This window comes from Lactuca sativa, chromosome 8 (assembly GCF_002870075.4).
Source record: "Lactuca sativa cultivar Salinas chromosome 8, Lsat_Salinas_v11, whole genome shotgun sequence".
In the NCBI taxonomy this organism is placed as follows: Eukaryota; Viridiplantae; Streptophyta; class Magnoliopsida; order Asterales; family Asteraceae; genus Lactuca; species Lactuca sativa.
In genome coordinates this window covers 35,972,777-36,044,865 of record NC_056630.2, presented here as the reverse complement: position 1 = coordinate 36,044,865, position 72,089 = coordinate 35,972,777, and the positions used below count along the sequence as shown (strand labels likewise).

The 72,089-nt window shown below is 38.7% G+C and overlaps 5 protein-coding genes across 9 annotated transcripts; 2 read left to right on the top strand and 3 right to left on the bottom strand.

Annotated features, from left to right (window-relative positions):
* Window positions 1-8,826: 8,826 nt before the first annotated feature.
* Window positions 8,827-11,463, top strand: LOC122195352 (receptor-like protein kinase FERONIA). The gene is made up of 3 exons (XM_042897191.1): window positions 8,827-10,096; window positions 10,207-10,739; window positions 11,350-11,463. The coding sequence occupies exons 1-3, from the start codon at window positions 8,908-8,910 to the stop codon at window positions 11,461-11,463; spliced, it is 1,836 nt and encodes a 611-aa protein (XP_042753125.1). The 5' UTR covers window positions 8,827-8,907.
* Window positions 11,464-14,457: 2,994 nt separating this feature from the next.
* LOC122195560 (probable serine/threonine-protein kinase CST) lies at window positions 14,458-16,379 on the top strand. Its single transcript, XM_042897566.1, has 4 exons — window positions 14,458-14,587; window positions 14,842-14,972; window positions 15,175-15,274; window positions 15,745-16,379. The coding sequence occupies exons 1-4, from the start codon at window positions 14,530-14,532 to the stop codon at window positions 16,059-16,061; spliced, it is 606 nt and encodes a 201-aa protein (XP_042753500.1). The 5' UTR covers window positions 14,458-14,529; the 3' UTR covers window positions 16,062-16,379.
* Window positions 16,380-45,192: 28,813 nt separating this feature from the next.
* On the bottom strand, window positions 45,193-48,709 carry LOC111889364 (receptor like protein kinase S.2). The gene is made up of 6 exons (XM_023885508.3): window positions 47,407-48,709; window positions 46,994-47,316; window positions 46,599-46,734; window positions 46,389-46,525; window positions 46,165-46,288; window positions 45,193-46,078 (listed from the first exon to the last, which is right to left on the bottom strand). Exons 1-6 carry the CDS (start codon window positions 48,626-48,628, stop codon window positions 45,552-45,554), a joined length of 2,469 nt encoding a protein of 822 aa, XP_023741276.1. The 5' UTR covers window positions 48,629-48,709; the 3' UTR covers window positions 45,193-45,551.
* A 1,512-nt stretch (window positions 48,710-50,221) lies between these two features.
* Window positions 50,222-59,788, bottom strand: LOC111889339 (U-box domain-containing protein 43). 4 transcript variants are annotated; one of them, XM_023885477.3, is made up of 5 exons: window positions 59,355-59,788; window positions 59,191-59,281; window positions 58,261-58,818; window positions 57,826-58,135; window positions 50,222-52,307 (listed from the first exon to the last, which is right to left on the bottom strand). In XM_023885477.3, the coding sequence occupies exons 3-5, from the start codon at window positions 58,801-58,803 to the stop codon at window positions 50,428-50,430; spliced, it is 2,733 nt and encodes a 910-aa protein (XP_023741245.1). In that variant the 5' UTR covers window positions 58,804-58,818; window positions 59,191-59,281; window positions 59,355-59,788; the 3' UTR covers window positions 50,222-50,427. The 4 variants fall into 4 exon arrangements, with proteins under 4 accessions (XP_023741245.1, XP_023741244.1, XP_023741242.1 ...); XM_023885476.3 differs by having other exon boundaries at window positions 59,191-59,294; window positions 59,365-59,788; XM_023885474.3 differs by having other exon boundaries at window positions 59,365-59,788.
* A 5,453-nt stretch (window positions 59,789-65,241) lies between these two features.
* Window positions 65,242-66,813, bottom strand: LOC111889358 (high mobility group B protein 3). 2 transcript variants are annotated; one of them, XM_023885501.3, is made up of 8 exons: window positions 66,701-66,813; window positions 66,547-66,602; window positions 66,311-66,400; window positions 66,163-66,220; window positions 65,987-66,031; window positions 65,772-65,852; window positions 65,589-65,678; window positions 65,242-65,493 (listed from the first exon to the last, which is right to left on the bottom strand). In XM_023885501.3, the coding sequence occupies exons 2-8, from the start codon at window positions 66,591-66,593 to the stop codon at window positions 65,476-65,478; spliced, it is 429 nt and encodes a 142-aa protein (XP_023741269.1). In that variant the 5' UTR covers window positions 66,594-66,602; window positions 66,701-66,813; the 3' UTR covers window positions 65,242-65,475. The 2 variants fall into 2 exon arrangements, with proteins under 2 accessions (XP_023741269.1, XP_023741270.1); XM_023885502.3 differs by having other exon boundaries at window positions 66,705-66,794.
* Window positions 66,814-72,089: the final 5,276 nt, after the last annotated feature.

The following is a 72,089-nucleotide window of genomic DNA, read 5'->3' as shown; positions in this document are numbered from 1 at the left end:
CTGTACATCCTCATCTCTAACCCGCATCTGATGATAACCGGAGCGTAGATCGATCTTGGAGAACCAAGACGCTCCCTGAAGCTGATCAAATAAATCATCTATCCTCGGAAGTGGGTAACGGTTCTTCACCGTTACCTTATTCAACTCCCGATAATCTATACACATACGATGCGACCCATCCTTCTTCCTCACAAACAGGATCGGCGCTCCCCAAGGCGAACTGCTCGGCCGAATGAAACCCTCGTCTAACAGCTCCTGCAGCTGTGTAGACAACTCCTGCATCTCAGGGGGGAGCTAGTCGATACGGTGCCTTGGCTATCGGAGCCGCACCAGGAATTAGGTCGATCCTGAACTCAACCTGCCTCTCAGGAGGTATCCCCGGCAAATCCTCGGGAAACACATCCGGGTAGTCTCGCACAATAGGAACATCATCAACTGTCATCTTGCCCTTCTCCCGGGCATCCAAGACGTAAGCTACAAAACCGGTGCAACCCTGCTGAACATAGCGCCTCGCCCTTGCGGCGGAACAAAAGTTCGGTCCACGCTGTGGCCTCTCGCCCTGAATCACTAACTCTCCCCCACTGGGAGTGCGAACCCTCACTAGCTGAAGCTCACAATCAATCACCGCCCCATTGGGGCTTAGCCAATCCATGCCCACAATAACCTTATTCCCTCGCAGGGGAATAGGTACCAGGTCCACTGAAAACTGCTCATCAAACAACTGAAGAGAACACCCTCTATGCACTCTGCCGACCCTCACGGTCCTATCATCTGCTATCTCAACCTCTAATGGACAATCCAGCTCCCCAGGAGCTCTACTAAATCTCTTGCTAAGCGCAAGCGATACGAATGATCGGGTAGCCCCCGAATCGAATAGTACCATAGCATAAATGTCGTTCACAGAGAACGACCCTAAATAAAACATACAATCATAAGCAATATTCAAACGATAACAATAATAAAGAGATTAAGGGAAGATACATACTCGTCACCACATCAGGAGTCGCTCACGCCTCCTCTGCTGTCATCTGAAACGCCCTACTCTTCGCCACTGGCGCATCAGCTCGGCCCTGCCGACCATCTGTAATCCTCAAAGTAGCAGGGGCAGGTGCAGCCACCTTCCCCGCTGCAGCTAAGCTCGGACACTGGGACTTTTTATGTCCCCTCTGATTGCACTGAAAGCAAATCAGATCTGATGCTGCAACGGCAGTAGCAGGGGCCGTACAATCCCTACTCAAATGCCCAATCCGACCGCACTTGTAGCAGCCGGAACTCCCTGCCTTGCACGGTCCATCGTGCATCTTCCCACACCTACCACATCGACCGTGGCTCCGCTGTCCCCTGGACCTGTGATCTGAAACCCTGGGCTTTTTGCCCGAACCGCCTGTACCCAAAACCGTCTCTGGTTTCCTCTTCTTCTCCATCTCGAGATCAATCTCCCTCTCCCGAGCCCTAGCAATCATATCTTCCAGCGTTTTACAGCTGGACCGGCTCACAAACTGGCGGATATCGCTCCGCAACATCTCATGATAACGGGCCTTCTTCATTTCCTCATCAGCCATGTACTGAGGAACGAGAAGAGCCCTCTCCCTGAACTTGGCGGTGATCTCCGCCACTATCTCTGTAGTCTGCGTGAGGTCCTGAAACTCTCTAGCTAGCTGCTGCACCTCAATAACCGGTGCAAACTCCGCCCTGAACCTGGTAGAGAAATCAGCCCAGGTCATGGCGTCCAATGCTGCATCATCCCTAATGGCATGTCCGACCTCCTCCCACCAATCCCGTGCCCTGTCCTTCAGAAGACAGGACGCCAATCTGACCTTGTCCCCCTCGGGACACCTGCTAGTGCAGAAAGCGTTGGCCATATCCGCCAACCATCTAGTACTCGCTATGGGGTCCCGCGCCCCATGATAGTCCGGAGCTCCACATGCCCTGAACTCCCTGAATGTAAGGGTGCGCGACCCCATCATGGCCGCCACCTCGGCACGGAAGGTGCCCAATCTCTCATCCATCAGCTCTAGAATTCCCTCCTTGATCGAACCGAAGATCACAGGAGTCTGCTCTATAATGATGCGCGTAATCTCCGAAGAAAGAAACTCTCGGGTCTGCTCATCCGTGCGCTCATCCCCCGAGCCTGAACCTGATCCCTCCCTGGCACCTCCACTGCCGGCTGCTGGTCTCGAACGTAAAACCACCATTCTGAAACACATCACAACTACATCAGAAAACTGAAATATCTCAAGGAATCATTGATACTACACTAGCTCCCTGGTCTTGTCTCGGCCTTTCTTGATTCGAGTACGAATCCTCTGCTTTCAGTAGTACGGGCCCATACTACCTTCCACATCTATCCGTACTTTCTTCAAGAACTGCCTTGACTCCACCAAGTCACTTCTACTACTACTGATCTCCTCTACTCTCATCCTAGGCTTGCCCTAGGGAAACCTCAGACTCAACTCAACTAGTCCTCAGCTGCTGAAGGTCTCCTTATAATGCTAGTTAGCCACCACCTGAACACCATCACATGTGACGAGGATCAGATAATTCTTCAAGTAAAAGACTCGTCCCTATAACGGTTGGACTCAAACAAGAGCTGCGCAATAGGGCCAATTCTAGCACTCTGGGATTATTCAACCCTGATCACATGTGGTGTGACGTGTTCACCTAATGGCTAACTCCCATCACTCAGAGTCCCACAAAGCACGAAGCAAGCAACATTCGGAATAAGGAAACATACTCAGGCAAAACTACTCTCATAACGAGAAACTGTACTAGCATACAATGCTAAGCTCATACTATCAGGCATAACCTAAACAGGCTATCCTACTGCTGTCTACTCAATACTAGCATGCAATACTCATAAAGCTGTAACACATAAAGCAGGCACATAAGGCATCCTCCTAGATCCTTAGTCCTATACTAGCATGCTGTTCTACTGGAACTGAAACTGAACAAATAACTTGTATGGGTAATTTGGGAGTACTTACTTGAGCTCGGCTGATCGCATGCACCGCACCCTTATCTCGTTTTAAAAATAATTTCTTTCTTTCTAAGTGCTTTCAAAACTCTTTAGAAAACATTTTCCTTTTAAAAAAAAAATCTTTCTATCTTCCCCTTAGTTTGAGTTCAGATACACCCGGAAGTGTATCCGAATCCCTCAAACCAAGGCTCTGATACCAACTTGAAACGACCCAAAAATACGACCCAAAAATTTCATTTTTCAATATAACCAAAAACCATAATCTGAGTATCATATCATAAAACCATACGTGATGCATCCCAAACATAATAAAAACACTGTGCGGAAAACTGTATCATATCCATGTCATATCAAAATCAAAAACTAAATCAACTCCCAGGATAAAAGCTGAAGCTGTGGTGTGTGCGATGCCATCATCCCGAGCTCTTCCCTCTGCTTGCGGAAGTACCTGAAACCAAAACTGAAACTGTAAGCACGAAGCTTAGTGAGCTCCCCCAAACTACCACATACCATACAATAACATATCAAGCACATACTGGGGCCTTGCCCCCTCCATCGGACCGAAGTCCGAAGCTGACTGACTGGGACCTTGTCCCCTACATCGGACCGAAGTCTGAAGCTAACTGACTAGGGCCTTGCCCCCTCCATCGGACCGAAGTCCGAAGCTAACATCGGACCGAAGTCCGAAGCTAACATCGGACCGAAGTCCGAAGCTGACTGGGACCTTGTCCCCTACATCGAACCGAAGTCCGAAGCTGACATCGTACTGAAGTCCGAAGCTGACTGAACATAGCATAAACATATCACTAGCATGAACACACATAAATCCTGTCTGAGCTACGAAGGCATCAAACATACTGACTACTGCATCGGATCAAAATCCGGATACTACTGCTAGCTAAACGGGTCGGCATTGTGGCCTTAGACCCGTTCCTACTGGAAGGAAACTCACCTCGTGAACTGGCTGCTGAGTGAATGGCTCTGAGGGCTAACTGCTGCTGCTCCGGTATCTCCCCAGCTACAAGTCCATAAACACACTCAATCAAATGCTAAACACTGCACTGGGTAAAATGACTCTTTTACCCTTGGTCAAAGTCAACTCTCGGTCAAGGTCAACTCTTGGTCAAAGTCAACTCTCAGTTGACCTGACTCGCCGAGTTGGGCCGCCAACTCGCCGAGTCCCTATTCTCACTCCTCGACCCTACTCGCTGCTACTCGTCGAGTATGGCATCGACTCGACGAGTACCCTCTCGATCCAAGAACTCAGACAATCTTCATCCGACTCGCCGAGTCATATGAACAACTCGACGAGTTGATCTTGAGCTTAAGAAGATTGCCTTGGACTCGCCGAGTTTTATGAACAACTCGCCGAGTCCCTCCATTACTGATTCTACCCTCAAACTCACTGAGTCCACTCCACTACTCACTGGTCCCACTCGACACCGCTCAAAAGGAAGAAATCGGGGACTCGCGACTCGACTCGCCGAGTCGTTCTTCCGACTCGCCGAGTCACAGCCATGCAACTATTCTACACTCGATTCTGCTCGAATCCATTACATACAAATGATAGATCTGAGTCCAATAAGCTGATTTACCACGTAAAGTTTCCAACTTTACGTGTACAAACACATGAAAAAGGGAATAAAGGCTAAAAAGGCACTTAAAAGGGTAGATCTAGGGTTATGATGCAAAATAGCTCCATAAAGGCAATAGATCTGGGCTCTACAACTCCTAAATGAACAAATCTAAGGATATCTCGGCATAATAGGGCTTCCATATCAACATAAGGCTTGAGAAAAGCATCAACTAGATCTAGAGGGGGGTTTTAAAGCATAAAAGGGAAGGAAATCCGAAGAATACCTCAAAGAGCTCTTGTTTTCCCCTTGAATCTCTGCTCTACAATTATTCTCCTTGCTCCTTTCTTCTTCTCCTTCTTCAAGCCTTCACAAATGCACACAAGATCACTTAAAACACTCAAGATCGAATTAGGGTTTTCTCACAGCTTCTGAGGGTGAAGGAGGCGAGATTGGGGGCTATAAGGTGGCTTAAATAGTGGGCAACCCGGGGATTTAGGGTTTCTCCCAGACAGACAGACTCGCCGAGTCCAGAATATGGACTCGCCGAGTCGCCAGCTAACACGTGCTCGAAATCCCGTCCCTACTCGGCGAGTCAGGCTATGAACTCGCCGAGTCCCTCTTGCAAAACTTCAAAATAAATACCAAGGAATCATCATACCGGAGACGGGTCGTTACACGTACTGGTCCGAAAAACGTCACTGCTTACGTATCTGAAGCCACTTGCTGCGATGTCGACACCTTCGGAGTACGCGGGGCGTACCTCGGATCAGACCGGTGACTCCTTCGGATAATGCTTCCGAATTAAAGATTAAAAATAAATACAAATTATTTAATAATCTTCGGAAATTCATATCTTCTTCATACGAACTCCGTTTTCGACGTTCTTTATATCCACGCGTAGGTGAGACTACGATCTACAACTTTCTTTTAGACTCCGTCGGCTAATTTTGACTTTTATTTTTATTATTTATTTTTAATAGGCCGGGACAGAAACTTTCGTTAAAAATTCATAACTTCTTCGTTATAACTCGGATTTTGGCGTTCTTTATATGCACGGAAACCTTGTGACATATACTACAACTTGGTTAAGATTAATCCTTCTAGATAATCTTCCATCAAAAAGTCATTTTTGACGTCTATCGTCTCTAAATTTACTAGCCCGGATCTACGGGCGTTACAGTTTCCCTTTGTGTGAATACGTCTAAGGCCACAATGCCATCCCATGTAGTTATGAGTAGAAGACACGGGGGTTAGCCCTAGGCACAGTATGCTAGTATGATATTCAGGATGAGGTCCAATGATAGCGGGCGGGTGCCCAAGGAATGGTTTATATGATAGTTTATACTTGTTGTCTGTGTGATACTTGTATGTGCCTGGTAGGGAGGTGAGTGTGGGCGAGGTCCCGTATCTCACCAATTGCAGAGTGTGGATGGTGTTCCACATCTCATTAGCAGTAGATCAAGGGCGAGGCCCGAGTTAGGGAAAGAGTGAGTGTGGGTTGGGGCCCATATCTCACTATCAGTAGGAGCATGGACGGGGTTCCATGACTCATCAGTAGCAGGACAAGGGCGAGGCCTTAGGACAGGATCCGTTAGTATATGTTTAGCTTATGTGATGTGATATGTTTATGTGCTATTATATGTTAGCGGGCGAGGCCCAGTGACAGACGAGGCCTAAGTGAAACAGATCTGTATCCGAGCGGGGCTCGAAGCTAGGCGAGGCCTGGAGCGGCGGGGCCGTTGTAGCGGGCGAGGCCCGAGGTAGGGGGCGAGGCCCAGAATAGCGGGCGTGGCCCAGTGTGTGCAGTATGTGGTTATGCATGGTATGTGGTAGGGTGGGGAACTCACTAAGCTTCGTGCTTACGGTTTCAGTTTTGGTTTCAGGTACTTCCGGTAGCGAAGGGAAGAGCTCGGGGTGATCGCATGGCACACACCATAGATTAGACAGCCTGGGAATGTTTTACTCTGATAACGAACATGTGTTTTGGAAATTAATACTCTGATTATGTTTTGGATTGATGATTTTGCTTTAAGTAATGTTTTATTAAAAGAAATTTTTAGTCTTGAATTTTGGGACGTTACATCAACCCTACTCGCCGAGTCTGCCTACTGACTCGCCGAGTTCATATGCTCGAAGTCCTTTCATTCGCGAATCAACTCGCCGAGTCAACCCATGACTTGCCGAGTCCACCGATTTCCGAGTCCTGCCCTGACCAACTCAGTGAGTCTCCACTCGACTCACTGATTCGAGTCTTAACTCGAAGGGTTCGGGGTTTCGCGACCTGACTCGCCGAGTCCAAGAACAGACTCGCCGAGTCCAAGGTAAACATCAACAGACTCACCGAGTTGTTCATCCAACTCATCGAGTTCCTCCTAATCTTCATACTACTCGCCGAGTCCACTCGAAGGACTCGTCGAGTCTATTCAGTCCTTCATGCATTCAGAGGCTTTTTGAGTCATGCAGGGATTCCAAACTGTAGATCCACTCTTCCAAGGCCTATTCCTCACGTAAAGTTGCAAACTTTACGTGTAGCTAAGGAGATCTAGGCCCAAAACACTCCATACTCAGGTTTAAGACAACCATGCTTCACCTACACCCCCAAGACTGATACTTTATGACTCTCTAGGCCAGAATACACTTAGATCTGAAGTAGCAACTTCAGATCAGGACTTCTAACTCCAATTGGCTCTAGGACATGGCATAAAAGCCCCAAATCTTATGACAAAAAGGAAACTATGAGCAAAGGAGTGAAGGTAATGACTTCTTACCTTCAAATGCTCTGAAAAGTCACACCAACTCTGGATCCAAGGCTTCCTCTTGCACTACTATGAACTTCCTTCTCTTCCAAGCTTCAAATCACAACTCCAAGGCTAGTTCTTTGCTCAAAAACGGATATGGCAGCTAGGGTTCGATGTTCTGGATGAGAAGAGGTGTAAAGGAACCCTAAGGAAGAGAATGAGGTGCTTAAATAGTGCACAAAGTCCCGGATTTAGGGTTTCCCTCTTCAAACCGGACTCGCCGAGTCCATTCTCCGACTCGCCGAGTCGGTCACTTACTCCTCGACCCGGATCTCGCTCGGACTCGCCGAGTTCCTCCTTAGACTCGATGAGTTGGCCCTTTAACTTAGTGTTTTCCTTTCCTTTCTTGGTCTTTCTGATTATATATATATATATATATATATATATATATATATATATATATATATAGAGAGAGAGAGAGAGAGAGAGAGAGAAAGAAAGAGAGTTAGGTTCAAATGTTTTCATTATCTATTGTGTGCATGTATGATTGATTCTGGAAAAATCATTTAAGTTATTTTAAGAAAGTAATTAATGCATATTAAATGCTGAAGATGTAATTAATATCTATTATATCTTCAACATGTAATATCCATTAATTACTTTCTTAAAATAATTAAAATGATTGGTCCAGAATCAGTCATACATGCACACAATAGATAGTGAAAACAAAATAACCTAACCCTATATATATATATATATATATATATATATATATATATATATATATATATATATATATATATATATATATATATATATATATATATATATATATATATATATATATATATATATATATATATATATATATGGGGTCAGTTAACATGAGTTATCTCCTAGGGCCAAAACCACAATGAAATCCGCAGAAAATGACCAAATTTGTAATTTTAGGATCATATGGATCAAAACTACGATAAAAAAAAGCTAACGGCAAAGACCAAATTTGCAGTTTTCTCTAAACGAAGTTATGCTGGAGTGTGGAGTCTAATTTTTTACCGAGACTTCCCCCATGGCAGTAGTATAGTAGTATCTGAAGGCCATTATGTTATAGTTCGGGGGTCAAAATGCAAAGTCGGGGTTACCTTTATTAACGATGGAGCTGCTTCAGCGTTTAGGTCAACTCCTGCCAATTCTTGTTGGCAATCCTTGATGACGTTGACTCAGCAAAGAGCTTTGTTAATTTTATTGCTGTGGTCACCATAGGGCGTTGGTTCTGCAATGCTAAACATGACGTCCTAACCAAAGATATTAATTTACTGGCCACTTAATCCTCGTTCTTTCATATTTCCGTTCTTTGACTTGGTATGTTCTTGAAAAGCTTTGTGTTCGTTGAAATTTCAATCTCTTTTTTCTGTGTTGACTTTGTTTGTGTGAGACTCGGTCTCAAATATTTTATGCATAAGATATAAGAATTTAAGGAATCAAATACACAAACAATGTCAATTTATTTGGATTGTCACACTCAACTCCAGCATCAACTACACCCGTCAGCTACCGCTGTAGATTAAAGGAACTTTTCTTGCGTTACAAACTGAAATCCATAACTCCGAGAAGGATGTACTTTTCCACTTATCTTATAATTCTCCTCATTGTATTGGGTATTGTTTTTTATTATTTACGGAAACGACAGGAGGAAAATGATGGAGAGCAGAAGAATTCATTTCTATCATCACCATTGGATCAACAATCTCCACACGAAGAAGAACATGATCAGAGGACCGATTCATCCTCATCATCATCACTGGATAAACCATGTCGACTTTTTTCACTTGCTGAAATCAAATTGGCAACCCATGATTTTGATGATGCATTTGTAATAGGAAAGGGTGGCTTTGGGAAGGTATACAAAGGTAAGATTGAGTTTGGGGAAGAAGGAATTGATGTTGCAATTAAGAGGTTTAATCTTGATTCCAATCAAGGGGCAACTGAGTTCCGGTCAGAGATTGAGATGCTTTCTAAATTTCGCCATGGTCATATTGTGTCTCTTTTAGGATACCATGAAGGATCCGATAAAAGAGAGATGATTCTTGTTTATGAATACATGCCGAAAGGAAGTCTCGAGGATCATTTGCACAAAAGAAGAGCTAATGGAAGTAAATGTTCTCTGCTGACATGGGTCCAGAGGCTCAACATTTGCATAGGTGCTGCTCGTGGTTTGGACTACCTTCATTCAGGTACAGGTGTTGAATCTAGAGTCATACACCGTGACATCAAGAGCTCAAACATCCTGCTGGATGAGAATTTGGCTGCTAAGATTTCCGACTTCGGGTTGTCCACAATTGGTCCAGCAAATCAGGTGGGCACCACTAATGTTTATACCAATCAGATCAGAGGCACATTTGGATACATAGATTCTGAGTATTACACGACTCGCAGACTGACACGAAAGTCTGATGTGTATGCATTTGGTGTGGTGTTATTGGAAGTGTTGTGTGGTAGACCTGCTCTGGATTTTACATTGGGTGAGGAGCAACACAGCCTAGCTGTATGGGCCAAAGACTGCATCAAAGAAGGTAAGATTGATCGAATCATTGATCCATGTTTGAGGGGGAAAACCACAGCTAACTGTCTGAAGGAATTTGGGAGAATTGCATCTGAATGCATCCTTACTCGTTCAAAGGATCGACCCACAATGACTAAGGTAGTGGCTCGGCTTGAATTTGTGTTAACTTTGGCGTCACAAAAACATGGTGGGGCAACAATTGCTGAAAAGGTGTGGTCGTTGTTCCCTCTCAAAATTCCAGGTAAACTTGATTCTTAGAAAATACTATTAATTGTATGTGGAGATATGAATTTCACAAGCATTGTTCATTGTGGGGATTTAATCTTTATTGTCCTTTTTATTTCCTTTCAGCAGTAAATGGTAAAAATTACAGACTTAGAAAAAAGTGGAGCGATTACAACAAAAGTAAACGGATCATACTAGACAAAGAAATGACAGAAGGGAGCAATGAAGGTAAAGATAACAGTGTCATTGTAGTAGACCCCACTAAGCCAGCAGCAGAGGGGAGCAATGCTACTATAAACAAATGTGTCATAACGGAAGAACCCATTATGACTGCAGAAGAAAGAAGCAGCAACTGTATAAAAGAAAGTGCAAATATAAATAAACTCGCTACCACAGCAGTAGAATGTCATGACACTAAGGCTCAGCCATCAAGTAGTCAGATGGGGACACATAGTTTGATGATATTCACATTTGATGAGGTAAAGAGAGCTACCAGGAATTTCCTGCCATCAGAATTACTTGGAGTTTCGGATGGTGCCTCAGTCTATAAAGGGTGGGTGGATAGTGCATCGTATGCACCATCAGTGTTAGGTGTGGGGATAGCTGTCGCTATCAAGATTTCAAATACAGATAGCGCTCGAAGTCGCAAAGAGTGGCAGGTATGTTTGTCTATTATACTTTTGAACCGTAAGATGCTATTCCTTTACTCCACCTCACATGAGATATATACATGGAATGCCTAAGCTTTAAGTTTAGCGAGTAGTTACAGTTTCATGAATAAACAACTTTCATAGAACATGTCAATTTAGCATATGGGTAGCTATTCAATACATTCATACAAAACAACTTTCTTTTATATATATATATATATATATATATATATATATATATATATATATATATATATATATATATATATATATATATATATATATATATATATATATATATATATATATATATATATATATATATATATATATCCCAGTTGAGGATCTAACTACAACATGCAAATATACAATATTGTGTGAGGTTCGGTTCGCTAACTCAGGCAATATTCTCTACCTTCATGTCCATATCCCAATGTCCACATAAGGGTTGTCCCATAAGGTCTGTTTACAATAGTTCCCTTCATGTCCATTGATCCGAACCAAAAAATAAATGCAAGATAACTAAGAACAAATCATGTTATTCGAAAAACAAGGGATCTCCCAAAGGGTTAAAAACTCAAAAATTGTTACTCATCATGGAATTTGTCATACCTATAAGGCTTTATCAGGGGTGGTGGTGGAAATCCAGATTCCAAATGGATCATGTAGGATCGCTTTCCGAACTGATATTTTTACCTTATGCCCGAGTTACAAGAAATCCATTCTAGGATAATCCAAAATGACACATACGAATCGAGACACAGAAACATAAGCCAATTTGCTAGAGAATTTGAGATTATTTAGAAGAGAGAGCTAAGTAGGGTATCCTAACGGCTCAAAGAGAACAGCCGTATTTATACTTGACAATTTGGATTTCTGTCCTCTAAATTAGTTAAGTAAATCATAGAATTAAAAACATAATCAATTGGTTTCCAAAACTGACGAGATATGTCAATTTTACCTTAATTACCCACTAGAATTCGGATTTTCTACTATAATACTAATTTAATGGCCACCGCTAAGGGCTCAGCACACACCGATTATATAATATGAAGTACAAATTACAAGTCCCTTAGCTCACATATTAGTTCCAATTACACAAAATGCATGGTGACACTAAAATCATCAACAAAACTCTATTTACCAAAATTAAAAGATAAAAATATAACTATTAAGGAAATACTAATCTTAATTAAGTACAAAAGAGAACCCTCCTTATTTGCAGTGCTGATAAACACGACCAAAACAGCTTGTTGTATCATTACTCCCCCTCTAATCATGCACCTTGTCCTCACGGTGGAAATATGGGTTCTGCAACTGAATATTGATGAAATTGTTTGACATCTCTTAGCTCTCCATAATTTTTTGTCCCATCATCATCCAACACCAACAAAATTTAGAGCATTCAAAACTGGCACATCGATGCCTAGGCATTAACCTTTCATCATATCAGAAACATATCTCTTTCGCTGTTGTCTTGCAATTCGGTCTCCATCAACCTTCGAACTTGCCCACTAACTTGGCCACCCAAAGTAGTACACCAGCCCCTGTCCCGATTGTGAAAGACCCCGCCTCACCCGTTTTTCCTCTAATATTATTGATATCCTCATAGCGTAAGTCAGGATTTCTGATTTCATGACCCTGACGATTGATCAAAGTTCCGACTTCAACCCATTTGTAAATGTGCCTTCCTTTTTCGACAGCTCCCTCAAATGTCGTAATTTGTTCAAAACTACTGAGGTAATCATGAGCGGTCTCTTCTTGAAAACTCACCGAAAACTGCTCATATACTCTACCCTCATATGAGGACTGAAATCGCTCTAGCAGTCGCCTCTTCGTTCTGACCCGCGTGCAAAATCGAGATCTCTTGTCGCTCCAACGGTACTAAATTTTAGTCGTCTTTCTCGGTTGGTCTCATTCCTCAATGTCATGAATTTTGAAGTATCGTTCAACACGGTATATCCAACTATCTGATTCAGAAAGGTTTTTGGGTTGAACTGTTTAGATGCCTCTTACTGATTTAGAGACTCAAACTTGATGACTCAAACGCTCTTAATGGATGAACCATCTAGAGGCTGCCTCTAAATGTAACCATTAAAAGACTTCCAAACAGTCCTTTAGATTTGGATGAGAATCGAGGACCAATGTAATTTCGTTCAAATTTGCAAGACCTTGGAGGCTATATATATGGAGACGGTTGTTCCATTGAACTTGTCCCACTAAACCCTATCAAAACCACACGGATATTAAAGGACCATGACGAAACTGCAAGGAACGATAAGGAAAGTGTAGAAGAATAAAAGCCACAACGAAGTAGAGGCGGACATTTGGACCGGACCACACTGGACCTTAGACCAGGCTGATTTTTCAGAAATTGGTGGACCTTGGACCAGACCTGTTGAGGCTTATCCGGTCCGGAGGTCCAAATGCTCACCCTTACAACCAAGCTTTAAAAGCTATCATAGAAATTGGAAAAAAACAATTAAATTTTAATTCTAAAATGATAAATTATTTAAAAGATAAAATATAGTTTAAATATAATATTATGATAAATGTAATTATAATCTAAATAGTTAAAATTATGAATTACTTTAGAGAAAACTTCAAATATGGTCCCTATTTTAGCACAATTTTGGAGTTCAAGTCCCTAAACTACAAAATTTGCACATAATGCCCTTATGGACATGTTTCCTTGTGGGTATGATACCATTGGTTGGGGCTCTAATGATGGATCCACGTGATTACCTTAGCAATTCAAACATATCCCAAAGAGATGTAGACACTTGTCCCATAAAAAGTGTAAAACCCAACAACGAAATGGATAACTAAGATGCGGAAACACGTTAAAGATGTATAATTATGAGAGCAACACATACAAAGATATAGAAAATGTAAAATGCAAACAAAATAACATACAAGACACAAGCATTTAACATGGTTACACAATTTGAGTGAGTGATTGTGTATATCCACCGAGAGAAACAGCCGGCTTTTATTATTGATCAACAATGAAACAGGGATCACAAATCACTTACAAGTGATCAAAATGAAGATAAAAAAATACTTAATCTTCAAAGAAATCGCCAACAAGGAAGAAGTCTAAGAACTAGGTCAAAGTGACCTGGAAATGTCTTAAAACGGCCAAACAACATCTCAGTGCTACTTCATTTGCTAGATCAAGTCGCAGAACAAAGTAGCCTCGAAGGGTCAAATTGTTAGATCAAACTAGCAAACTTCTAGCAGATGAAATAGCATAAGTGTTTAGGAAAAAATAGTAGTTGAAGGCTACTTCGGAGATTAGATCATCTAACAGACAAACTAGTAGAAACCTGGAGTTTCTACTTTCTTCCGGTGATGCTCAAAATCTCAAACAGTTGTGAATAGGAAGTATTGTGTATCACCCAAAAAAAAACATACATACTCACCTTGTTTGCTTAGCTTTGAGACTAATATCTCAAAGTTCTTGGATCTTCTTATGTTTATTGAGTGCTTTTGCTAGGTGGAAATGATAGGTTTCAAATTTGCTTTTTATTTATAGCCAATGTGTTTTTCTATGAATATATTTAATTTTTCAGAACGGTTTATCCCTCCCTTTTCTTATAGGAGATACTACTACAAAAGGAATTATAAAAAAAAAATGCTATTTTGCACAAAAGAAGGTACTAATTTGTTTTATAACTTTTTATGATTAATTTATTAAATGATATCGTGTGTTTGCGTGTGACAGGCAGAACTAAAGTGGGGAAGGGTTAGCCATCCCAATCTTGTTAAACTCTTGGGGTATAGTTCAGAAGGCAGAATGCGTGTGCTCATACACGGATACATACCAAACAGAAACTTCCTAGACATTTTTCACCGTAAGTATTCCCTCTGTATATTTTTGTGTATAAAATTCAAAATCATGAATTTTCTAACTCAATCTACAACAAGTCAACAATCCAGAGAATGAAGATCTCCCTCTTATAGTCGAAACCTAATTGGCCCTTAAAATGTTCCAGATTCAATTTCAAGTTGCATCTCTTTTTCCATGTTAATGGGGGGTTTTAACCATATCTTAAATTTCAGTTATGAGGATAATTGTGCTCATTTTACTTTATTTAATAATTTGCAGGCCGTCGAGTTGCATGGGATAAAACAATGAAAATTGCCATTGGAGTAGCCAAAGGCCTTGCTTTCTTGCATACTGACAAGAGGACCCCTCTATATAGGACTTTCAATGCCTCAAATATTTTATTAAATGAGGTATATAAGAACCTGATCATCATTTATCAAGTACATTTTCTTGAAGAAAGAAAGAAAGAAAATTCCATTGAACACATAATCATATATAGTCATAAAAGACATAAAACGTGTCAAACACTATATTCACAGCGATGCAAGATGCTTGCACCTTTTAATCAAATTAGCCTGTTGAATCTTATTGATTTTGTCCTGTTGGTGTTAGGATGATGAAGCACAGCTCTATTTTGGATGGGCATCATTATCCCGGGTTCGTGGATCATTTTCCACCACTCGTTACAACCCTCCTGAGTACATGGCTACAGGTCAGTTACCTTGCATATCCCAGCATAAGCATGTTAATTAGTCTAGTAAAGTAGTACTAACTAGGGTTATATGCTTTTTGAGGTTATACCAAATCACAGGGCAATAATTAACAATCCTTGTTTCTAGACGACTTCTGTTCTAAAAAAAGTTGTCTTGTCTAGACTTTAAATGTCAAACATGTTAGAAGTTGTCTGTGTGTGACTTTAGGTGATGCTATGGTTTTTCCGTGCTTGTTTTTGTTTTTTCGGCAATAGTCATCCGTTCTATATTATGTTTATTAATTAATTTGTGCTTTTCTTTGCACATTAGAACCCTTGAACTAACTTTTTTTTTTTCAAATTTACCATGTTTCAGTTTTAGAGCTGGGTGGGATCCATATGGCATCCACATAAATGTTTTATTTGATTTTATCTTTTATTAAAACATAAAATTAATACTTATATTTTAGTTATTATAACTTCAACTTCAGGTTGTTGGTATGTCAAGAGTGACGTCTATGCCTTTGGAGTGACGATGTTGGATATGATAGCAGGGTTAGGGTTTTTGGATAACAAGCAGTGCTCCTCACCAGAGAGTTTAATGGAGCGCGCTACACCCATTTTATCTGATAATTACATACTGCACGAAATCTTCGAGAAGCGGTTGGGACAAGGTAACACTCCGAAAGGAGCAATCAAAGTAGCTGAGCTCATCCTAAATTGTCTCAAAATCGCCCCAAAAAACCGACCTTCAATGAAAGAAATTGTAGCTACCTTAGAAGGGATTAATGCCATTGAGATAAGATGAAGCGCCCAAATATGCATCGGTCAGTCAAATACTCAAAAGACTAGAGACAGAGAGCAAAAATTGGTGTTAAACATGCAAAAATCCATTAATAGTTGGCAATATTTATAGCGATGGAGAGTACTGCTCGATGATAGTTTTGACAAATGGAGTTAAATGATCGGTTGGTAAATTAGTAGAGTTACCAATGGTGCTGCATCCATTGGTGTTTTTAAGGATTCAACAACTCAATGTAAATATTTTTTGTAGAACCTTTGTAAATATCTTAAAGTTGTCCATTCATTTACTTGACTATTTGTACATTATCACTTTATTTTACACAAACACACACATTTTTATATGTTCCATATATCTTTAATTCGTTTTATATATGGTAAACTCATGATCATATATATACTTGTAACTTTTCTGTAAACTTTTTTGTGTTCCATATATCTTTAATGTGATAATGACTTAAAAGGGTAACAAAGTTAAGATTTTGTACATATTTAGTCGCTCATGTTTACTTTTGTACACATTTAGTCATTTATGTTTTTTTCTACATATTTGGTCATATGTTTACAAAGTAAAAAACATAAGTGACTAAACATGTACAAAAACATAAGTGACTAAAGTGTACAAAACTAAACATAAATGACTAAATATGTAAAAAATCTAAACTATATTACTCTTTTAAAACATTTACCCATCTTTAATTGCCCTAATCACTAATTTTGAGCTACCAAATTTCAAGCATGCCTTGAAAGTCATTCTTTAATAAATTAGAGTAAATAAATTTCAAGCAAAAATATCAAATGTTTTTTTTTAGTATCAAATTGTATTTTTATTTGGCCACACATTAAAAACATTATATAAATATACTTCAATATTTTAATGAAAAAATAACATATTCTTTTATTATTATGTTATTTTACTAAAACTAGAAAAAAAAATCCCAGGTTAGATAGTTTTTTTGTTTTGTTTTGTTTTATGATCATGCTCTTTTTCAGTTCAGTGGATCTTGGATTTCTTTCGTTCTCATTAGGGCAATGTACTTAAAAAAACTTACAATGCTGTAATGAGAAATGAAAGTAGGGTACCATAATAAACAAATAAATTCAAGGTACATTGATATTTAGTGGAATTACGACGTAAATATGGAAAACTACACCAAATAGATCAAAATAAATTGCAAAAACCAAAAACAAAATGTGTAAAGTCAAAGTACATTGATATTTAGTGCATTTACCCCCAATATATATATATATATATATATATATATATATATATGCTACAAATAGCAACTTACTTTGGGTTTTGGTATAAAATTCAAAACAAATTGCAACCTCTTCTTCAGTTTGAAACATCCTCAAAATATCCATGTAAAAACAATGAGTTAATCACATATTTTAATTTCCTTGACAGCTTCATTTGCCTAAAGTTTCAAGAGAAGGTTTGCCTAGCAGGAATTTGGCTTTTTCTCCATAGTAACATTCCATCGAACACCTAGGGTGCGAAATCAAAAACTTTAGACAAACGTTGCCTTCATCTAACCGAAGATTGCTTATTTCCCAGGTGAACATGACGTTTCAGATTTTCAAACAATTATTCTATCCATTTAAGTTCAAACAGAGTGTTGGAGTATGGGTAGAAGAACTTACCTCGATACGTTTTCCTGTGGCTATTTCCATCCATAATGATTTTGAAGTTTCTAGAGTTATAACAATGATGATTAAAGTCAGAATCGGTGAGAAAACAGAAGGTAAAATTCAGGAATGGTTTGCATTGAATAATCCACATGACTAAATTCAAAAACGTAAAGTCAAAATCGGTTAGCATAAAGCTATTCAGAAGAACACAAAAGTAATAGTGAAGTAATTGGTAAATGTAGCGATTGAAATAAGAGATCTTAAAATCCAAAAATGGTTAAACGGTAGTAGATGATAAACTCATAAAAGTCAATTTTATTGAAGAAAAAAAGGAAGAATCAATGGAGAAAAGGGGAGAATATATACCTGAATAGCACGATGATCCTTGTGGTGATTCAGACAGAGAGAACAAAAAGAGGGACATTCATGCAATCCAAGCAATACATATTGCATTCGGACTTGTTTGAATCTGTGTGCAGTTAAAAATAAGTGTAATTAATATGTGCATGATTTAAGTTACTGTTTTTTTGTCCCGAAGAATTTGTGTATTCTGTGTTGAACCAATGTCAAGGGCAGCATTTAAATACCGAAGAATTTCTCTAATTTTGAATGAAACACTCCAAATGTATTTCACTTTGTTAAATACATTTAAATGACATACCAAGCACGGATAATTTTTTTTTTTGAGTTTTAGAGCCTTTATTTTGTTTATTTGCTAATTTTTTATTTTTATTTTTTTTGTAAACAGAACACTCATTAGATATACATAAACAATGTGTACAGTGTAAAAAAAAAGGTTATGAAATCTTACATGTCTCAGTATTTGCCCTAGATCTTCATGGTATTTTGCAAAGAACTTGTCATCATATTACCTCTCTTTTCCATCCATGGACTCCAATTTCTATCTGGAAAGAATGCATCAACGGAATAGTAAACAAACAAATCTTTAAAAAAAAAAAAAAGTTTGCATAATATTTAGTTCATACTACCAACCATGTTTTTTTAGGCAACAATTCTTTAGTTTCAAAAAAACCCCATCCCTGACTCCTGACCTGTGATGAAAATTAAAATTAGAAGTATGATGCTATAATACATAAATAAATAAAAGTGTGCTGCTAGTTCTTGCATTTACCCTTTTATACATAGAAGTCTCATATGAACTGAATCGGTGAAAATAATGAAGGTGTGGTCGGGTAGACTTTGCAATTGTTGGGGGGCTTAGTGTTTTTAATTTTTATTATTAGTTGATTAGTTTCATGTAATTATTATAATTTGTCTTGCATTACTATTAATTAGTTTATTGATAAGGATTACGGTTTAGGGTTAGTTTAGGAAAGATTGGGTAGTTGGGTATAAATAATCCATCAGGATTACTAAAGAGGCAGAAACTGAGTTTAAAACCCTAGGAGAGCACCTATTTCTCACAATTTTCGTTTGTTTAGTGACTTAAATAAGAATGCAGCCCAATATCTTCTGAAATAGAATTTAAGTTTTATGTATAGCTAACTAAATTTTGAAGATAGAGAAGACAGATCAGAACAATTTTAACTGCTACATTGGAACTATGGGATAAATTTTGAAGATACAAACTCATAAGACACAAATGCCATATAACTGCAAATTTAAAGCCTTGTAAATTATTGTTTCAAATTATGTAAATTGATGTGCTAAATATCATACATCTTAAGGAATTGGGATCATATCAGCGAGACAAAAAGAAAATAGATATCATATGACGTAGAATATAAGGCTAACCATATCATCAAGCTGCTCAATTAATCAAAGTGCGAGAAAAATACTCCAGAAAGAATCTCATAATTGTAACAAGTTTCTAGTAAAATTTTGACAAATAACAGGAATACATAGGGATGGTGGTGATAGAAACAGTGAGCGGCGTATGTTTAGGGTTATAAGTGCATGATATAAGCTAAAGCGTTGGGTGGACATCACTTGTTAGTGATAAGTAAGGTGATAAGTTAGATGCCATTTGAAACAACTTTGCTTGGATTATTGTCTACTAACTATGAACAAAGATTACAAGATTGGTAAATAAACAGTTAAGCAGATTATAAGATTAGTTTACAGTAGTTTCACTTGGGCGTTTTATCAAACAGATGGTGATCTTTTAGATTAGAATTTGTTTTTACACACGTTGCAGACTTTTGATCGATGGAACTACCCCAAATGACTTTCTTTAACTTAGCAGAGGGAGTCTTGAAGAGCGGGTGAAGCGAAGAAGTCGATAGAAAAAGGTGACAACTTCTAATCACCGATATTCATCTTCGTCGACGACCTCATGCAAAAAAAAATGAAGATAGAGAATGTTCGACTACTGTATTAGTTAGACGGATGAGTCGGTGAGCATGGTAGCGTAAACTAACCCTTATGAACAGTACCCCGGGTCAGATACTCTTCCTAAGTTTTATATATATATATATATATATATATATATATATATATATATATATATATATATATATATATATATATATATATATATATATATATATATATATATATATATATATACTAGCCGTCTACCCGCACAAAGCGGCGGACGACGAATAATTTGATCTCTTTAGAGTTAAAACCATTTTGCGTTCACTTCGAGAAATGAATATTAAATGACATCTATTTTTCAAGAGCATTACCATACCATACTAAGGGGGTGTTTGACTAAGCTTTTTTAAAACAACTTATTAGGTTCCACATCACTATAAGTTGAAAAAGTGTTTTGATTAAAATAACTTATTCCGGTGGGGAACCTCTAATACGTCATTTTTTTCATAAGTTACCATATACTTACTTATTAACTTATAAGCTAATAAACTAATAAGTAATAAGTTTTTTTGCCAAACACCCCCTAAATGGTTATTACTTTCATTTATACATACCCAAACCACTTGTACTGTTTATCGTCCTCTTTTTTTTTTCGTTTTCCTTAATTCCTTTATTAATTTAATGTCCTACTAAGTAAAATGCTAAAATATATAAATAATAGTTTATAAAAATAAACCTTTATAATATCAGGTGTTGTGATTCAAAAGTCGATAAATAGGCCTTTGAGAAGGCCAAAATACTCAGGTGTCAACTTGTTCATTGTGATTTTAAACCAAGTTTGGTCACAAATTAAAACATTTTCAACGATGGTATGTGATTCAAGGATTCATATTGATTTAGGTTCTCGAAACCTTAAAATATTGAACAAAATCTATATAGAACCTTATAATAAGGACAATAATCACCGTAATCAGGAAGTCCATGTGATGAAACTTGATATTATAAGGACCAATGATGAAAAATGTTTCATTTTTAGACTAAACAAGATGAAAAATATACAAATTACCTTAATCATGTCAAATCTTGTGTTTAACCGTTCTTTATTGCAAAAGTAAGATGCCAAAATATACAAACTAATGATAATACAATGCTCTAACTGGCCCTCTTGGTTGAGTTCTTTCAACCTGCAAAGCTAACACATTAAAGAAACATAGTAAAAACTTTTTTAGAAACAAACCTGATATAATAAAGCCTTCACCCCATATATTTATAAGATTAAAATAAAAGTTAAAAATGATGAAATCAATTACAAGTAAGGATTAAAATAAAAACCTATTAAGAAAGAGCCATCTGCAGAAGAGATATTTGAATCAACATGTATTTTCTGATAGTTTCAAATTTTTGAATTATCCGAAATTCAGGGAAGGAGATAGAATTTGTTGAGAAATATAAGGATTCAAAACACAGGTTAAAATTTAATATTATTTTATTGATGACTACTTGTACTATTAGCTTAATGATTTGAACGTCTTAAAAAAATAATATTATTATATTCAATCTATTTTTAGAAATAGTGAGATTTCTTTTATAAGATAGTAAATATATATATATATATATATATATATATATATATATATATATATATATATATAAACAAAAGATAAATCTAACTATATGTATATTGAAAGTTTAAGTATCATACGATACTATTTGATTTTAAAGCTTTCAATGAGATTTTAGTAATGATATATTTTAGAGAAATTAAGTACTCTAACCATATAATGTGTATTTGAAAAAATAATTAAAAAAAAAAAAGTTTTTAGCAAAAATAATCACTTGGTCCGAAATTTCCGAACAAAAAAAAACACTTTTTCTATATACATCCCAGTTTCCGGATTTAGGAAAAAAAAACTTCAGAATTTCAAAAACAAGTCCAAAATCTATTATAAAGAACTTGGAGAAAATTATGGATCCATGTTTGGGACAAAACTACCCATCAGAAAGGTGCTAGTAAAGCAGTTGAGCTCATATTAAGTTGTCTTGATTCTGGCCCCCCAAAACCGGCCTTCCATGGAGGAAGTTGTGTTTAGTTTGCAAGTTATTGGTGCGGTCACAAGGGAACCGGATTGGCCAATAGGTAGCACCAGGGCTCTGATGAGCCTATATACTAAACAAAGTTGCCCTTGGTCTATCCTTCGTGGAAAGCAAGGGAGGACAGTTTGATCGATGAGCACTCGACTATTAGGTTTAAATGTGTGCCTTGGGATCAGTTCAAAGAAAGACTGAACGTGGACGGAAACAAACTATTCCAAAACCGAAAAATAGGAAATTAAAGAGTTGATTGCATAAGGCTATACGATGAGATACCCCCGAAGGGACTTATGATGAGCTCGGTGCTTGGCGGGAGGGGGGGGGGTCCGGCTACAATGCGCCTGAGATAACTTGGTCATCAAGATTGAAGAGTTCCAGGGGACAACCCCATCCCTTTTCTCTTCATTTTTATCTCTCATGTTCTCTCTATTGGGGGTGCCAGGCACACCATGCACTCCTCAAGTGTATGGATGGTGTGAGGTAGTGAGGTGGAGGTCTAATGGCGTAGGATAGTAAGCTGCATATCCTAATAAAAAAGAACATTTTTTATCCATTCTAAGCTTTTATGTTTACAGTCTATATCATAAGTTTGGTTTTTGTCATATGTAAAAACATGTAAGAAGTCATAGATATAAACAACATCAATAGATCACTTCCGTTAATGAACCAATTGGTTTTAAAGATACTTACAAAGTAAACTTCTCTACATAAAACATATACTACTCTCACTCAATATGAAGGATTATATATGCAAACTATGCACAAATACAAAACATTAATATGCTCTTAAAGAGATAGTGAGAGTTTAAGAGCTATGAGTGAAAACGATCTGAATGACCCTAACTGAGCCGCTCTCCAAATATATATCCTGGTCAAATGGGTTAGCAAGATCTGTGTGTAAACCCGTTATCTTTCATTTAAGTGAGCCATAACCCACCATTTCTTGCATATACACACAATATACCTAATAATCTTAAATGATACAAAACACATGATCTATGTATACTTACCAAGGAATATCCGCTCCTTAGTCCATGACCTGCTAGCCTCGAAATCATATCCAACCTCTAGGTAGACAGAGCCACCCCATGTAACACCCATAAAAATCATGAAAAAATTAAACTTTTCAAACCAATCAACAAATCACCATTGTTTACAATATAGTTTTCAAAACATGTTTAATATCTGAGTTTTCCCAAAATCATAAATCCAAACATGAGGAGGTGTACGATCACGCCTTCTCCTTCCCGCGGTCATATGAGGTACCTGAAACATAACCTAAAACCGTAAGCCCAAAGCTTAGTGAGTTCCCCCAAAGTACCAACACACGAACAAATAACACATATAAAATAACAGCATACTATGGGTCCAATCAACTATCGGGTTGGAATACCCCAAGCCCCTCAACCATCGGGTTGGAATGCCAACATACTATGGGTCTAATCAACAATCGGGTTGGAATACCCTATGCCCTCAACCATCAGGATGGAATGCCAACATACTATGGGTCTAATCATCCTCGGAATGGAATACCATCGTTCCCATTCAACCATTGGGTTGGTATGCCCCGACTTGTTGGCTTACGTACAAAGCAGTGAAGCCTCAGCCACCGACTAAACACGTACACATATAACAACTAATCATATAATAGTTTACAGCCAGTCAACCAGATCTACAGACCACTAAGCATAACATCATTCTGTATACTAGGATACTACGGTACAATAACATGCATAACATGATATCAATCCAATGGGCAGGCATTGGTGCCTTCGACCCGTAAGTACAGTGAGGAAAACTCACCTCGTTAACTGAACAATAACTAATGAGACCCGACTACGAATCTCACCTCTCTAATCGATACCAATTTCCACCATGTAATGTCCCAAAAATAAGGACATAAAGTTTTCGTTTTTAGATTAATAAATCGTTAATACATAACATTTCCATAAAACCAAGGTAATTAGGATTTATCAAAACATCATCAAATCAGAGTAGATCAAAGAATACGGAAACATGTGGTGTGTGCTTTGCAATCATCCAGAGCTCTTCCAATTGAAAACCAAGCACCCGAAATATAAACTGAAACCCGTAAGCACAAAGATTAGTGGGTTCCCCAAGATACCACATACCCTACATATACAAATCACATACTAGGCCCTCTCCCTCCATCGGGCCTCGCCCGGTCTCAAGTCCCACTCGGCCTCGGTCCCTGCCCTCCATCGGGCCTCACCTGGTCTAGAGTCACACTTGGCCTCGTACCCCTCCCGATATCGAGACCCAGTCGGATTATAGATCTGTCAATCACCAGGCCCCGCCTGACATTGGGCCCCGTCGATACACACATAATCATATAACCTTACTAGCTCATGCAATAATCACAAAGACTATAGCATCCCATACAGTCATCAATCCTCGCCCGACATCGGGCCTTGCCCGGTAAGCATAAAACACATACTAAGAACTAGCATACGATATCCTCATTAGGCCCCGCCTGGTAAGCATACCATCATATAACACGTGCAAGAGTCGAACATACATCATGCATCCTAACATATCAACCATGGGCCGGCATCGGTGCCTTCGACCCGCTAAACCCAATGAGGAGACTGTCCTCGCACTGTCGAATGAAACAGATACAATCCATGGCTGTTAGTTCACAGATCCTCGAACTGTCAATATCTAAACAACTCCCAATGAACAATTGGGTTCCAATCCATAACCATAAATCTATATTCAGAGTATAAAAACCATTTTACCCCTAACCTAGCTTGGTCCAAGACGAAGGCCCAAACTCACTACCTGAAAGGCCCAAAACCCAAATAACCAACCAAGGCCCAAATATGGCCTAATTTTCCAAATTGGGCCCAATCCCCTTACATGGGCCTTACCCTAAAGCCCAACCAATTTTCCTAGTCCAAAACACTTGTACTTAGATGGCCCATTAAGAACTCAAACACCCAAGCCTAAAAAGGAAGCCCAACACGAAGCCCAAAAAAACCTTTCCGACTGAGTATGCGGGGCATGCTCAGCTGTGCGCTAAGCGTACATGCAATATGGCTTGTACTCTGCGCGTATAGACTTGTGCGCCCAACGTACTCATCCATTAAGCCAATTTCGACATTAAGCTCTTAATGCTTAAGTCTAGAAGTCCAAACCACGTATCTGAGTCCACACAAGTGTCTGGAACCATAAAGTCACTGACTTGGTGACTTTGCATGCCCCAAAAGAACCCAATCTCGAAATATAACATTCTACTTTCATAAAATGGACTCAAACTCAAGCATGGGGTATTCTAACCCTCAAAGGTGCCAACTTTATGAATATAGGACCATGGAGACACCAAGAGTGGCAACTCTAAGCTCCAGGAGTGTTATCAATCACTAGATCTCAGCTATAGGACCAAAAAGGGTACAAAACTTAAACAAGGAAGATCTAAGCTTCTAAAGAACAAGATCAAAACTTTTTACCTCAAACAAGATGGAAATGAAGCACATAATCGAGATTCACAAGCTCTTCCTTGATCCACATTCTTGCATCAAACATTATTTTCTTGGAAATGACCCAACAACACCAAAATGCACACCATGAGCTCAAAATCACAACCATGGAGACTTAGAGACGATTTCTAGGGTTTTAGGACTTGGAGGCATGTAAAGAGGCCAACCCTAAAGACTTAATGAGTTTATATAGGGTAAAACTTCCAAATTAAGGTTTTTCCTTTAACCCTCGTACACCCCCATGTACTCCTCGTATGCCCAACGTACGAGGTCTCGCATCCCCGTTTCCACCTTCGCAGTACGCTAAGCATACACCACATTACACCCAATGTAATGCCCTTCGCTGTACGCCCCACGTACTCCCTAACTATGCCCCGCGTAATAGGGTTTCCCCTTAATCCCTAACACATTCCGAAGGTCATAACTTCTTCGTTATAAATCCGATTCCGATGATCTATATATCCAAGAAAAGGTAATGAGAAGCTCTACACTTTAATCAACTCATAATTTCCTTAAAATTTCCCAAACAAACCTCCAATTTCCATAAAAGCCTGAGCTGACAAATTACCGAAATACCCTTTGGCTCCAAATCACAAACCGAATAGCCGAATCATCCAAATTACATCATCCACCCCCAAATGAGTCCAAATCTCAATTCTTCAAGGGTCGTAAGCCTGCTAATACCCAATCCCTGATTACCACTCCAAAATGGGAACCGATTCGAAACAGGGCGTTACAACTCTCCCCAACTTGAATTAGATTTTATCCTCGAAATCATTCATTACCATTCCCGACACGCCAAACAACCTAAGAAACATGACCACAACCCCGAGCATACCCACCCTTCCCCAAGGCAACCGAAACCAAACCTCGTAGGGCTCTCCAACCCAAAGATGAATGTGTAACATCCAGATCCCCAGTTATATTATTTTATTCATTTATTTTGGAGTTTGTAGAGGGACTCGGCGAGTTGGTGCTTAGACTCGCCGAGTAGGGTCGCGAATTCTTATCCGGATCAATGACCAGACTCGGCGAGTCCGCGTTGTTTAATGAAACCATAATCTTTCGGGTTTGGGACCTATTTAAAGGCCCTTAGGGTCGTCATTTGCGGCTATCAGTCCCTTGAGATAAACCCTAGAGTGCTTGAGCATGTTGGAGAGAGAAAGGAAGCCATTGTTGACCTTTGAGGTATTGTTTAGCAAGAAGAAGGAGGTTCTAGCCAAGAGGAAGCAAAGGAGGTTGCCATTCTATGGATTTGGAGCTCAGGGCATCACATTTGAGGTAGTAATTCGGCTTCCCTTCTGTTGTTATGATGATCATATGGATTTAGGGTTTCTTGGACCCTTTATTGGTTAGATTTGATGTCCAATTAGTCCCTTATTGTGATGAGGTTTTAGATCTAGATCCATAGAGGTCCAGAGAGCATTACTCATCAAGCCTTATGAAGAACAATGGGGGTTTTGACCTTGGGTTATGATATTTGGGGCTAAAACATCATATAGGATCAAATAGATGTTGCATGTGCATCAAGATATAGACTTTACGTGATTATTATGCTTGGGAAGGTCGGATCTATGGATTAATGGAATAGATCTGACCTCAGGAGGTCATTTGGGATTGTACATCACATGGACTCGCCGAGTCCAAGAACAGACTCGACGAGTAGGGTTAGGATTTCCCTGTAAATCACACAGTTGGTGACTCGCCGGGTAGGGGAACGACTCGGTGAGTCAGAAGGGATCTAGAGGTCATGAGTACGCGATGGAACTCGTCGAGTTCATAATTAGACTCGACGAGTTGAGTCGGGGTGGCCCCGCGATTCAAGTCAGGTGTCACTCGTCGAGCAAGGGAAAGACTCGACGTGTTAAGCGGCACTAGAGGGGTACGGGTGGACACGGGTGAACTCGCCGAGTTGCCCGAGGGCACTCGACGAGTCGGGTCAAAGGTTGACCGTTGACCAGCGTGGACCAGGGTTGACTAGTGTTGACTTGATAGTGTCATTCAAACAAAGTCAGGAAAGTATTAATGAGAGTTGTACTTATGATATAGTAGGACGATAGGTCGAGACATTGGGCACGAGTGATTATCCGACATCAACGAGGTGAGTCTTCTCACTATGCCTTACCCGATGGGGTAATTATGTGTGACCGGAAGGCCTTATGTGTATGATGTATATGTGATGTATGCTATATGTGATATGTTGTGATATGAGTATGATGATGTGAACCGGAAGGTCAAGATGATATGGACCGGAAGGTCAACAGAATCTGGGATGGAAATCCCCTGAGACACTTGGATCGGAAGATCCTATGGCCTGGAAAGGCGTATGTGCGGTATGTGGTATTTTGGGGAACTCACTAAGCATTCATGCTTACAGTGTTATGTGTTTTGTGTTTCAGGTACTAGCGAGGATCGCGGGAAGGCACCGGCTTGATCAGTACACACTTGCAGATGTCATGTTTTTGAGATCTTGGGTTATGGATTATGTTATGTATTTTGTGGAAACAGTGGATACTTGACTTTTGGATGATTTAATAATGAAATGTTTTATTAAAAAATTAAATGAAAAATTGTTTTAAATTTTACGGTGTTACAAATTGGTATCAAAGCCTTGGTTTGAGGGATTCGGATTCACCTTCGGGTGTATTTGAACTCAAACTGAGGATTCGAGAAATTTTTCATAAGATAACCAATTTTTCTGAAAAGTAAAAGAATTGAAAAGATACGCAAGGAAGCAGTGTGAACGATCAGCCAACGCCCGAACGGTGATTTCCAAAAATACCCTTACATTTTGTGTTATGAGATATATTGAAATGTGATATGCATGCTAGAGTAGGCTAGGTATTCATATTAGGACTAGAGTGGCCTAATTTGTGATGCCTTAGCCTAGGAAGATTTCTGTTGCCATGAGATGCTTTAGAGTAAGTAGGTAGCAGTGAGGTGCTATGAGAGTCTACAAAAGGGTAGTTTATGTGTGTAAAGAGATAGAGTACTTGTGACTTGGGATCCGAGGAGGAGGACTTGGGTGGATGCTGATGCGGTGTGGATGGTAGTATTGGGCCCGTACTACTGAAGACACCGGGTCAGTGCACAGTCCAAGTAAGAATCCTTAGGGTACCAAGGAACAAGTAGGGTGGGTTTATCGAGTGTAAGTATACTCGAGCGAGTTCCTGATATTTTTATGTTGTATTACAGAGGTAGATCATGGTTGGGACACGCCACACACCAGAGAGCAGTGGGACGAGTGATGAGGAGATCTGTAGGATCATCCACGAGGAGGTGGCTGCGGCCATCAGGGCTGAGATTCCAGAGATGTTCGGGTCTATTAAGACCACCTTGATTGAGACTTTTGATGAGCGGTATGCTGATCTTTCTATTAAGGTTTAAAGGAACCCAGTTGAGTGTTAGAAGGGTTTTAGAGGGTCCAAGGGAGTGGCCCAATGTGTTGGACTTAGCCATAGACCTGGAGTTCATAGGACTCAACGAGCGCATAAGCAGACTCGGCGAGTCCAAGGCAATCTCCCACCATTGAAGATGAACTTGACAAGTTGTTCATACAACTCGACGAGTCAAGGTCAGGACTTGTTCATTGGATGGGGATGAACTCGACGAGTTGTTCATACAACTCGGCGAGTCGGATGAAGGTTCATTCAGGTTATTTTAGAAGTAGGACTCGTCGAGTCATTGCTAAACTCGACGAGTAGAGGCGTGAAGAGGGTCAGATGAAAGGATAGGGACTCGACGAGTTGGCGACCCAACTCGGAGAGTCAGGTCAACTAAAAGTTGACTTTGATTTTGACTTGGTCAGGGGTAAAATAGTCATTTTACTCTAAGAGCAGCTATCAGTGTCTGACTAAGTATTTTATGGGAATTATAGCCGGAGGACCACTGGAGCAGCAGTCAGACATCTGCAGATCATCTTTTCAGCAGTCAGCCTTACGAGGTGAGTTACCTTCCAGTAGCGGTAGGTCTAAGGCACCAATGTCGGCCCACCAGTATGAGTCGTATGTTAGATGACTGTCTTTGTGATATTCATCTAGGTTTGCTACTACCTGATATGTTATGTGCTAGTATGATATGATGTTATATGCTAGTAGCAGTAGGGGAGATAGTCCCCAAGATTTCCGGTCAATAGGTCCAAAAGGGGGTAGTCATACCCAGTCATGCTAGATAGAATACGATTATGTGTTACATGTTATGTGGTAGTAGTAGAGGGGTGAAATAGTCCCCAGTATCCGGTCGAGAGGACCGAAGGGGAGGCCAGCACCCAGATATGCTAGGCAATATCCGGTCAAGAGGGCCGAAGGGGAGGCCAGCACCCAGATATGCTAGGCAGTATCCGGTCGAGAGGACCGAAGGGGGGGCCAGCACCCAGATATGTCTGACAGTATATGCATGTTATGCGATTATATGGTATGTGGTACGATAGGGGAACTCACTAAGCTTCGTGCTTACAGTTTTTAGTTTTGTTTCAGGTACCTCTTCAGCGAAAGGGAAGGAGCTGGCACGGTAGCTGCACATCATACACACATACGTTGGATTTCCGCATTATGAGATTCTTGGGAATGTACTTTGATTTATTTTACTTTTGACAAAATGGTTTTATGGTGGCATGCTTTGGATCATTGACATATTGGTTGTGACATGAGATATCATTATGAATGTTTTTATACCATTGGTTTTTTTATGTTATAAATTATAAAAAAAAAATGAAATTTTGGCCTTGAATTTTGGGATGTTACACACATACTAATCATATTTGATTCACATGTAAATCACATATGATTCAAATGTAAATCACATGCGATTCACATGTAAATCATATGTGATTCACATGTGATTCATATGTGAATCGCATGTGATTTACATATGATGTCATATGTAAATGTGATTCATATGTGAATTGTATGTGATTTATATGTGAATAGCATGTGATTCATATGTTAATCACATGAAAATCACATATGTATTTTTGTGAGTGTTTTTGCATTAATCTTTTTTTTATTTTCTTGTAGATTTGGAAGAAATTGTGGTGAATATTGAAGAGGTGAAAAATGATAAATTGAAGAAAATAAGGAAATACTGACACGAAGACATGAAAACGCTTTGAAATTTGTAGCATTTTTTATATTTTATTTTGTATTGAATAAAATATTTGTACTATTATGTTTATAGATTAATTAATAAAAATGAGATTTTTTTTATTTACTTACGAATATTATAGTATAAGAAATATACATATGTGCATTTGAAAAGATATGCATATATGCACCTAAAAATTTACTTTTTTTTTTTTTAAAATGCAGTTTTTTTTTTAAATTGCAGTTTTTTTCAATGCAGTTTTTTTTGAAAAAAAAATATAATTTTCTTTAAAATTTTGCAGTTTTTTTGAAAAAAAATGCAATTACTTTATTTAAAAATACAGTTTTTTTTAAAAAAAAAATGCAGTTTTTTTAAAAAAAAATATTTTCTTCAATTTTTTTTCAAAAATTTTTGTTTTCTATAAAAAATTAAAAAAATCTGAATTTTCTTTTAAAAAAACAAAAACTACTATATTTAAAAATATATATATGAAAATTTGATTTATGATGTAAATTTTTAGACATTTATATTAATATATTAAATAACACAAAAAAATTAAACATTAAATGAGATTGTTAAGATGTCTTTAATGAATTATTTTTGATCCAACGCTCAACTTGTAGCTTTCCAGTTTTCGGTAACTATGAGTTCTCAACCGATCTCACCCTATATATATATATATATATATATATATATATATATATATATATATATATATATATATATATATATATATATATATATATACATGTGTGTGTGTATATATATATATATACACACACATACACACACACAATGTTTTATTTCTATTCATCAATCATTTTGACCATTCTAACGGACTCTAAATAGAATCTAGTTATCAAATAGATTGTTCCTCCATGACAAAACATCAAATTACTTGAAAAAAGTGCATACAATATCATGACAAAAAAATAATAAAAAAATAAACCATATTCATCCATGAAAAAAAAAACATCAAATTACTTTAAAAAAAAAAAAAAAAATATTAAACTAAAACATCAAAGTTCTTCTCACTTGTCCATCTTTAATACCAACTTTAGAAATCCTTATGAGTTGCCACAAAAAAACTAGTAATCATGTTTTTGCCTCTCTATGCTTGAATCACCTTTATCAATTGAGCTCTTTGATTGTAAGTTACTCTCATTTGTTTGAGCAATGTAGATCATTGCATAATTCCTTACTTTAGTCTTACTAGACCCCCACATGTCTTCCAACTATTTGGCCCTAGTTTCTTCATCAACATATCAACAAGCCTTTTCAACATTAATGAATGACTTTCTTTCATTATGTTTCTTGATCTCTTCTTCAAAATAGGATGCAAAATATGTTGTATGAAATCTTTAGAGGTGGGGTGGATGTTTGCTATTGTGAATCTAAATAATGAAGAAATAGTGAAAGAGATTGTAACATCCCGACTTCCAGGTATGAGATTTATTCCTTAAAAGGCAAATTTCCCTTGAAACTCGTCGAGTTGATGGCCTCAACTCGACGTGTTGAAGGCTTTTGGGATGCACATATTTTTGGACCAACTCAACGAGTTGGTGGCTGATTAAGAGACCCTAAGTTTTAAGGTGTTGCACCCTATTTAAAGGCTTTATACCCTTTGGGTGGCCTCCTTATCAGTGTCTTCTGTCCAGAAAAATCTAGTCCGCGCATCCTCTCCCATATTTGTGTGTGTGAGAGCTTGAAGAGTGATTTCTTGGTGTTCTTTTGAAGGAGCTTGAAGTTTGAGGTGGCTTGATTGAAAGGAAGTCTATAGATCCAGAACCTACTCTTTTGTTACAATCATTATGAGGTATAAAGTCGACACCTTGCTTATCTATTGCTTAGCTTCCTTGGAAGTTTATTGTCATATTTGGCTTATTTTTTGGATTGTTCATGGGTTGAGTATTTCATGAAGTTATCACTTCAGATCTAGACGTTTTATGGCCTCATTGGACTTAAAGTTTCAAGCTTTATCAAGTTCTAGGCCTCCTTCATGCTTTAGGTCCCTTATTAAGCCTTCCTTGAGTTTTGGAGCCTCTTGGTGACATGCATGGACGTAAAGTTAGCAACTTTACTTGGTTTTCCAGCTCTTAGGTATCAAATCTACATTTTAAAGTGTTAGACTTGATGAAAAAGGACTGAATGTGCTTAGTTGGGAAAACTCGGCGAGTTCTCCAGCCAACTCAACGAGTTGGCTAGGGTTTTCCCGCTTCTCTGGATATTGTAGGAACTCGACGAGTTGGTAGGTGCACTCGACGAGTTGGGTCAACATCGACTGTTGACTTTGACTTTGACCATGGTTGACCAAGTTTGACTTTTAAGGGCATTTTGGGTATTTTGGGGTTTTGATAGAAATGGTCACATGGTAGTTGTACGCATTTGAGTCCGGAGCTGAGATTTGGAGTTGGATCTTATCAGTCAGCACTACTTGTGAGGTAAGTGTTCCTGAAACGACCCAAAAAAAATACGACCCAAAAATTTTGTTTTTAATATAATCAAAACTGCAATCAGAGCGTCATATAATAAAACCACACGTGATGTATTCCAAAACACAATAAAATACTGTGCGGAAAACTATGTCATACTACATCAGATCAAACATCTAATCAATCCCAGGCTAAATCTGAGGCGGTGGTGTGTGCGATGCCGTCATCCAGAGCTCCTCCCTTTGCTTGCGGAACTACCTGAAACCAAAACTGAAGCTGTAAGCACGAAGCTTAGTGAGCTCCCCCAAATTACCACATACCATACAATAATATATCAAGCACATACGGGGCCTTGCCCCCTCCATCGGACCGAAGTCCGAAGCTGACTGACCGGGACCTTATCCCCTACATCGGACCGAAGTCCGAAGCTGACATCGGGCCGAAGTCCGAAGCTAACCGGGACCTTGTCCCCTACATCGAACCGAAGTCCGAAGCTGACATCGGGCCGAAGTCCGAAGCTAACCGGGACCTTGTCCCCTACATCGAACCGAAGTCCGAAGCTGACATCGGACCGAAGTCCAAAGCTGACTGATCATAGCATAACATATTCCTAACATGAACACACATAATCTTGTCTGAGCCACAAAGGCATCAAACATGCTAACTACTGCATCACATAACATCCGGATACTACTGCTAGCTAAACGGGCCGGCATGGTGGCCTTAGACCCGTTCCTACTGAAAAGGGAACTCACCTCGAAAACTGGCGGCTGAGTGTGTGTGCCTGAAAGCTACCGGCTGCTGCTTCCGAAACTCCTCGGCTACAAGTCCATGAACACACTCAATCAAATACTAAACACTGCACTTGGGGTAAAACGACTCTTTTACCCTTGGTCAAAGTCAACTTACTGATGGGGCTGACTCGCCGAGTTGGGCCACCCAACTCGCCGAGTCCTACTCTCACTTCTCAACTCTACATGCTGCTACTCGTCGAGTGTGGCATCGACTCGACGAGTACCCTCTTGATCCAAGAACTCAGATGATCTTCATCCGACTCGCCGAGTCAGATGAACAGACTCGACGAGTTGTTCTTAATCCTCAAGGAGATTGCCTTGGACTCGCCGATTTGTATGAACAAACTCGCCGAGTCCCTCCATTACTGAGTCTACTCTTAACTCGCTGAGTCCACTCCCTAACTCACCTCGTACACTCGACACTGAAGAAACTGAAGAACTCGGGACTCGCGACCTGACTCGTCGAGTCGTTCCTCCGACTCGCCGAGTCGCCGCCATGCAACATATTTTTACTCGATTTCTCTTGAATCCAACACATGCAAAAGATAGATCTAGGTCCATTAAGCTGTTTTACCACGTAAAGTTTCCAACTTTACGTGCACAACCGCATGAATGAGGGAAATAAGACTAAAATATGCACAAAAAGGGTAGATCCATGGCTAATAAGCAATGTAACTCCAAAAAGACAGTGGATCTGGACTCTTCAACACCCCAACACTCAGATCCAAAGGTATTTCGGCTCAATAACACAATCAAGCAAGCATGAAGCTTGGAACAAGCATCAAATAGCCCTTAAAAGAGCTCTAATGGAAGTTTAAGCATGAAACCAGAAGGGAACTCCGAAAATACCTCAATAAGTTCACCCTTGACCTTGGATCTTGGCACTAGAACACGTTTCCTTGCTTCCTTCTTCTTCTCCTTCTTCACTCCTTCACAAAATGGGACAAGATCACATATAAGCTCACAAGAGGAAAGTTTAGGGTTTCTCACAGTGCTCTCAGGGGGAAAGTGACGAGATGGAGGCTATAATGGGGTTTAAATAGTGAGCAAACCCGGGGAGTTAGGGTTTCACCCAGACGGACGGACTCGCCGAGTCCAGGATATGGACTCGCCGAGTCGCCGGCTCCCGCGTGCACAAGATGCGCGACCCGACTCGGCGAGTCAGGCAAGAACTCGCCGAGTCCCTCTTGAAAACTTAGCCCAAAACAAATTAATTAACATACCGGAAACGGGTCGTTACAATTCTCCCCCACTTGTTTCAGACTTCGTCCTCGAAGTCTGCTACGGCTGGATCTGCGAATAACTCCGGGTAGTGCGTTCTCATTTCTTCTTCAGCCTCCCATGTCCACTCAGACCCCTTCCGATGCTGCCACTGCACCTTTACCAGCTGAATTACCTTGTTCCTCAAGGTCTTGGTCTTCCGTTCCAAAATTGCTATCGGCTTCTCGATATAATTCAAGCCGCTATCGACTTGGATATCCTCCAAGGGAACGACCGCTGTCTCGTCCACTAGACACTTCCTCAACTGCTACACGTGGAAGGTGTTGTGTATCAAACTGAGCTCCTCAGGAAGATCTAACCGGTAAGCAACCCGACCCACCCGGGCCACAACCCTGAAAGGACCAATAAATCTGGGGCCCAATTTGCCCCTCTTCCGGAATCTGATGACACCTTTCCAAGGTGAGACTTTCAGAAGAACCATGTCTCCTACCTGGAACTCCAAGTCTGAACGCCTCTTGTCGGCGTAGCTCTTCTGCCGACTCTGCGCAGTCTGCAGTCTACTACGGACCTGCTGGATCAGTTCCGTCGTCTTGAGCACCACTTCAGTGCTCCCCATAACCCGCTGACCGACCTCGCCCCAACAAATCGGGGTCCTGCACTTCCTGCCATATAACATCTCAAAAGGAGGTCGATCAATGCTCGCATGATAGCTGTTGTTATACGAGAATTCCGCTAAGGGAAGATACGTATCCCAACAGCCCCCAAAATCCAGAACGCATGCCCTAAGCATGTCCTCGAGAGTCTGAATCGTCCTCTCGCTCTGCCCGTCAGTCTGAGGATGAAAAGCGGTGCTGAAATGGAGACGAGTACCCATCTCGTCGTGAAACCGCTTCCAGAATCTGGACGTGAAGCGAACATCTCGGTCCGACACTACCGATACCGGCACTCCATGACGTGCCACAATCTCTCGCACATAGATATCGGCTAACCTTTCCGCCGATATACTCTCCTGGATCGGGATAAAATGGGCACTCTTCGTCAACCGATCCACCACTACCCATATCGAATCTACTCCACGTGCGGTCCTGGGAAGTTTGGTGATAAAATCCATGGTGATGTCCTCCCATTTCCACACGGGAATATCCAACGGCTGCATCTTGCCGTGAGGTCTCTGGTGCTCCGCCTTGACCTTTCGGCAGGTCAGGCACCTCTCAACGTACCAAGCGACGTCCCGCTTCATGCAGGGCCACCAATAATCAGGTCGAAGATCCCGATACATCTTCGTCGCCCCTGGATGGATAGAAAATCGAGACTTATGAGCCTCGTCCATCAATACCTGCCGTACCCCACCCCAGTACGGTACCCACACCCTACCATGAAGCGTCATCAAACCCCGACTGTCGTAGTCGAACGAAGCTACTCGACCCACTATCCTCTCGCACTTCTGCCTCTCCTCCTTGAGACCCTCCATCTGAGCCTCCTTAATCCGCTCCAACAAAGGAGTGATTACCGTCATCCTCATACACAAATCCCTGATAGGGGCCGCCGACACCTTGCGGCTCAGGGCATCGGCCACCACGTTGGCCTTCCCTGGATGATACAGGATCTCACAGTCATAGTCCTTTAGCACGTCCAACCATCTCCTCTGTCTCATATTCAAGCTAGGCTGATCCATAAGGTATCGCAAACTCTTGTGGTCCGTGTAGATAGTACAGCGGACCCCATACAGATAATGTCTCCAAATCTTGAGGGCAAATACAACTGCCCCCAGCTCCAAGTCATGGGTAGGATAATTAGCCTCGTGAGGCTTCAACTGTCTCGAGGCATAAGCCACCACGTGGCCTCGCTGCATCAACACTGCTCCCATACCTGTGATCGAAGCATCACAATAGACCACGAAATCCTCAACACCCTCTGGCAAGGTGAGGATCGGAGCCTCGCACAATCTCTGCCTGAGAGTCTCGAACGCCGCCTGCTGCTCAGGCCCCCAACGAAAAACTACCGACTTCTTGGTTAGTCGGGTGAGCGGCACTGCTATCTTGGAGAAATCCTGAATAAACCTCCGATAGTACCCTGCCAATCCTAGGAAGCTCCGAATCTCAGATGGAGACCTCGGGACCTCCCACTGCATCACGGCCTCAATCTTGGCCGGGTCAACCAAAATACCCTTCTGATTAACGAGATGCCCAAGAAACTGCACCTCGCGTAACCAGAACTCGCACTTGGAGAACTTAGCGAACAGTCTCTCCCTCCTCAAAGTCTCCAACACCTCCCGCAGATGCCCCTCGTGCTGTCCCTGCGTCTTGGAATACACCAAGATGTCATCGATGAACACTATCACTGACCGATCCAGCATCGGTCTGCACACGCGGTTCATGAGATCCATGAACGCGGCTGGGGCATTGGTGAGCCCAAATGGCATCACCACAAACTCATAATGGCCATACCGGGTCCTGAAAGCAGTCTTCTGAACATCCTCATCCCTGACCCTCATCTGGTGGTAACCGGAGCGTAGGTCGATCTTGGAGAACCAAGACGCTCCCTGGAGCTGATCAAACAAGTCATCTATCCTCGGAAGTGGGTAACGGTTCTTCACCGTTACCTTGTTCAACTCCCGGTAATCAATACACATCCGATGCGACCCGTCTTTCTTCCTCACAAATAAGATCGGCGCTCCCCAAGGCGAACTGCTCGGTCTAATGAAACCCTTGTCTAACAGCTCCTGAAGCTGTGTAGACAACTCCTGCATCTCAGGGGGAGCAAGTCGATATGGTGCTTTGGCTATCGGAGCCGCACCAGGAACCAGGTCGATCCTGAACTCAACCTGCCTCTCAGGAGGTATCCCCGGCAAATCCTCGGGAAACACATCCGGGTAATCTCGAACAATAGGAACATCATCGATCGTCGTCTTGCCCTTATCCCGGGCATCCAAGACGTAGGCTACATAACCGGCGCAACCCTGCTGCACGTAGCGCCTCGCCCTAGCGGCAGAGCAGAAGGTCAATCCTCGCTGGGGCCTCTCGCCCTGAACCACTATCTCTCCCCCACTGGGAGCGCGAACCCTCACTAGCTGAAGCTCACAATCAATCACCGCCCCATTGGGGCTTAGCCAATCCATTCCCACAATAACTTTATTCCCGCGCAGGGGAATCGGAACCAAATCCACTGAAAACTGCTCCTCAAATATCTGAAGGGAACACCCTCTATATACTTTGTCGACCCTCACGGTCCTATCATCTGCTACCTCAACCTCTAACGGACAATCCAGTTCCCCCGGAGCTCTGCTAAATCTCTTGCTAAGCGCAAGCGATACAAAAGATCGGGTGGCCCCCGAGTCAAACAATACCAAAGCAGGGATGCCGTTCACCGAGAACGACCCTAAATAAAGCGTACCATCAAATAATATTCAAACGATATATTAATAATTAAGAGATGAAAGAAATATACATACCCGTCACCACATCAGGAGTCGCTCGCGCCTCCTCTGTTGTCATCTGAAATGCCCTGCTCTTCGCCACCGGCGCATCAGCTCGGCCCTGACGGCCATCTGTGATCCTCAAAGTAGCAGGGGCGGGTGCATGCACCTTCCCTGCTGCAGCTAAACTGGGACACTGGGACTTTTTATGTCCCCTCTGATTGCACTGAAAGCAAATCAGGTCTGACGCAGCAACGACAGCAGCAGGAGCCGTACAATCCCTACTCAAATGTCCAACCCGACCGCACTTGAAGCAGCCGGAACTCCCTGCCTTGCACGCTCCCTCGTGCATCTTCCCACACCTACCACATCGACCGTAGCTCGGCTGTCCCCTGGACCTATGATCCGAAACCCTGGGCTTTTTGCCCGAACCACCCGAACCCGAAACCGCCTCCGGTTTCCTCTTCTTCTCCATCTCGAGATCAATCTCTCTCTCCCGAGCTCTAGCAATCATGTCGTCCAGTGTTTTGCAACTGGACCGGCTCACAAACATACGAATGTCGCTCCGCAACATCTCGTGATAACGGGCCTTCTTCATCTCCTCGTCTGCTGCATACTGAGGAACAAGAAGGGCCCGCTCCCTGAACTTGGCGGTGATCTCCGCCACTGTCTCGGTAGTCTGGGTCAGATCCTGGAACTCCCTGGCTAACTGTTGTACCTCAATGACCGGTGCGAACTCCGCTCTGAACCTGGTAGAAAAATCAGCCCAGGTCATGGCATCCAATGCCGCATCATCCCCGATGGTATGCCCTACCTCCTCCCACCAGTCACGTGCCCTGTCCTTCAGGAGACAGGACGCCAATCTGACCTTGTCCCCCTCGGGACATCTGCTAGAACGGAATGCGTTGGCCACATCCGCCAACCACCTGGTACTCGCTATGGGGTCCCGTGCCCCGTGGTAGTCAGGAGCCCCGCACGCCCTGAACTCCCTGAAAGTGAGTGTGCGCGACCCCATCACGGCCGCCATCTCAGTACGGAAGGTACTCAATCTCTCATCCATCATCTCCAAAATGCCCTCCTTGATCGAACCGAAGATCACAGGAGTCTGCTCAAGTATGATGCGAGTAATCTCAGAAGAAAGGAACTCTCTGGTCTGCTCATCCATCTGTCCGACCTCCGGGTCGGATCCCGATCCTGATCCTCCTCCGGCATCTGAACTGCCGGCTGCTGGCCTCGGACGCAAAACTACCATTCTGAACACATCATAACGATATCAGAACATTGAAATATTTCAAGGGATCATAATACGACTACTAGCTTCCTGGTCTAATCTTGGCCTTCCTTGATTCGAGTACGGATCCTCTGTTTCCAGTAGTATGGGCCCCTACTACCTTCCACATTTATCCGTACTTTCCTCAAGAACTGCCTCGACTTCCCCAAGTCACTTCTACCGCTGCTATTTTCTGCTACTCTCACCCTAGGCTTGCCCTAGAGAAAACTCGAGCTCAATACGACTGGTCCTCAGCTGCTGTAGGTCTCCTTGCACTGCCAGTTGGCCATCACCTGAACACCATCACATGTGATGAGGGTCGGATAATCCTTCAAGTAAAAGATCCGTCCCTACAACGGTTGGACTCAAACGAGAGCTGCGCAGTAGGGCCAGTTCCAGCACTCTGGGATTATTCAAACCTGATTACATGTGGTGTGACGTGTCCACCTAATGGCTAACTCCCATTACTCGGAATCCCACTAAGCACAAAGCAAGCAGCATTCGGACAAGGGAAACAGACTCACGCAAGCTATTCTTACAACAAGAAATTGCACTAGCATAGGATGCTAAGCTCACACTATCAGGCATAACCTAAACAGGCTATCCTACTGCTGTCTACTCAATTCTAGCATGCAATATTCATAGAGCTGTAACACATAAGCAGGCACATAAGGCATTCTCCTACACCCTTAGCCCTATCCTAGCATGCTGTTCTACTAAACTGAAATTGAACAAATAACTTGTATGGGTAATTTGGGAGTACTTACTTGAGCTCGGTTGACCGCATGCACACACTTCTATCTTAAAACAATTCTTTTCCTTCTAAGTGTTTTCAAAATTCTTTTGTAAAAACATTTTATTAAAGATCTTTTATTTCCCCTTAGTTTGAGTTCAGATACACCCGAGAGTGTATCCGAATCCCTCAAACCAGGGCTCTGATACCAACTTGAAACGACCCAAAAAAAATACGACCCAAAAATTTTGTTTTTAATATAATCAAAACTGCAATCAGAGCGTCATATAATAAAACCACACGTGATGTATTCCAAAACACAATAAAATACTGTGCGGAAAACTATGTCATACTACATCAGATCAAACATCTAATCAATCCCAGGCTAAATCTGAGGCGGTGGTGTGTGCGATGCCGTCATCCAGAGCTCCTCCCTTTGCTTGCGGAACTACCTGAAACCAAAACTGAAGCTGTAAGCACGAAGCTTAGTGAGCTCCCCCAAATTACCACATACCATACAATAATATATCAAGCACATACGGGGCCTTGCCCCCTCCATCGGACCGAAGTCCGAAGCTGACTGACCGGGACCTTATCCCCTACATCGGACCGAAGTCCGAAGCTGACATCGGGCCGAAGTCCGAAGCTAACCGGGACCTTGTCCCCTACATCGAACCGAAGTCCGAAGCTGACATCGGGCCGAAGTCCGAAGCTAACCGGGACCTTGTCCCCTACATCGAACCGAAGTCCGAAGCTGACATCGGACCGAAGTCCAAAGCTGACTGATCATAGCATAACATATTCCTAACATGAACACACATAATCTTGTCTGAGCCACAAAGGCATCAAACATGCTAACTACTGCATCACATAACATCCGGATACTACTGCTAGCTAAACGGGCCGGCATGGTGGCCTTAGACCCGTTCCTACTGAAAAGGGAACTCACCTCGAAAACTGGCGGCTGAGTGTGTGTGCCTGAAAGCTACCGGCTGCTGCTTCCGAAACTCCTCGGCTACAAGTCCATGAACACACTCAATCAAATACTAAACACTGCACTTGGGGTAAAACGACTCTTTTACCCTTGGTCAAAGTCAACTTACTGATGGGGCTGACTCGCCGAGTTGGGCCACCCAACTCGCCGAGTCCTACTCTCACTTCTCAACTCTACATGCTGCTACTCGTCGAGTGTGGCATCGACTCGACGAGTACCCTCTTGATCCAAGAACTCAGATGATCTTCATCCGACTCGCCGAGTCAGATGAACAGACTCGACGAGTTGTTCTTAATCCTCAAGGAGATTGCCTTGGACTCGCCGATTTGTATGAACAAACTCGCCGAGTCCCTCCATTACTGAGTCTACTCTTAACTCGCTGAGTCCACTCCCTAACTCACCTCGTACACTCGACACTGAAGAAACTGAAGAACTCGGGACTCGCGACCTGACTCGTCGAGTCGTTCCTCCGACTCGCCGAGTCGCCGCCATGCAACATATTTTTACTCGATTTCTCTTGAATCCAACACATGCAAAAGATAGATCTAGGTCCATTAAGCTGTTTTACCACGTAAAGTTTCCAACTTTACGTGCACAACCGCATGAATGAGGGAAATAAGACTAAAATATGCACAAAAAGGGTAGATCCATGGCTAATAAGCAATGTAACTCCAAAAAGACAGTGGATCTGGACTCTTCAACACCCCAACACTCAGATCCAAAGGTATTTCGGCTCAATAACACAATCAAGCAAGCATGAAGCTTGGAACAAGCATCAAATAGCCCTTAAAAGAGCTCTAATGGAAGTTTAAGCATGAAACCAGAAGGGAACTCCGAAAATACCTCAATAAGTTCACCCTTGACCTTGGATCTTGGCACTAGAACACGTTTCCTTGCTTCCTTCTTCTTCTCCTTCTTCACTCCTTCACAAAATGGGACAAGATCACATATAAGCTCACAAGAGGAAAGTTTAGGGTTTCTCACAGTGCTCTCAGGGGGAAAGTGACGAGATGGAGGCTATAATGGGGTTTAAATAGTGAGCAAACCCGGGGAGTTAGGGTTTCACCCAGACGGACGGACTCGCCGAGTCCAGGATATGGACTCGCCGAGTCGCCGGCTCCCGCGTGCACAAGATGCGCGACCCGACTCGGCGAGTCAGGCTAGAACTCGCCGAGTCCCTCTTGAAAACTTAGCCCAAAACAAATTAATTAACATACCGGAAACGGGTCGTTACAGTTCCTCACTATACTTGTTGGGAAGGAGGCACCAAGGCCGGCCCTTTTGGATTGTTATCATGATTATTGCATGATTGAATATTGTAGTGATCTGTTAGATCTGTATCTTAATAATTGGATGATGCTATGCTTTGTGATCTGTAAGATCTGTCTGATTTACTGGTTATATGTTTAATTATTATATATATGTCGAAATGTTATATGCGGTTGGGTTGAGGCGGACCTGCTTTGTGCAGAAGGCCAACAGACCCAGGGCATCCCGGATAGACTGTAGGCCAGTGGGGCGTACCAGTCAGGCCGAAGGCCCGGAGAGTGTACCAGATTGAATGTAGGTCGGTGAGTGTACCAGATTGAATGTAGGTCGGTTGGGGGAACTCACTAAGCTTCGGGCTTATAGTTTTGGATTATGTTTCAGGTACCTCAGAGGATCACAAGAAGGCGAAGACGTTATCGTGCACCTCCTCATATTTTGTTTCATGAATTCTTGGATTTCTCTGATGTTGAACTTATTTTGAAAACAATTTGTACACAATGATGGTTTTTGGATTTATGTAAAGTTTTAAAATTTTCAAAATTTTATGAATGTTACATAGATTAAAAGTATTATGTGATATACTAGGTATGTATGGCTGATGTATTACCTTTTATAAGACATTATTTCACTCTTATGTCTAACAGAGTCTATGTATGTATGATATTATGTTCGTCATTCCGTAAACAAGTAAAACTAGTGTTTAAACAATAAATACTATCTAGGTATATGAAGCAGCTCAAAAGGGTCTTTTAAGTGTCATAACTAATAATAGATCTAGTGATTTTATCCTTGTAAACAACCATAACCCACATAAATAAAAAAACACATTCTAAGATTACTTATTCTTAAGGTTCTAAAAACTTGCCATGGCACAACATAGCTCCAAGGCTTGTACTTGACGTTAAGCGTGGGTTGCGCATGATCTCACATCAGCTGGGAAAGGAACTAAACATTCCTTAAAAGGGGTATGGATACATTCTTTGTCACAACGTGTTTTAAAGTTGTGTGGGTAGCAGATCTTACAAGAAATATACAGCTAAGCATGCCCGGGTGAGAGCAATTCGATGATTGGTGACCCCCTAGGAAGTTTTCATGCCGGGAGCCCGACGCAAACAATATTGTGATATGTGCCATAGGGGGATGTTACAAATGGTATCATAGTTGGGGCATAGGTCGATGCGTTCGACGGGGATGTCGAACCCTATAATGAGGGGTGAAAGTGGATTGCGCCTGATCCTACATCGGCTTGGAAGGAGAACCAAGCATTTCCTTATAAGGGGTGTGGATACCTTCCTTGTCACAACGTGTTTTAAAGCTGTGAAGGCAACAGATCTCATAAGAACTTAGCAGTTAAGCCTGCCGAGGCGAGAGTAATTTAGGATGGGTGACCTCCTGGGAAGTTTTCGTGTTAGGAGCATAAAGCGGATAGTATTGTGATACGTGCAAGTGGGGGATGTTACAATGTTGGTGGTTTGTATCACTAATATTATTTAAGTGTAATGTAATTAATTTGTTGACGAATGCAATCTTAATAAACATTGAACAAGTAAGGGGCGGTGCAGAGTGCACACTTGTTTGAGTTTATTCTAGATTCAAAGTATAATGTCATTTAGGGGTGAAGTCCTTGAACCAATGGGGTCAGAGCAATTCCCCTAATAGGGAGTCCACGGGGCAGAGCCCCTGGTTGGTTTTGACCCTAACGTTGAACGTTGACTCTGATGGTTTAGCCTAACATGGAACTGTTTTGTGGCAGTCTCGTGACAGTTTTTGGAACTGCCTTATAACAGTTTCTTCGATTAGCTCCAAACAAGAGTGTTGTACCCATTTTTTGGTCATTAATGTGGTACCACCTCTATATCATATTTTCTTACATTCTTTGTTCCGGAAGATCATTGAATATTATCCAATTGAGAGATTTCTAGAGTATCATCGAAATACTTCAATTTGACAGTGCAAACACGACTTTCATTGAATCCAAGCAATCGAAATACCCTAGATTTCTAATAGTAGGTTTGAAGGTTGAAGGTTTAGGTTTTAATCTTTTTTTAGATGTTTGGATGTAGTTCGGTTTTTGCCAAAGGTTAAACATTTGGATGTTTCTTAAAAACGACCAATTTTAATATAAGCATTGTTTGCATAATCATCATCGTAAGTATCATGAAAGAAACAAATAGAAGAGTTCTCTGAAAGAATTTCGATTAGATAAGGATTTCATCTCAAAATTGTTTCTTGACCGGGGAGAAGAGAGATTGAACTAGAATGAGAGGAGAGAAAAAATTGAGAGATAGATTAGATTGAGAAATTAGGGTTCTTCATAGATTGGTGAAATAGATTAAGGAGAGAGAGAGAGAGAGAGAGAGAGAGAGAGAGAGAGAGATGTAAAATGACTAAAAGACCCTCATATGAGAGGCATGTGAGTTGAGTTAACGGATGGGACATAATGGGGTTATCTCTAAGGACCAAAACTATCATGAAACTTGTTGATAAGGACCAAATTTGCAATTTTGGCCCCACATAAACAAAAAACCCCAAAAAAGGACACCAAATTTGCAATTTGCTCTTTTGCTTACATGTTGACCATATAATTCAAATACATAGTATACAAATAAGTGATTAGGAACTAACACAACAAAATGGCAATACTCGACCAACATGTGACATTAACCCTACATAAAAATTACATATTCATAATCACAACCGGTTAAAAAACTTTAAACACAAATCAGTAACTACTCATCACAACTTGGTACTTCATTGTATTAGACATACCAACTAATTCTCACTTCAATTTCCCCATTTTCTGGTTTTGGAACAGTTTGTTTCCATCCAAGTTCTGTCTTCCTTTGAACCGAGTCCAAGGCACACATTTAAACCTAACAACCGAGTGCTCATTGACCAAACTGCCCTCCCTTGCTTTCCACGAAGGGGAGACCAAGGGCAACTTTGTTCGCTGCATGGGCTCATCGAACCCCTGGTGCTAGACGTTGACCGCCCTGGTTCCATTTTGACCGAACCAATAACTTGCAAACCCAATACAACTTCCTCCATGGAAGGCCGGTTTTTAGGGTCCGAATCAAGGCAACTTAGTATGAGCTCAGCTGCTTTACTAGCACCTTCTGAAGGGTAGTTTTGTCCCAAACGTGGATCCATAATTTTTTCCAATTTCTTTATATCAGTTAAAAAAGGTGTAGCCCATTCCACCAAGTTTTGCTTCATGCCATCTTGATTATAATCAGATGCGCGTAACCCTGTTATGATCTCCAACATCAACACCCCAAAACCATAAACATCACTCTTCACATATAAACGACCTGTAAATTACAATTTGCAAAAGACGAACATTTTTATAAAATCTTCCTGACAATGAGATATAACACCACCATTTTTATAAACTAACCAGTGGCAATATACTCAGGAGCCATGTAACCATAGGTGCCTGCTATGTCTGTTGAGACATGAGACTCTCCTTTGACAGGACCTGACTTTGCAAGTCCAAAATCGGAAAGCTTTGCATTGAACTCCTGATCGAAATGTAATTAGATATATGAATATTGATATGATAAAGATTTAAACTAAGATATCGAACATTAAAACATGAAATTTGATTGGTTTTTTACTTACCCCATCTAGTAAAATATTTGAGGACTTCACATCCCTACAAATGACATTATTTTCTGTAGTGTGCAAGAAAGCAAGGCCTTGAGCTGCTCCTGTGGCTATTTTAATCCTTGTGTCCCATGGAAGTGGTTCTACACCTTCTGAAAAATCCAATTTAAAACAGAAATTAATATACTGTTTATAAACTTAAAGATAGAATTTTTAAACACTTACCTCTGAAGAGTTGCATATCTAAACTTCCTTTTTGCATAAATTCATAAACAAGAAGAAACTCCTTGTTTTCCCAGCAATATCCAAAGAGTTTAACAATGTTTGGGTGGCTAAATGTTCCCAAGAATTTCACTTCTGCCTGTTATGAAAACACACAAGATTAACATTTTGATTTTCACTACCGTTTTGCAGTCCATAAAGAATATGTTACATGGATATGTTCCTACTTGCGTTAGAGATGGTGTATTGATGAATCATCAAATAAATATGTTCAATTATCTAAGTATGTAAGAATCAATTATCGAAGTATGTAAGAAAACATCATCTAATGAGTTTTCACAGAGTATATTTTAAAGAAACACAAACAAATACTGTTAGATGAAAAAAGCTCAACAAACCTGCCATTCATTAAGACCTTGAGTCCTGTTGGGGCTGGATCTCTTAATGGCCACAGCAAGCCCATCACCTGGCTTTCGTGGGGCAAATGTTACACTGTCCAACCACCCTTTGTAAACCTTCCCATAACCACCTTCTCCAAGAAACATCTCCTGCTTGAAATTCTTTGTTGCACTTTGTAGCTCAGAAAATGTAAACATCTTCAAGATTGGTATCTTTGTGTTAGCATTAGGTAGCAACACCTTCTGAGAACCAGTTGCAACACTTGTCTTTTTGTTGTAAATACTTTGTCCTAGTTTCTTTGTAGGAGAACTCATACGACTTTCTGAAACAATAATCAACATCCACAAAGAGAATTTATGAAAAAGATACAATAAAAGTACATAAAAAAAAAAAGTTTGAACTTTGAACTTACTTGGAGATTTAATCAAGAACAATGACCATGCTTTTTCAATAAACATGGCTCGTCCAATTTGTTTTCGATCACGAGCACTGGGCCCACTTTGCAGTGTCCATGCTAACACAAACTCAAGCCTAGCTACCACCTGACTCATTGTGGGTCGATCCTTTGAACGAGTAAGAACACATTCATATGCAATCCTCCCAAATTCTTTAACACAATTACCTGTTGTTTGTCCCTTTAAACATTGATCAATGATTTGATCAATCTTACCTTCTTTGATGCAGCTTTTAGCCCATACAGCTAGACTATGTTGCTGCTCATCTAATGTAAAATCCAGAGCAGGCCTACCACATAACACTTCCAATAACACCACACCAAATGCATACACATCAGACTTTCGTGTCAGTCTACAAGTTGAAAAATACTCAGCATCCATGTACCCAAATGTTCCTTTGATTTGGTCAGTATAAACATTAGTGGTCCCCACCAGATTTGCTGGACCAATCCTGGACAAGCCGAAGTCAGAAACTTTAGCTGCTAAATTCTCGTCCAACAAGATGTTTGAGCTCTTGATATCACGGTGTATGACTCTGGATCTGACACCTGTACCCGAATGAAGGTAGTCCAAACCACGAGCAGCACCTATGCAGATTTGGAGCGTTTGGACCCACGTCAGAAGAGAGGAATTACTTCCGTTAACTTTTCTTTTATGCAAATGATCCTCAAGACTTCCATTAGGCATGTATTCATAAACAATGATCATTTCTCTTTTATCGGATCCTTCATGGTATCCTAAAAGAGAGACGATGTGACTATGGCGAAACTTGGAAAGCATCTCAATCTCTGCCTTGAACTCGGTTACTCCTTGATTGGAGTCAAGATTCAACCTCTTAATAGCAACATCAATTCCTTCTTCCCCGAAGTCAATCTTACCTTTGTATACCTTCCCAAACCCTCCCTTTCCGATTACAAACGCATCATCAAAATCATTGGTGGCCAATTTGATTTCAGCAAGTGAAAAACATCGACATCTTTTATCCAGTAGCCGTGATGAAGATAAATCCTTCCTCTGATCATGTTCTTCTTCGTGTAGCGATAGTTGTTGATCCGATGATGATGATGACAGGGATGATTTCTTCTGCTCACCGTTGTCTTCCTCGTGTTGTTTCTGTAAATAATAAACAAGAATATCCAATACAGTAAGGAGAAATATAAGAGCTGTAGAAAAGTTCATGGTTCTTGGAGATATGGAGATATGGATCAGTCTGTAATGCAAAAAGATCGTTAGAGTTAGAGATTGAGATGATATAGTTGCAAGGGTTTAATGACTATTGAAGAAGTCAACATAATGGTTACCATCGATGGACCCATATATTAATTTATGTTGCTTTTAATTGACAAATTGGTCAGTTTTATTTACTATTCAACGATTGAGTCACTGCATGTGTCACTCCCATCAACGGAACTTCACATCATCGATCTAGTCCATGTAGTCGTTAATGAAGACATGTGGCGAAACTGAAGATGTGGCAAAATTCACATCATCTGTAGGTCTACCCCTTCAGTCAACACGTTATATATAGTCAATCATGTAATTATACTACTACCCTTGTGTGGGGACGGTTTCTTGTGATAAGATTATTAATCACACGCCCACACACTGAAAGTCACGATAACATGCAGGAATTGACAAACGGAATACTGGGTGATTTAGCAATATGCATGGTGTTGCGATGATTTAAGATAATATATAAAGATAGGATTCATAATTTGTATATTCCATACAAATAAGTGCTTGCAACATTTATTAGATAAATTTAGACAGACGAAGTCACGGATTAGTTTTTTTTTTTATTTTTAACGGCTAGACTTCAATTAAAAACAAGAAGTTGGAATTACATGGTACAATACAATGGGTTTTCAGCCCAAGAGTTCCAAATCAAATTCATACCCCATGGTACACAAATTAGTACTTAATTTAAACAAATATATAATAATGTTATTTTTATTATTAGCTTAATATTTAAATTGAGAAGGGGATACATTTATGATCTACCCTTTTCTCTTTTCTTTTTTTTTTAAATCTATTGTCGACATGTTGTACATGTAAATTACAATTAAATTTCCAATTGAAACTACATTATATATGATTGTTTCTTTCAACAATGAAATTTGTAATATCTCATATTCTTAAGTAAATCAGCCTAATAGCTCCAGTATGTACCAATTGGTAAAGTTATATGATGAGTTCCTGGATCTTAGAGGGTATTTGTATCTACAATATAGCTCTGATCTTGCGTTATCAGGTTAAGAACCAAGTAAGTTCTTTTTTTTGTCTTTTTAAATCATGTGCGAATAAAATAGTTGAATGAATAATGATATGTATTAGTGTTAGTATACATAAATACTGTTTCTTTGTTGAAGATTAACCAACAACTTAAGCTTAAGGAATGCATAACTCATAGCCTTCTTCTCAAACACCATCTTAAGGTGTAACTCAACTGAAATACATTTTGACCAAGAAGAGAATGATGTCATTCGTAAAATTAAGAAATTGGTGGTATGAAGATCGAAACCACAGCAAAAAGTATTGGACACGAAAACAATTACCTTTAACAAGTTTCATTTGTAATGCTGCCCTATCATTTGAATCATGAGATCAATAGAATGTTGACCCAAATCGATCTTCAAAGTATGAAAGAAGTCAAAGAGGCTTAGTTTTGAACTGTATACCTCAACAAACCGCATGAACTAGGAGGGAGAAGTGACATGGACTTTTTATACGCGTGGATTATATATCCAAGTAAGCATTTAAAAGAAAAATAAATAAACTGGTTAAGAAGGTTTCAGATTAACTCGTTGCAGGATTTTGTCCATTAAAAAACAACATTGTTGCATAAATTGGAAAAAGGTGAAACGTTGTTGCATAAATAAGCAATTAACCTATATGTTAAACACATGAAAACTTATTACAACCGGTAGCTATTATTTAAAAATCATTTGGTGTCAAATACTATAAGTCTTCTCCATGGATTATCTGTAGCCTTGTAGATTTGGTGTGTTAAGAAGATGAAGAAATAAATTCGAGAAATTTGGTATCTTGTCAACATGTTTCAGGGCACGTTCTGCAGTTTGGCGTGTTTGATAGTCACCATGTTGGAACGCATGTACAAGTGCTGTGCTAACATTAAGATCACCCGAAACTTCATACGCTATATCTTCTATCCGTAAAAGTCTTTCCACCACCCAAACAGCTCTTCTCCATAAATTATCTGTTTGTTTTTCAAGCAAAACATCCATAATCGGTTTGATTCCTTCCACCTCACGTAAGACAGCCACCCCTCCTTCTATATTGACCCCATCATCTAGTAAAGTTGACAATGCAGCTAATGATGCTTCAGTTACTTTCTCATTTGTGTGATCTAAGAGTGCCACAAGTCTTGGCAAAGCTGATCCTTGTAATAGACAGAAAGTATCCCTTTGTGAACACACCCCAAGGTGAACCCTACACAATGCAGTACTCAACACTGTTTGTTTGCTGAAATAGTGAAAGATTGGTGTTTCAGGGAGTTTGCTTAGGATTTTGGATTGTCGAGATAAATTCTCCAAAGCAAAAGCTGAAACCATTTGCACATTGTGTATCTCATTGACCTGAAGAAGGTCAACAAATAACCCTGCAAGATCATGCTCACGACATAAAGAAACAGCTTTCGGTTCATCAGGTAACATGAATGTTAACCTTGAAAGGACACGTGTGAGCCCTTCTAAATACGGTGTTACAAAACGGCTTCCTCTAGGATCTTCTTGATGAACCTTTCTGATTCTGGTAATCACCATTTCAAACGCGCCTTCTTCTAGCACTTGTCGTGTGAATCCGATATCTCTTTCCAAAAGATCAGCTAGAAGCCCAAAAGCTGAAACCAATTGCACATTGTCAAGCCCGTTGACCTGAAGAAGATCAACAAATAACCCCACAAGATCATGATCACGACATAAAGAAACAACTTTCAGCTCATCGGGTAACATAAATGTTAACATCGAGAGGACACGCACGAGCCCTTCTAAATATGGTGCTACAAAACGGTTTCCTCTAGGATCTTCTTGATGAACCATTCTGATTCTTGAAATCACCATTTCAAACACACCTTCTTCTAGAATCTGTCGTGTGAGCCCGATATCTCTTTCCAAAAGATCTGCTAGAAGCCCAACAGCTGCAGCTTGTTCTTCCATACATGTTATGTTTTCCACAACTACTTTGATTAAACTACTGAGAAGACCGGGCATCATGCGTAAAGAAGTAGCTAGTTCTTGACCCATGTTTGGAGAAAGATTCTGGAGAAGTTTTATTGAAGTGATGCGGAGATCTTGCTGTGGGGCTTCAATAAACGTAACCAAACTGTTAATAGCACCCGAGCTTTTAATTGCTGACACAACGCCAGCTTTAGTAACGGGGGAGCTAGTGAGTCCAACAAGAACATGTAGAAGCTTGCATTCCATTGCTGGTCCAGTGTTGTTGATCAAATGAAGATAGTTGTGAAGTATGTCTTCAGACACAAGGGTCTGGTGGTTGGGACCCACTGGGATAGAGTCAAAGTCACAGTCGGAGCTTGCTATGTTTGCAAGTATTGTAGCAGAGATTTCTTTGAATTGCATAGGGAGCTGCTTTGAGCCTGAAAAAAGACCTTTGATAAGAGGCGAAAGTATGCCTTGGTCAACCAAGATCTTCGCACTTGACTCACAAGATGAGATTTGATTTAGAGCAATGAGTGCTGCTACTCTAGACTGCATATTATCACTTTTCAAGAGGTCGATCAATGATGAACCCACGGTCCTAGCCACAAAGATTTTTACATCATCACTCAAAGCCAGTTCAGCAAGGTATGAAGCCATGGACACTTTGATTTCTGGAGAACCTGAAAGCGTCCAAGCCGTTAGCCTTTAATATCATCAACCATCAAAAGTCTAGTTTAATATCCATACACAATCCAAAAATTGTCTCCACATGTGTTTTCTATAGAAGTCCTACTAAAAAGAGGACGCCAGATCGTGTATGAGAGTCAGGAGTTGTATGAAGCAGAAAGGTGATAAACAGTTCAAGAGAAGAAAATAATGACTATCATACATTGCCTACAGATATTGAGGAACTAATCAATTCACTTGGTGCAAAGCATAGTCACCAACCCTGATACGAGAACGTGGATCAGGTTCGCTATGTCCTTAAATGTAACATCCCGGGTTTTTAGGTATTTTCAAATCTTTCTTTTGGTTTTAAAGTATGTCATTTTGGTCCTTGGATTATAAAGATGTAGCCCTAAGAAGCCCTAGTGGCAAAATGGTAATTGTGGGAGCAAGAGTTGTACGTTGGGCGGGCGTACATGTGAGTACGCTAAGTGTACTAGGGCATGCCCTTGTACACTGGGAGTACACATATATACACTGGGCGCACTAATGTCCGGGGGAAACCCTAATTTTTAGGGTTTGAGGAGTATTTAAACATTTTTATGGACAATTTAGCCTCACCCTTTCAGCCTCCAAGTCCTTGAATCGTTCTTGGCAAACCCTAACCCCATAAGAGAGTGTTTTGAGCTTAAAGCGTGTTATTAATGTGCTTAAAGGAGAAGGAAGTGCATCAAAGAGTCTAGGACGGAGATCATCATCTTCTTGGGAAGCTCCAAAAGGTAAAAAGTTGCTACCTTTATGCTTAGTTTGCTTAGATCTCATCTTGGTAGCTTTATGATGTTCTTTTGTCCCAAAAAGTCTCATTGTTGTGCATGCTTGGGGTTGGACGTTTTGGGATGTCCTTTTACACCCTAGGAAGGGTTCTGAGCAATAAAAATGAGGTCTCTTTAGCTAGTTTGGCTTCATGCTTCTTATGGAAGGTCTTAATGGATTAAGACCATGTATTAAGGACTTTTTGGACTCTAAAGTCATAAAGTTTGAGACTTTATGACTCTAAGGTGCATTTGAACCATGGACCTGAAGTTTGGGCTTAAGTGCTTAAGCCATTAAGCATTTATTGAAGTTTTGGACTCTGTGAGGGTACGCCTCGTGTAGAAAAGAGTACGTCCCGCGTACCTAGTCAATGTCCCCGTTTTTCAGTCAATGTGAAGCTTCTGGCTACGCGTACCTCCAGAGTACGCCCCGCGTACTCGCATGGTTCAACCGGTTGCGAGTTAACTCGGTTGGGTTGATCCGGCTGGGTTGACTCAGTGGGTTTATGGATTTTGACCAGTTGATCTTGAGTTGAGCAAGTTTGACTTTTAAGGGTATTTTGGGTATTATTAGGTTTTGATGGAATTGGTCACATGGTGATTGTAGGCATTTGAGTTGTGAGCTGAGATTCGGAGTCGGGGCTTATCAGTTATGTGCTGCTTGTAAGGTGAGTTTTTCTCACTGTACTTTTGGGTCGAAGGCACCAAGGCCGGCCCTTTGGTTTGATAACCTGATATTGTTGATATGCTGAAAATGGAATTGATATGCATGCTAGTCTTGATATGCTAGTCTGGTAGATCTATAAGACTACATGTGATATTGTCTATTTATCTTAATATGTTATTATCTGTTATATGTCGACATACTGTGTGGGTTGGGTTGAGGTTGTACTACTCGATGTTGTAGCCAACAAACCTTGGAGCAAGTCAGATATGAGCTGAGGGTCGGGAAGGGCATGTCAGACTCATACTGTGGGCTCATGAGCATTCCAGATACGAGCTAAAGGTCGGGAACGGCATGCCAGACTTATATTGAGGGCTTAGTGATATTCAGTCCGAGGACTGATCAGGCCGAGGAGCAAGTCAGACATAAGTTGTGGACCCAAGGGGCAAGCCAGACTTATGTTATAGGCTCAGGGATAATCCAGTCTGTTAGTTGTGGACCCACTGCATGCTGTTATTATATCTGTGCTATTTGTTATGTATTGGTATTTTGAAGAAACTCATTAAGCTTTGGGCTTACAGTTTTGGATTATGTTTCAGGTACCTCAGAAGATCATGGGAAGGCAAAGACGTGATCGTGCACCTCCTCATGCTTTGTTTTATGATTTTGGGATTACTCTGATATTGAACTCATTTTAAAAACAATTTGTAAACAATGATGGTTTTTAGGTTGTTTAAAAGTTTAAAATTTTCATGAATTTTATGGATGTTACATTAAATTTCAATACCAAGGGTGTAGGTTCATTTCGGATCACTCCGCTATAATGTATCAATTATCGTGGTACAGTGTTCGCCATAATAATATATAAATTTCTACATACTTTATAAAAATCCGAATATTCAAAATTCCAAAAAATTATACTTGTATTAATAATCAAGCATTCAAAATTTCAATAAAAGTAACTAAAAGACATGACAAATCTCAACATCTTCAAAAAATTTCCATTTCATCTTTTCTAATATTGTACTCGAACCTTCCAAGTTTTTGTTTTCAGGATCAATGTACCACTTGTTGTGTGGTCCTAATTCGTAATCTTCTAAAAAAATGTGATTAAAGACGAATGTTTGAATAATAATAATAATAAACTTTTCTACCTTCTTACAATTCAAACTGTTTCTCTTCACATTTGAAATATACGAGTAAGGTGGTGTTTGTTTTTTGTTTGCGGGTCTTCTTGGTCTCATTTGTCTGCACCGTGCAGGGACCTTTTTGTTTTTTAGAAGACTGCAGACCTACAAAGGTTTGCGCATCATCTTCATGACACACATATGGACTAGAGTCTCCTAACCTCTTCATTTTCAGCAATTCTTTCAAATGCTTGCACTACACCTACTACAACCTATTTCTATCAGAGATTTGGAATTTTCTTGGGATTCCACCCATGGCTAACTTTTGAAGATCATTTTTATCATAAAATTGTAGAGTCAACGCAAACCCCAATCAATGTAAAGGAATGGTCGTCTTTTCACATACCGTTAACACAATACTCTCGACTTTAGAGTAATTAGAAGAATATTGATTATCCTTCATCACATCTTTAATCTCTCCTTACATGTCCGTTTTTCATATTTCTCCCATTTTATGACCCATATCATCACCGAAAAATCATCACTTCTTATAGTTTCACCAACATTTTGTTTGATTTTTCTAGTGTTCTTGTATCTTTGTTTAACCTTGCCCCTTCATCAATTAAGAGCAATTGTAGTAGCTAGAGCCTCTCTACAGTCCCTTTATCCTCATACTCAAACTCCACGGCCAGTGGGTGATTTGAAGCCACTTTTTAATGTAGTCGACATTATTGGCATGGGTGGTGGTGGTGTAAATGTTTGGGTGTGTAAACATTGCAATATAAAGTAGTAAAGACCGGATTTGCTTCAAAAGCTTGGGTATGTAAGCATTGCTACAACAAAACCAATTTTTTTAATGATCAAATAGTGTAACGGTGAGGGTCCAAAATGGGAGAAATAACATGAGAAACGGACATGTCAGAATAGATTAAAGATGTCATGAACGATAATCAATATTTTTCTGATTATTAAAAAGTTGAGAGTATTTTGCTAGCGAGATAGAAAGAGACGACCAATTTCTTACATTTTTTGAGGTTTGCATTGACTCCACGATTTTATGATAAACATTATCTTCAAAAGTTAGTCCCAAGTGGAATTCCTAGAAAAGCTCCAAATCACGATAAAAAAGTTGTAGTAGGTGTAATACAAGCATTTGAACGAATTACTGAAAATGAAGAAGAGAGTGTTTTGCGAGACAAGTCTACGACTTTTCATATAAAAAAGGACTTTATTTGATGGAAGCAACACAAATAGATGCAGTGACAGTGAAACCAATGGACCGGTGGTCGAGTTATGGTTTGGAAACCCCAAAACTAGCAGAGATTGCTAAAAAGGTACTTTCACAACCTATTAGCAACTCTTCAACAAAGAGAAATTTGAGCACTTACTCATACATTCACAATGTGAAGAGCAACCATTTTAATTGTAAGAGGGTGGACAAATTAATTTATATTCATTCAAACATTCCTCTTTAATTGTGTTTTTTTAGTTACAAATCAGGACCGCACAAAAAGTGGGACATTAATCTATAAAACATAAACTTGAATGGTTCAAGTACAAGATTAGAAGGGATGAAATCGGAAAAATTAGATGAAGATGTTGATAAATGGAAAGGAAAAAAGCACAAGGGTGGACTAATTTTTAGATTTGTTATTTTCTTTTAATTATGTTGATCATGTTTTTGTGTTAAGAGTTATATATGAAACTACTTCTATTTAAACGTCAAATATTTAATTGTTAATATTAATATGATTTTTTGAATGTTTGGATTTTTAAAACGTATGTTGGAATTTATATTATCACATAGAGGATTGAGTGATGGTAAACTTCTACCCCCAACAAATCAAATCATTGCAGAAGGTACATAAGGGATGGGTACTCTTTCCCGGTGATCAAATGTGTTAGGAAGGTATATAATAGGTATATATTAACTTCAACTCTGCCCAAGTTGAAGATACACCCAACCTTCCATGTAAGTGTTCTCAAGTGATATCATAAAGACTTGGAAACCTAGAACGAGGAGTGTTCATATGACCTCACTTGATCAAAAAACGGAAGAAATTTTATCAGATATGACAGTGAGAAAACGGGTGTATCTTCAACTTTTAAGCGCCCGTGTATAAATAAGTGGTGCCATAAATGCTTGAAAACCTAGAAGCATGACCATTACGTTTTTTATTTTTTTCATTTTCCAATAAGCCCCAATGTATAAATTTGATACTTGTAACTTCTCTTTGAGCAATAGAAGCATTTCATTAAGTGCCTCTTGTTACCTTCTTTACTTTGATTGTATAGTTGTGATCAAGTTAGGTTGACTTTGTATAGAAGAAACAAGCCCACAATATACATTAAGGGGTTGTTTGATATTCCTGTTACTAGGTTTGGTAAGAGGTTGGGTCTGACTCGGTCAGATTTAAACTGCTTGATACCACAATTAGAAGCCTCTTATTCGGTCCTACCGCCTCTTATATCCCTCACTAAGTCGTTGGCCATAGGATTCCCATATGTGGTTTATGATGCAATGCTATTTGATTCGAGGTGCTTAGTATAACCTCACAATATGGTTAATACACATCTTTTGCATGATTGGATCTAAATTACAGATCATTACTAAATGTTTTACTCATACGCATTGAAAGGTTCATGTTGTACTACTCTAGCGTATGATGCTTACTAGAGTACTATGTTTTGTTGGAATTTACGTATGCTCTTGATATACGTAATGGTACGAAAACAAAAACTTGTAAATGCTTATTTTTCAGATTTTAAAGTGTTACCGTATATGTTTGGGTGAGTGTCTAGGGTTGGGTTGAACTTGATCTTGAAGTTGAGCACATATCTCAAGATTGAAATACAACTACCCACCTCAACATCATATGCACTAATATATTTATAAACTAATTAAAGTCTAGAAGTTTATGCAAAGTACCTTCAATGAGAAGTGTCAAAAGAGGTTGCAATCTACCATTTTCAGCCATTTGCCTCGCATTATTCTCATTATTCTCCAAATTTCCAAGAATTTTATCCGCCTTCTCAACAGTCGACACATTTTCAGATTTACAACTTGTCATTCCAATTAATATCAGGATTGCTCCATTAACAGACCCGATTTTTTCACACATAGCCTCGGATTTCGAGAGCTCAAAGAGCAAGGAGATAGCTTCCTCTCTTACTTTCGGTTGTTCATCAGACAATAACTTCACTATTGTGTTCACATTATCCCCTCCCACCATTATTTCCTGCAACACAAAAAAAAAAAAAAAAAAAAAAAAAAAAAAAAAAAAGAATCTTATACAAAGTTTTGTAAGAAGTGAATAAAGCTTGAAAGTTCCATGACCGATTTTGATATTAAACATTTAGCAACCTTATTATCTTCATCATCCTCCACCACAATACGCAGAGTCTCTAAAGCTCTACACCTCACTCTGCAGTTGCTACTCCTCAACATGTCTACAATCATTGGTATTAAATCAACATTACTGATTATATGCTTATTTGAAATATTTTTTTGGCAAAGGTGTTGAAGAAACTCCAAAGCCTGCAAAATATCAGTCTCGGGACAACCAACATTTAACAGCTTGCGTGTCATGTCAAGCTGAACAGCTTCATTCCTGGCTTTCCATTCTTCAATTGTGTTCCTCAAAGCAATATTTGGAATCATAGCAATTGTTTTTAGTTCTTTATATGTTAAGGGGCAAACCAGTTTTTTGTTGTTCTCTTTGCATCCATTGAACCAATTTTCAATAGACTCACGCTCAAAAGTTTGCCCATTTTCCAAGGTTACAGGATCTCTCATGATTTGTTTTGTAAAACGACATATGAATGCATTATAAATAGGCTCTATCTGTTGTCTTCTGTGTTGAAAGCTTTCGTCTGATTGGCTACTAAGTCCTTGACTTTCATCCATTAGACTGAGTGTACCCTGTGGAAGGCATAAAAAAACAAATGATAATGAAGGGATTACCAATAAAAAGTATTTTCCATAGATTAGAATCAGATCTTCTTTTTTTTTGAAAGAGCAGAGTTAAAATATTGTTTCATCACAAGCAGAAGTAATTTATGAGAATTTCAGCAAACTTTCAAAGACCACAAGTTCAAATCATAATATTAACACATCATATAAAAAAAAATTCTAAACCACATCAGAATTTCCATTGGCAATATCAATGCAAAACCCCCCAAAAAAAAACAGCATAAAATATTTTCAGTCCAAGGATTAGAAACTTACAACAAAATCCAATAACTACTTGCCAATCATATCACAATGTCTAACTAGAAAGAAAATAAAATTCACCTTGTATTTTGCTGCTCAATTGTAATTCTGGAGAGCTGAATTCATCCTTCAACCTTTGGTATAATTGTTGATGCAAAAGGGTTAATCAACGCTGAAAAAGAAAACTAAGAATGAAGAGGGGATTACTTAGTTTTACTAGTATAGGATGGAATTAGGGCTTTCACCTGAATTTACCTGTCAAATTGAAAGAAAAGAGAAAGAAAGTGCCGATGAGAAGGAAGGTGCCCAAGTGCTTGAACTAAAAGAAGAAAGAAAACCCAAAAGTCAATCAGAATAGTCGTCGTATTGAACCGTAGAACACAGTCAACCCAAAAGTCAGCATTGTATCCGGGTTGTTGGATACGTAGTGGGTCTGGGTCAGGAGGCGGTTTGTGGTTGGAGGAAAGGAGTAGTGTGGAAGTGGGGTAAATGGTGGTGGGGAAAGCGACCTTGGTGATGAGGAACATGTAGAAGTAAAAGAGTAGGAAAGTGAAGGCTTGGTCTGGTGATGGTGGCCAACCATGCCGGAGTCGGAGATGACGAGGGCGAGGGCGTTGGAAGGAGAGGAAGCGTTGCCGGAGATGGAGAGTCGATGCAGTTACATTAGCGGGGTTTGGGATTTGTTTATTTTTGTTTTAATAGAAATTTAATGGTTTATACTTTATACTGTATTGAAATAAACTTTTAAAAATATTTTAATTAGTTTATACTGTTTAAAAACACAATATATGATAAAAGTAGTATTTTAATAAATTCTATTTATTTATATATAAATTAATAAACACAAAATATTGATAAAAAGTTTAGTATTTTGACAAATTAGGGTTCTATTTGCATATACAAATTAATCGAAATGCACATCCATGATGATGAGAAAAAGAATAGCGAAGTTGATGTGATATATAGGATTTTTTAGGGTTAACAGATGGATAAAAAGATAAATTAATTTTCACATAAAATAAGAATTTTTAAGTTAGAAGAAACGATTTATCAAAAATTGTTAAATAAATATTTTTTAATTTTATCGTAACACAGCACTTAAAATTGTTTATTAACTATATTAAAGGGTCCTGTTAATTCGCCCCCCCCCCCCCCCCCCCCCTAAACCTATATCACGCGCTTTTCTTTTTGACGTTTAAATCAATCGCCCCCTTTTTTTTATTTCTTTCAAATATAAAATAAAATCTCTATTTTAATTTTTGGTCTATTTACTTTTGGAACTTTTCTTTTTTGGCGTTTAAATCAATCGCCCCCCTTTTTTTCATTCACATACAAAATCTCTATTTTACACTTATAGTACATTTACTTTTGGAACTTATGGCATTTAAACTTGTGTTTGTATGGGAAATAATTATTTTTTAATGGTTAAATATGTATAATAATAATAATTTTTTGGTTTTATTGTTTGACAATTTAATTGCAACATTGATTACTTATTTATAATAATATTTATTGAAAAATATGCTTATATAATTATATATTTAAAAAAGACTAAATAGAATTGGAAATTGAAGTTGTTGAGGTGGAATTGGAATTTAACCCAAGTTCATGAATATTTGTGGAATTTAACCCCATCCGACAAATGAGGGACAATAAAGGAATTGGGTTAAGTTGGTGGACAATATTCATAATATATATATATATATATATATATATATATATATATATATATATATATATATATATATATATATATATTAAAAAATGTCAAATCTGATAGGGGAGGAGATAAAAAAAGGTAGAGGGGTGGCTGATTATCTGTCCCCTATATTAAATCGTGTGATGTGATAAGTTAATAACCTTCATATCAATTGAAAATACATTGCAGATATTATTTGAATTAGGATATTTATTTGAATAGATCGGTTCAGTCTAATCCAACCAAATGAATCTAAATTGATTTTGGTTTTCGAAATATAGATATGAATAATTCAAACTAAACTGAAATTTGATCCGATTCAATCAAATTATAATTCGGTTTGATCGGTTTTTATAATTCAGTTTTCAAAAATCAAAACATATTATATCCACATATAATGAGAATATTAACTAACTTTATGGAAGAAACAAAAACTAATTATATGCTTGTGGTTTAAAATTTATGAACAACTCCAAAAAAATACATATTAAATTTTTTTTATCGGGTGAAACTTTTAATCTATTTGAAAAAATTAAAGTACTAAATTTGTAAATAATTATATATATATATATATATATATATATATATATATATATATATATATATATTGTATGCTAGAATGCACCAATAAGAATTGAGTAAACATTAAATGTATATTAAATGATATCCATATTTATAATTTTTTTATGGAAACTAATTTAATTCGTCATTAATGTCAATAACAATATTCTTTCAGAATGAATTCATATATAAAATAATAAGAGTGTATTCTAGGAGAACGATAGTATATTCTACTAGAATACACCGTCATTCTTCATATTCCATACAACTTTATTGTATTTTAAGTGGGTGAGTCCTGAAATAATGTTATTGCTGACATAAAAACCTAGATACGAATTCATTCTGATAGAATGTTATTATCGACATTAATGACGAATTTAATTAATTTTCATAAAGAGAAAATTATAATTATGGATATCATTTAATATACATACAATTATGGAAACCATTTAATATCTATAATTATTTAATTAAATAATAATATAATTCTACTAAATTTTTGTTGGTACATTCTAGCACACAATAAATGTAAAAAACACTTTAACCTAGCCCTATATATATATATATATATATAGACACACACACACACACACTAATAAATAAATAAATAATAAGTTGTTCTTCATATTTTTGACTATTTGGATCTGATTTTATAAACCAAAACTAATCAGAAATCCAAAATAATAATTCGGTTTTGTTGAAATTAATCCAAAAATCCAAATTTCCAAATCAAATAGTTCAATCAATATTGTCCAATTGGACAATTTGGTTTCATCCAAATAATGGACAATCCTATTTGAAAGAATCTTTGAAAGTTAGGACTTTGGTTTTTAACATTTCAAACCTAGTTAACTTGCCTTTCTTCTAATGTTTAGTTTAAATAGTTTATTTTATGATTAACAATGTATTTGCATTATTGTCAGTAGATTTATTTTCATTAATTTGATCGTTAATTTTTGGTTTTAACGTTTTTCTTTTTCTTTCATTTAACTAATAGCCTGCGTGTATATGTTGTAGACATGAATAAAAAGATTGGTTCGTACTGGTCGAGAAAAAAGACCACGACCAAATCATTCTAAAACGAGACCGGTGAAAAAAAGAATAAATGGTTCTCAAACTAGTCTCAAAAATCTTGGACCATTCCGAAACCGATCTAACAACACGAGACCGATATCAAAAATAACCAGAAGCTAAAGTTTATATACATATCATTTTTGTGTTAATTTAATACTATTCTATAATCACACATTACCCAACTTTTTCCGCTTGTTTCTTTTAGTAATTTTAATGTCATTTTTAGTGTTAATACCACATTTGCCAATGGACTAACTCGAAACCGAAAAAAAAAAAAAAAAAAAAAAAAAAAAAAAAAAAAAAGACGCACGCAAATAGGGATGTCAACGGGGGCAAACGGTAGCGGGAATAGGTGCCCCCGCCCCCGGTTCCCCCGTTTCCACAGCCCCCAGTCCCGCCCCCGGTTAACTCCATCGCCCCTGGTCCCGCCCCCGTTTCCCCGGTTCCCCGACTTAAAATTGGATTTTTTTTGCTAAAAAACTGCTTTATTTTTGGCAGAAATACTATTTTTAATAAATTTAAAAGCCTAAAACCTAATCTTTTAGAAACTAAAAAAATTAAAAATCCAACAATTCCAACAATTTTACAATCTTACAAAGACAAATTCAACAATCTTACGAAGACAAATCCAACATTACAAATGCAAAATACAACGAATCCAAAATTACAAATATAAAACACCAATTCACTATATCTTCAGTATCCATTAATTTCCTTCAACTCTTCATTCACTGACATTCGAATATCCTCCCTAAATAAATAACAAAAATAGTAATAAAATAAATTATTATATTAGTTTATTCAATAGAAAACGACAAATTGAACAATCTTACCTCAAGTCCCTCATCGTCTTCATCGGAATGTACATCATCACCATCAATAACACAACCTAACAAAGAAAAAAATAAATAAAGGTAATAAGCATAATATATTAAAATGAATTAAAAAACAATGGTTCAAGCAAATTCATACATACCTTTTTTACCCGCCCATAGCCAATTTTGAGTGCATATGATAGCTTCAATTGTTGACGGAAGAAGTCTATTCCTATGTGGACTAACGATTCTACCACTTGTAGAAAAAGAAGACTCTGAAGCAACAGTGGAGATAGGAATGGCTAATATGTCTTTTGCAATCAAACACAATGTAGGATACTTAACCCCATTTAACTTCCACCAACCTAACAAATCAAAATCATGAATCTGGGGTAAAGTGTCTTCCTCTAAGTACCTTTCTAATTCATTTTTCACAAAAACTTCACTAGTAGCGGAATTCCATGAAAAGAAGGCATCTAATGAGTCCATGTCACTTGCGAGAGTTGCATCTCAACTAGAAGTGGGCTTAGTAGTAATATCATTTGGAAAGTGAAACTGTGAAAGATGGTTGTTTCTATAAATTTTGCAACAAGATACAATAAAGATAATGTTGATCATGGGACAGAATGTCTTTTGCTATGAATCATTTATATATGTATTCTTGCATGTGAAAAAAGACAGGCTCACAAACACTTCGACAATCAACAGGAGTTTCAAGTGTGTGTTAGTTATCAATGAAGTTGCATCGTATTTAATATCTATCAGATTGGTTTCAGCCGTGCAAGCATGATTTTTTCTGCCCCTAAGGTTCAGTGGATATAGGTTTTTGAACAGTTAGATACATCAAGTGAAGAACTTGAGACATTTGTGAGTTATTTACATTTCAAATAGTCAATTGATCTTTAGTTCTTTACAAAGTTAAACTTGAGAAGTTGTCAAACAGTTTATCTAAAGTCTAAACATGTGTTAAGTCAGAAATTACAACATTACCATGGAAACTGGAATGCAGAAGGGGGTCGCTGCAAGCCTGCGACGCTGCCTCGTTGGTCGCCAACTCGCCTGTCGCCGGTGGGATTGGAGACGAAGAGAAGTCACGGTCGGAGTACAGTGCAGGTCCTACGGGAGTCGGGAAGAAAGGACGAAGGAGGAAGCCGAAGTGCTGAAGTCGGATTGTCGCCTGTCGGAAGTCGAAACCTAGTCGAGTAGTCGTCTTCAGACTTTAATTCTTCATTCGTAGAATGAGTAATCAAGTAATTGAGTAATTGACGGAACACAGAAAAGTTCAAGCGGTCAAGGCGTCAAGCACTCAAGCCCTAATTTCTTATTTTAAATTAAATATATATTTTTTATTTAAATATAAACAGGGCCCCCGCGGGAGTACGGGACGGAAATACTCACTCCCGCTCCCGCTCCCGGTCCCGAAAATAAACTGGAGTTAATATCGCCCCCGTCCCCGCTCCCGAATTTTTTTAAAAATTAGTCCCGTACGGTACCGGGGTCCCACGGGAACGGGGTCCCGCGGGGATTTTTGACATCCCTACACGCAAAGACTACAATCCTGGACCCAAAAAGACAAAGCTCAATCCTAAAAAGACCACCAATGTGCATCTCTAATCTACAGCAGTTGCAATGGGAAAAGTATTCTTGGATGATATGTGAAAACTTTATCCAATAGAGATCCTATCTTTCTTAGTAATTTCTAGAGAAAATTGTTTAAACTTATTTGTGGTGTTTTACTAAGCTTAGTAATCCTATTCATATTTTTTTTACTGAAACTGAACACAGCATAGAATTTCTCTACTTGTTCCTTACTTGAAGGTAACAGCAGCTATCAGCGTGACATATTACATTTGAAATGTAACAACTTCCAAAGTCAAGCGACAAAATAGGCAAATAACAATCAATTTATTCACATGAAAGAGTTGCTGCAACTATTGAGTCATAAAATAATCTAACTGCATGAAAACATAAACAAAACCCAAATTTATATCCGAAAAAGATAAAGATGCATTAGCAAAGGATATTTGTTCTAAACAGAAAACCACCCCAAAAGGGTAAATTTGGAAGATACAAAAGCTAACATTAGAGCCAACCAAAGTTACATTTCCTTTTTCCTGTGCACCATAAAAACCAAATCTATTCTAATCAGTAACATGAAACTACAAAGCAAGTAACTTATCAAACCATCAACACAGAATCAACTTCCACTTTCTTGATTCAGTCATCATCTTCCTCCTACAAAACACAAATTAAGTTTCATTTGTTAAAAAAGATTAATCATATACTGAAAAAATAAGTATCAATAACATTATGTTTTATGAAAAACATACATCATCACTTTCACCCTCATCTGCTTCATCATTGACTTCAGACTTGGATTTGTCAGAATCCTCATCATCATCATCATTACCACCTCCAGCCTATTTACATGGCAGCAAACTCAATATCAATAATCAAAACTACAATATTTTAATGATAAGCATATGACTTCTAAGTTTTAACAAAGATTTTACAAGTTTTTTGTTGTAGGTGTCCAAGTTCTTCTCATATTCCTTCTTTCTTTTGTCAGCTTTGGCTTGAAAAGGTGCCTTTTCCTACATTCACATCATCCAAAAAACAGAGGTAAATAACTAAATACTACATCAATTATTTTATAAATTCTTAATAAGTGAATGAGCATTATGATTTTGCCTCAAAAAATAAACATAGTAATATAAGTGCGACTTACAGAGTCGGACATTGACTTCCATTTTGCCCCACCAGCTTTACCAACCTGATAATTATACACACGTGAAATCCAAATCAAAATGTAAAAACACAAACTCAACTCAATCTAGATACAGAATACTTGAAACAAAGCTTAAGAAGTTTCGATGACAAAAAGCAAAAAGGAAGATCACTTACAGCAGCAACAGATTTGTTGTCAGGGTGATCTTCTTTGAACTGCTTTCTAAAGTCCTCCCTTCATGACATTAACAAAAGGAAAAGTATTTAAACTTTGGAAATGGAAGTAAAACATGAAGGTAGTGATAAACGAAGAACAGCTAATAACATGAACACAAAGAAGGCGCTAGCGGGTCTCTTGGGTTTATTGGGATCCTTAGCTGCTTTCCCCTTGGCTGCAGTTTTCTTTACAGCCAACCTAAAATTACAACAAACAATTGTTAAAAAGTACCAAAATCATGATCCTTGGGAAGAACAAAAACCTAATTTCATTGAAGATGAAAAAAATACAATATTAAACCCTAGCAGATGGTATGTGTTAAACATAGTTAGATTAAATCGTACTTGGTATCGGCTTTCCTCGTAGCACCGCTTGATTTGCCTCCTTTCATCGTTTGATCCTGAATGAAACAACAAACTAGGTCAAAAATCGAAGCGAAATGGTTGTAAATGATAAAAATTAGAGTCGACATCGAGGAAAACGATGAAGAAAACATACCTACTTAGCAAAAAATCTAGGGTTAGGGTTTGATTCGTTTGCGATTGGGGGATACTGGGGTAAGGAAATCGACTTATAAATGGCTACGATACGTCGGCAATAGAACTATTTGGGCGGGAAGATTTTCATTCCAAGAGGGCTTGATTATGTTCATGATTTTGGGCCCATTTTGGATAAAACATTAATTTGGACCTTTTTATAACCCATAGGCTTATGTCCGAAGATGTTCTTCTTAAATATAATTCTGCAATTTGTAATTTATAACCTTTTTATAACCCATAGGCTTATGTCCGAAGATGTTCTTCTTAAATATAATTCTGCAATTTGTAATTTATAAATAAGAACAAAATTTAGAGTTTGCATAGTTGAATGTGATTTTAGGAAAGATCGCATGTAAAACAAAAGTTTTTTTTACATATTTTATTATTTAAAAAATCCATGTTTAAAATCACTGTTAAGTAGCTTTCTATTGATAATTCCCTTGAGTGATTGTAAACTAAGAACATGAATCCATGATTTTAATAAGTTAACTCTCAAGATCTTTATAAGAGGGAGAGACATAGATATGGTTACTAAGTCAACTCACAATATTTTTATAAGGGTTTATTGGTTTAACTAAACAGATGAGTAATTTTGTAAATGTACCATGAAGTAATACACATACATTCCCTCTAATTTTAAAACAAATACAATAATTGCCATAAAAAATGTGAAATATGTTGTTCATAAATTCAATACATGTATGATCTTCTGCATGTCATTTAATAGAAATTGATCAAAATATAGAATTGATTGATACTAAGATTAGTTGAACTTCTTCATTGATATGCTTCGTCGTATTCTTATAAGCAAAAACGTATTTCAATCGGTTAATCCCATATTTACTTGGATGTGTGATTTTGTTTGTGTAAATTTTAAATAATTTGTTTAAATATATCTCTATTATTTGTATTTATTGCAATGAATCAAAATGAATATATTGAATCATTATATATGATAAAAACACATAATCAAAATATCAAAATTAAATATTATTATTGATTCTATCCTATATGTGAAGCATATTGTTGATGAAAGCATTATCGGTGGATCTTTTACCAAATCATTATAGCATATATACTTGATATATGAAATCGTTATTCATATTTGGAATCATAAGTGATAGCGTATATAGCCAAGTCAACAAACAGATTAGTAAGAGTTAGTTACTCTCTTGTGATGTCAATATTAGTCTGTTAGAGAAGTTACAAACTCTTACTAATCTGTTTGTTGACTTGGCTATATACGTTATCATCCCCCCCCCCCCCCACCCTTTTTTTTTTGCAGGGTTCGACAATGATCCTTAAACCTCACGATCTGGAAATGTTCTTAACTTTCTAGAAGCATCACGAGACCTTGTTGTCATAGGATGAGTAGAGACAACAGGTGGTAGTGGTGGTGGTGGTGATGATGATGATGATAATGGTGGTAAAGTTTTAGAAGATGAGACAGATGATGGAGAAGACTATGGATGTACAGGTGAATATTGAGAAGAATGATGATATATATGTGAATCACTCAATGGAACTTGTTCTTAAGTATATAACTCGGATGGTACACGAATAGTAGCTTGTGGATAACTTGGTGATGATTGAGTATTGAGAACTTTGAAACAGAAGGAAAAGTAGTCTCATGAAATGTAACATGTCTATTATGATAAACTATGGAAGTGACAGGATCAAAACAAATATAACCTTTATGATTTGGAGCATAAACAAGAAATATACATGGAACAGACTTAGAAGACAACTTATCTTCTCTCAAATGACCAAGATAAGGATACAAAGACAACCAAAATTTTTAGGTAATGCATAACATAAGACTTATGAAACAAAATCTCAAAATGAGACTTATGATTTAGAAGTGGAGAGGGTAATCTATTTATTAGATAAGCAACAGTAGAAAAAAGTTGTCCAAAAGAATTTTGATAGATTGGCATGTGACAACAATGTTAGTGCCTTGTTTGATAAATGTCTATTCTTTCTTTCGGCAAGACCATTTTGTTGTGGTGAATATGGACAAGAAATTCGATAGGTTATACCACAACTTTTCAAATATTTAGACATAAAACCTTTGATAAGTTCAGGTGCTCCATCACATTGAAACATTTTGATTTTCAAGGAAAGAAGAATCTCAACATGAGTTTTGAAATGAGTAAATGTTTCAAACACTTGTGACTTATTTGTAAGAGGATAAATCCATACAAACTTGATGTAATCATCTATGAATGTAGCAAAATAACGAAAACCATTTATGGATAATAGAGGTCTTGGGCCCCATATGTCATAATGAATAACATGTAATGGAGAAACAGAATGTATTACATGAGAATCAAATGGGTTTCTAGTAATTTTCAACACATTACAAGCACTACATGGAACTGACATGCACTCTTTATTTAACAACGAAATTTTTTGAAGAACATAGAGTCCATGATGACCAAGACGAGTGTGCCAAAGATGAGTTTATGAAGAAGATGAATGATTAACAGAAGCTGCAGAAAGTCCATAGACATTATACATGCTTAGAGGAATGTGATGAAGTAGCTGTCCTGAAAGAGTTTGTATCAAGAAACCAAAATATGAGAAAGAGATGACACAAGGATTATCACGAACAAGTTTAGGTATAGACAAAAGACTCTTATTAAGTTGTGGTACTAACAAAACATTTTCAAGATGTAATATGCAATTGGAAAGTTTAAGATTTTAATGACCAGTATGAATTATAGGTAAGGCCATACCATTTCCAATAATAACTTTGTATTTGCCATTATAAACTTTTGCATTTTGAACAAGCTGAGGATCAAAGGTCATGTGAGTTGTTGCTCTAGAATCAGGCAACCAAGACTCAACGGTATCACAAATAGCAGACAAAGAATCTTGTTTGACATTAGCAGCATAAGCATGTGGAGGAGCCCAATATTTTGGTTTGACTTGGTTTCTAATGGTAGAAGCCCAATTATCAAATTGTTCTTGTCCAAACCTTGTACTATAAGGATGATTGGAATTCCATGGGCTTGATGGAAATCTTTGATTTGATGAATTTCCAGGAATGTTGTTGTTTCCTCCATTTAAAAACGACCCCCTGGATCAGCAAATAAGTTTGAAGAGGGTAAGGATGAATTCCATGATACATCTGAACTTGAGTCATAAGAAGGTTGCCAATTACCAACATGACCTCCATAGCCACTGATATCACCATAAGTGTATGAACCACCAAAACTATTATTCCTGCCTCCTCTATTATCATTTACACCTCTAAAATTTCTTCCACCATGAAAAGAACCTCGACTTCCACGATTTCCTCCATAACTTTGTCGTCCTCTACCTCTGTTTCCTCCATTTTCGAATCTCCAAAAACATTTTGAGGCCATGTGACCATCGTTATGACAGATTTGACAATTATTATCAAGATTAATAGTTCTTGTGCCTCCATTTATATTGGAATTTTGAGAAAGATGTGGAACAATTTTAGATGTAACCAGGCCTAAAACTACAACTGTTGAGTTATCTTGAGATTCTTGTAATAGCCTCTACTCATAGACTAGCAACTTAGATGTGAGTTCCATAAAAGACGGTAGCTCTGTTGCATTCTCAATATTAACAACAGTGATCTTGTATTCTTGATTTAACCCAATGAGAGCATAAATCACCATGTTGGACTCATCAATTTGTACTCCAATAGAAGTAAGAGATTGTGAAGTAGTACTAATTTCACTGCAATATTCATCAATTTTCCTCGTGCCTTGTTTGATTTAATGAAGCCTTGTCTGTAGTTGAATTCTTTTAGCAGAGGTTTGTTGTGAAGATAAGCTCTGTAACTTTTTTCACAACTCATAAGTTGTTGTTGTGCATACTGCAACATGTTCTATTGACAAAGTCAAGGTTGCATTTATACAAATTTCAACATATTTGTTCAATTTGTTCCATGTCTTGTATTATGTGTTGTTTGCGGAAGGTTGTAGAGACGTTCCATCAATGAACCGTATCAGATCAAGTGACTCAAAAACATAAGAGATCTAATGTTTCCAAACCAAATAATTGTCTTCATTTAATTTGACAAAACAAAATTGGAAATATTAGTGATCGGTGGTAATTAAGACGAAGAAGCAGGAGTTGTTTCACTCATTTTCAACTTACGAACAAGGATAAGTTGACAGAAGATCAAGAAAAAGGAAAATGAAAGATTAATGAAGAACATAGAAGAATATTTTATTCATTTGATAAAGAATGAAGATGCTTTGTTTTAGATATGATTTTGTTCTTCTTTGTGATCATCAATGGAGGAATTAAGCTTCAAAACTTATTTTGAAAAATGATAACCATGCCCTAATCGTAGCTCTGATACCATGAAGCAGTTTTTGTTTTAGAGAGAGAATGATTTAGAGAGAGAGAGAGAGAGAGAGAGAGAATATATCTTTATTATATTCATCTCATCATCAATATAATGCAGAGCACATCTTTTATATAGATGCCTCAACTGTTACAACAGATTTGTAACTTCTCTAATAGACTAATGATGACATCACAAGAGAGTAAATAACTCTTACTAATCTGTTTGCTGACTTGCCTAATGCCTTATACAATTTTGGGTTCACAAGTTGTATCTCTGATACTTCTCTTTTTGTTTCTCAAACTGCTACTAAGACTTGTTATGTTATGGTTTATGTTAATGATATAATCATCACTGGCAGTTCTTCTGAGTTTGTCTCAAATTTAATCAATCAGCTTAATTCCAAATTTGCCCTTAAAGACTTGGGAAAATTAAGTCAATTTTTAAGGGTTCAAAGCCACTTTTACCTCTCATTGCTTGCATTTAAGTCAAGAAATATATGTTCTTGATCTACTTGAGAAAACAAGACTTCATGATTGTAAGTCTTTTCCAACACCTGTCTCACCAAGAAGATAACTGTCTCGATCTTTTGGTATTGTCTTAACTAATCAAGCACTTTATAGAAGTATAATTGGCTCATTACAATATTTGGTTATTACCAAACCTGAGGTAGCTTATGTTGTGAGCAAAGTATCTCAATTTATGCATAGGCCAACAAATCGACATTGGATGGTAGTAAAAAGGATTGTACGATATCTACATGGCACAATTACTCATGGTCTTGTCATCAGAAAATCTTTGGATTTCACCCTATATGCTTACTCAGATGTTGACTGGACAAGATGCCCTGATGATAGACGTTCAACCACAGGATATGCAGTATACATTGGTGGAAATCTTGTTAGCTAAAGTTCTAAAAGCAACACATTGTTGCTCATTCTAGTATAGAGGCAGAGTATAGGGCTATTGCTCATACTGCTGCAAAATTGACTTGGATGGTTTCTCTTTTAAAAAGAAT

Coding starts and splice junctions, on each gene's coding strand:
- LOC122195352 (XM_042897191.1), top strand. CDS start 8,908: ATGTACTTTTCCACTTATCTTATAATTCTCCTCATTGTATTGGGTATT. Junction 10,097..10,206: donor GTTCCCTCTCAAAATTCCAG/GTAAACTTGATT, acceptor ATTTCCTTTCAG/CAGTAAATGGTAAAAATTAC. Junction 10,740..11,349: donor GAAGTCGCAAAGAGTGGCAG/GTATGTTTGTCT, acceptor CATACCTATAAG/GCTTTATCAGGGGTGGTGGT.
- LOC122195560 (XM_042897566.1), top strand. CDS start 14,530: ATGCGTGTGCTCATACACGGATACATACCAAACAGAAACTTCCTAGAC. Junction 14,588..14,841: donor CTTCCTAGACATTTTTCACC/GTAAGTATTCCC, acceptor AATAATTTGCAG/GCCGTCGAGTTGCATGGGAT. Junction 15,275..15,744: donor TCCTGAGTACATGGCTACAG/GTCAGTTACCTT, acceptor CTTCAACTTCAG/GTTGTTGGTATGTCAAGAGT.
- LOC111889364 (XM_023885508.3), bottom strand. CDS start 48,628: ATGAACTTTTCTACAGCTCTTATATTTCTCCTTACTGTATTGGATATT. Junction 46,735..46,993: donor AAGGTCTTAATGAATGGCAG/GTTTGTTGAGCT, acceptor TTTTCATAACAG/GCAGAAGTGAAATTCTTGGG. Junction 46,526..46,598: donor AGATATGCAACTCTTCAGAG/GTAAGTGTTTAA, acceptor TGGATTTTTCAG/AAGGTGTAGAACCACTTCCA.
- LOC111889339 (XM_023885477.3), bottom strand. CDS start 58,803: ATGGATGAAAGTCAAGGACTTAGTAGCCAATCAGACGAAAGCTTTCAA. Junction 58,136..58,260: donor AGGATGATGAAGATAATAAG/GTTGCTAAATGT, acceptor TTTGTGTTGCAG/GAAATAATGGTGGGAGGGGA. Junction 52,308..57,825: donor TTTGACACTTCTCATTGAAG/GTACTTTGCATA, acceptor GGACGCTTTCAG/GTTCTCCAGAAATCAAAGTG.
- LOC111889358 (XM_023885501.3), bottom strand. CDS start 66,593: ATGAAAGGAGGCAAATCAAGCGGTGCTACGAGGAAAGCCGATACCAA. Junction 66,401..66,546: donor ACGAGGAAAGCCGATACCAA/GTACGATTTAAT, acceptor TTGTAATTTTAG/GTTGGCTGTAAAGAAAACTG. Junction 65,679..65,771: donor ACACCTACAACAAAAAACTT/GTAAAATCTTTG, acceptor CCATGTAAATAG/GCTGGAGGTGGTAATGATGA.